The following is a 72,089-nucleotide window of genomic DNA, read 5'->3' as shown; positions in this document are numbered from 1 at the left end:
ATTTTCCTGTTTCTGATAAGTTACCATATCATGTGAAAGACCAAAAACCATAGTTTCATATACCAAAAGCTCGTTTCTAAATCTGTGAAAAGTCAGAAGCGAGACTAAAAAGATCACACAAGGAACAACATTTTGTGTGTCCTGTTTCGCTTTGCATCTTGTCTTCCTTACTGGGCACAGAAATCCCCTGGAGCAATCATATTTGTCTGTTGGCTGGTTGACTCAAGTGATATTTCTTTATATTTGACATCCTTTGGGCAACACGAGGGACGAAGATTCCAGGGCCTGAAGGAACCTTGCCATGGTTTTTTACCAAGAGACTGTGCTGTTTCCCATAGGAGTGAATTTGGGAATGTGCAGAGCTCTGCTCGAATTTTAAACGTGGGGCCACAGGTGCTGGGGTGGCTCAGTTGGTTAAGCTTCTGCCCTGGGCTCAGGTCATGATCCTAGGGACCTGCAACAGAGCCCCACATCGGGCTCCCAGCCCAGCAGGGAGTATGCTTCTCTCCCTCCCTATGCACCTCTCCCTGCTTGTGCTTTCTCTCTCTCTCTGTCTCAAATAAATGAATAAAAATCTTTAAGAAATAAAGTTGGGAGCAAAGCTGTTAATTCTCTTGTCAAAACCAAGAATTGTCTTATTAAAGGCACTAGCAGGGAGAAAAACTGAATTCTAGTCTATGTTATTCAGGAAAATAAAATAAAATAAAATAATAAAAAAATTGGGGAGTCCAGGGATGCTATACTAAATGATCCTCACGCTCTCTCAAGTGTATTTCTCTTCTAAATGGAAGTTTGGGTTCGTGTTTTATATTCTGTTATGATTGTCTTGCAGTGGGAATGGGAACATATTTATTTACATTAAAGATGATCTTACTATATACCATTGATTTTGGTACAACACCAAATGGCTTCTATCCTAGGAACACTAGAAAAAGAGGAAAGTCATTTCATTACAAAGTTTCCAGAAATAGTCTAAGGTTAAAAGAGAAGTGAAGTCAGAGACAGTGAGAGCCCGGGACTTCTAATTGTTATTTCATTGCTTGTGTTAACATTGAATTGGGATGTTAGCAATTTCTTAAAAATCACCAAATAGGGCGCCTGGGTGGCTCAGTGGGTTAAAGCCTCTGCCTTCAGCTCAGGTCATGATCTCAGGGTCCTGGGATCGAGGCCTGCATCGGGCTCTCTGCTCAGCGGGGAGCTTGCTTCCTCCTCTCTCTCTCTCTCTCTCTCTCTGCCTACTTGTGATCTCTGTCTGTCAAATAAATAAATAAAAATCTTTAAAAAAAAAAAGTATAAAAAAATCACCAAGTAAATAATATAAATTAGAAAAGGATACAGGCGTATCCTTAAAAACATTGAGAAATGGGCATTTACTTTATATTTTACTCACTTTATTCTATTTTCATTGAGAGCTTGGGAATGTTGTCTTGGAGTTTGACCTGCTAGCTCAAATTCCAGTTCTGCTATCTGATGCTGTTTATCCCGACAGCCCTGTTTCTTCATCTGTGTAAAAGGGGAATTTAGGATTGTTTGGAGAATTATATAAATAATTTGTATCAAGTCTCTACCAGTGCCTAGAACATGGTGAAGCCTCAAAAATTAGCATCATTTTCATTTAATCTCTACACAGAGATTCTAAAAAATATATTATATAGCAGAGTTAGAAACTTCAAATCTGCTCTTCTCTAGAATTTTAATACACTCATAATAAGAGCCATATAATTTGGAAACTGTTATATATGGTTATAAAAATCCTACAATTGTGGGGCACCTGTGTGGGTCAGTCTGTTAGGCATCTGCCTTCAGCTCATGTCATGTCCTGGGATCAAGCCCCACGTCAGGCTCTGCTCAGTGGGGAGTCTGCTTCTCCCTCTCCCTCTGCAGCTCCCCCTGCTTGTGCTCTCTCTCTCTCTCTCTCTCTCTCTCTGTGTCAAATAAATAAATAAAATCTAAAAAAAAAAAAAAAACAAGTTGATATGAGGAAGTGGAGATGCAATGTGGGGAGGCGGGGGGAGGTAGGAAAAGAAAAAATGAAAAGATGGGATTGGGAGGGATACAAACCATAATAGACTCAATCTCAAAAAACAGACGGAGGGTTGCTGGGGGGAGGGGGGACGGGAGAGGGTGGTGGGGATATGGACATTGGGGAGGGTATGGGCTATGATGAGTGCTGTGAAATGTGTAAACCTGGCGATTCACAGATCTGTACCTCTGGGGATAAAAATACATTATATGTTTATTAAAATAAATTTTAAAAAAATCCTACAATTGCCTTTGAAAATGACAAAATTTAAAGGCACAATCACTTTTTGTCTCCTGACCCCAGAAAATCTTGGCCCATCCACAAGTCTGACAAGGGAAATGATCCTGAGGTGATGACCTGGGCTCCATGGCAATTCGTGTGGGGATGAGGATTTATGATACAGAGTCACTGTTTCCTTGAATTGTACATATTTTTAATCATCTAGCTTAATGTTCTCCATACTTGTAAAACTTTGCTTTCTTTCACTACTTTCCATTACCTACATTTACTTTTAAACATATTTTTGGTGACTGTACCCTTCCCCTGTCTCCCTGAAAGTTTGGAAGATTCTTTTCAAGTTTTCCCAGGCTTCAAATGTAAACAATAATGAATTATTGACATTTCTATTTTGTCTCTCTTTTTATAGATCTATTATGGTATTTTACTGTGGAAACCACACATTAAACTGTAAAAACCAAATCTTGAATTGTCCACTAGGTGGAAGCCTTGTTCTTCAATTAAATATAGATTTTCCTTTTTTTTTTTAAGTGAAATTTATATTTTTCCCTCCTTGTAAAAAGTTGAATGCATCAGTCGTGGTCCTAAGACCTCTTCTTAAGAAGTAGTAGTTGTATCTTGGCTCTTTTGAGGTTGACAGTGGAGGATTCACTTAGGTGGATGTGTTGATCTGTGAACAGTCTCTAGTTTCCTTTTTTCCCTTTATCCTTCATGGGCTGAGACTCCAATAACAATCTCACATGAAACATTGTTCTCCACAGACATGTCACACTCTTCTAAGGACTAAGTCTGACGACTTCCTTTTGTCTCTTTACATGGCTCATTTACAGAAATCAGCCAAATTATATATGTATATGTTTTTACCAGTCTTCATCATTCCACCATTTTGATGGAACTCTTCACAGCAAATGCAACAGTGATATGTATGTTTCTGACACTTTCCAAGCAGATTTATTAAACAAAAAAAAAAGGATAACTTTTAATGGTCTGTGTTTGAATTTTTTAATGGTTCAAAGTAAGCAGGACTTAATTTTATAAGATCATATCATTTTAGCAATGTGTAGGATGAAAGAAAATGTTGGAATGATGAGAATGCATTAACAGGTAATCAAGGGGGCAGGAGTTTAGAATCCATCAGGTTGGGACATCTAGGCTTTTTCAAAGCACAGTTGTATTTATCTGGTGCTTAAGACATTTCGAGTTAGGTAGAAGGATGATGCAGCCATTTTGTAAAATAGTTTGACAATTTCTTAAAATGTTAAACATAAATATATGACATATCATAAGGCCCAACAACTTCCTTCTCATTATGTAGCCAAGAGAAATGAAATTATATATCTACACAAAGACTTCGACGTAAATGTTCATGAGTAGCGTTATTTATGTCAACCAGGAAAAGGAAAACAATCCAAATGTCCATCCATTAGTGAATAGACAAAAAAATGGTGTATCCATACTGTGGTCTACTACTGAGTGATCAAAAGTCATAGTGTCGTGATGTGTACTCCAGCATGGATGAGCTCCGACAACATGTTAAAGAGAAGAAGCCAGACGCAGAAGATTACATATTGTATAATTTCATTTCAAGGAAAAGTACAGAAAAGGTAAATTTATGATGACAGAAGGTAAATTAGTGGTCACCTGGGAGTTGGAGTGGGAATAAGGAGTACCTTCAAACAGACTTGAATTTCCTTTTGTGGTGATGGAAATGTTTTACAATTGGGTGGTGGTGATGGGGGCCCAATTCTGTACATTTATTCGAAGTTATTGAAATTATTATTCGAAGTTATTGAAATATATACCCACAAATTTTATTGTGGGTATATATCTGTTAAAAAGTGGTATAATAAATTGGAAAGTGAGAGGTTCTTATAAAATCCAGAGAGAGAAACTCGTTAGATAGTCCAGCTTCTTGTCTTAAAGTTTCAGAAAAGAGTAAGAATACATGACTTTCATTTCTTGTACGCTGAAAAAAATAGCCAACTGCTCCTGAATCAAAACATCAGAATTCAAGCTGTGGGGCTTGTGTTTGCCAGCGACCTATGAGACTTTCCTATAGCTTACACAACCCACCACACACCAAATGCAGCCAGACTCTATTAGGTCTGGTCCTTTTCTCTCAAGGAACCTGGACACTATGTTGTTTCTGTATCTTGTGCAATTTAATGTTATTATTGGGAAGTGAGGTGATCCAAAGAAAATATATTTTTCCTGGGTAACTTTTAATGGACTGCAAACTTTGTCTACCTTCTCAGCATACCTTTGAGATCTTCCTTTGCCATTGTCTGGCCAGAACATTGGGTTGTTTTCTCTGACATCAGTGATGGTGAATTTATGGCATGACATGGGTCTAAAAACTCCCTCACTTAAGACATAAGTCTGAAGAAAATGGATGAATATTCACAAATATATTGATAAATCTCACTTATAGAAATGAATTTTTTCTTACCTCCCCTCCAAATCCTACTGATAATTGTTATAATTTTGAGTCACTGAAAATGCTTAGAATTTGTTTTACAAAACCCATCCCAAACCTGCTTAGATATAAAAGGAAATGGTCATACGTTTGCCTTCATAATGCATCTGCGTTTTCCATTTTGGAGGGCAAATACCGCTTCCTTCGTGCCTTTGGGGAATTTTCCTTGTTACCTTGTGAGTGTCCTCGGACTCACTTCTTTCCTTTCCTTCCCTGGGCCAGGCTTTCAGTGGTTTCAGGGTCTTCCTGAATCTCCTTGAAGAAAAAGTCAATGCTGTCAGTGATGGCCAACTGATGAACTCTGCTTCTGTCTCTCATCAATTTCTCAAAACCACCCAGATGTGAGGTGATATCAAGGGCTAACTCTTCTGGTATCAAGCTTGGTTCTTCCCTCCACCGTGCAGGAAGGATCCAAGTTACCCTTTCCATCAGTTTAGACCAGAGAAGTTCTCTTTCCTATCATGAACATACACCAGCTTCAGTTGGAAGAAACTTTTCATTTGTTCCATCATAAGAAGCCTCTGGATGAGGATTATGGGTGAGTTTTAAGAAAACTATTATTTTCTAGGTTCTGCAAATTATTTTCATGGTTGGTTTGAGCATTTCAACTTTTTGTCAGTGGGCTCCTAACAGTCATATTTTTTTAAGCTGGCATAGTTGTGGACGTTTTCTTCCATGGCAAAGTTGTTACTATGGTGATTGTGACTAACTGTAGAGGCTAAATACCTTTTGTTTGTCTATTCTCTCTGCCTTCATTGCAGTTCTCAGTGTTGCTTGATGAAAAAATCCTTTCCATTTTTTTTTTTTTTTTTTTTTGGCTGAATGCTTTCTTCACAAACGACTCCCTCTCTACTCCAGACCCCTCCAGCATTTTATTACTCTCCAGTAGATACAATCTTTCAATCTTTTTTTTTTTTTTAACAACCAAAATTGGATAACATGGTTATATAAAGGAACAACTTTTTTCCTGAATGATTACTTTGAGAAGAGAATTTTTACAAAGATTTTTAATTTTTAAAGATCAAGTATATTTCTTTTCTTTTTTAAAAAAAAGATTTACGTATTTATTTGAGAGAGAGAAAGAGAGAGTGAAAGAGGAGGGAGAGGGGCAGAGGGAGGGATTCCTGAAGCAGACTCCCAGCTGAGTGTGGAGCCAGACATGCGGCTTGATCCCAGGACCCTGAGATCATGACCTGAGCCCAACAAAGAGGCAGCTGTTTTATCTGACTGAACCACCCAGGCGTCCCTCAGGAAGATTTTTAAATGAAGCAGCTTTTAGATGTATGTTATGTCCCTTGCCATTGAAAATAATAAAATCCCATAAATCTGAACTATCGTGAAAAATCCAAGATTTTTATGTACCATGATAATAGAAGATATTTCATTCTATTTGGCTTGTGTTTATTTGCAGACTTACCTCACTGTCTCTCTGGAGCTGGGCAGTGTAGTCCCTGAGAGAAGAAAACAATGCTCACCCAAATTTGTAACTTCCATAGTGTTTTGCACATTAGAAGTCCTCAGTGATACAAAGCCCACGAAACCCCCCAGAAGAGTGACTGACACAGAGTGAGAGATCCCAAAAGGTGTGTCCTTCCTCCTTCTGTTTTCTCAACTTAATGTGGCGGGATTTAGTTTTAACCAAAGACACAGTGATGGTGAATGCCACATAGTCACTAGGGATTCTACCCTTTTTGTTTGTTTGTTTTTGCATCCCGGTTTTACAATGCTTTTGGTTTCAAATGGAATAACAATATATTACTTTTGTTGGTATAATTGGTAATTATTTATTATATGGAGCCAAGAAGCAGATTATTTTTCTCTTCAAGACTTTTCACTTCCCCATTTGGTTATTTTCTTCCTAACATTTTCCCAATTAAACCTTCCTTCTTCTCACCATAGCACCCAATTGGCGATTAGACCTCACCTGGTAAATTCCACTCCCTAGTCCAAACTGTCTATCTTTCTTTCACTCAATGACTGAGCGCTGACTGGGTGCCAGGCTCTGTGCTAGGCCTGGCTCTGGTACTAAAACAGCCAACTCATTACCGTTTCTGTCTTTCAAAACCATTTTTAAAAGTGATCTTCAGAATGGAATCAACAGATAATGATCAACTGAGGTAAGGAAATATTTAGAACGTCTATTTACCTTTCCAAAAAAAAAACCCTTTATTTCTATTTCTTAGAAGGTACATCATACATTAGCATAATAGAACATGTGTATCGTTTATAATGTGTGAAATCCATAAATAGTAAAAGTGCATACTCGTACTAGTTGCTGATAGAGGTTTCAAGCAAAAATGTTTTCAGGCCACTGGTTTAGCACATTAGTGGTATTAACCTGTGGCTTTTGAGAAGTCTTAGACCCTTTACCTATCCAGAGTATTTATGAAACCTCTCACATCAGTAAACAGTAAATGTAAATGTAGGTAAATAGAGTGTGCTTACTGTTTAAATTTAGTATCAAGAGAAGTCCCCTAACACCTTATCCCCCAAATCTGTTTTCTGTTCTTAAGTGCCTTATATATAGGAAACTTACGGCACTAGCATGATCTTGTGTCAGTAAAATAAGAAAATAAGCAATCGGAGCACCCCATGGTTAGGGAGAAGTATTAGGTGTGTTGGCAGCACTCTAAGGGCAGCCTGGCCAGTTCTGAGGGTTAAGAGGAACTTTTCTCAGTAACATCTAATCTGAAACTTAAAGTTTACATAGAAATGTGCTAGCAAAGAAGTAGGAAAAGCCTCTGCGAAGACTTAAGAACATGCAAGCATTCCAGCATCAAAAGAGTATGTGAATTTGGGGGAATTAAACCCGTGGTGGAAGTGTGGTGTGTAAAAGTAATGAGGTGAGAGATGAAGAATGAGAACCAAACAGGACTGACCATGGAGAGCCTTGTTAAGAAGTTCAGCTTACTTCCCGAAGGCAATGGGGAAGCCATGCATACCTTTTAAGCAGAGACATGACATGGTGAGGGATGTGTTTTAATTAATTAATTAATTATTTTATTTTTTAAGATTGTATTTATTTGTCAGAGAGAAAGAGAGAGAGAGCTCAAGCAGGGGGAGCAGGAGGAAGAGGGAGAAGCAGGCTCCCTGCTGAGCAAGGACCTGAGCTGAAGGCAGATATTTCACTGACCGAGTCACCAAGGCATCCCAATTTGATTTGATTTTATTTACTTTAGAATGAGAGAGAGCGAGAGCAGGGGGAAGGGTCAGAGAGAGGGACAGAGAGAATCTCAAGCAAACTCCCTGCTGAGAGCAAAACCCAGTGTGGGGCTCGATTCCAGGACCCTGAGATCATGACTTGAGCCTACATCAAGGCTCAAAGTCAAGAGTCAAAGTCAAGAGTCAGACACTTCACTGACTGAGCCACCCAGGAGCCCCAGGATACATTTTAGAAAGACATTTTCCTAACTGCAGTCTGATTGTATGACCATAGTTGCTAGTTTTCCAGGATAGGTCCGATTTCTTTTTATGGTCCTGCTATAAATGTCGATACTGCCTGCTTTCAATAATAAACTTTCATTTTGATGATATATAGTTTTCCACAGTAGACTGAAGGAAACAAGGTAGCATGAGGATCTTGGTTGCACTTGGCTGCAGTCTTCTGGAGGAAAGATGACATCTTGCATTAAGTTAGTGATGGTGGGGGTGGACAGAGTAGAGGGTAGGTATGGGTAGTTGTGATATGTAGTGATATGATATGATATGATATGTAACAGGTATATATGGAACAGGGGATGGTTGATTTGATATGAAGGACGAGAAAGAACAACAAAGACTAGGATACCCAGGTTTCTCCTCTGGCATCTGGGTAGGTAGAAGACTGCTTACCGAGACACGGAATACCAGAGGATGGATAGTTTGGGGGATGGAGAATAATAACTGAATTTTGGGAACCGTGGAACAAGATGTCTGATGACGATGTCTGAGAGATCTGGTAGACATTTTACTATACCGATCTGAGCTTCTGAATAGAATTCTGAGCTTCAGCTACAGATTTCAGGGTTGTCTATATATATGGCAACTGAAACAACTGGAGTGGACGAGATGGTCCAGCTTTGAAGATACAGAGAAGAGGAGACACCCGGGGCAGAGCCCTGGGGAACTCCGGCATCTGATGCGACTGTGAAAGAGGAGGAGCTTATGGGAGAAATGGTGCAAATGGGGCTGAGAATTAGGAAAGAAGGAGATGTGATGTCTTGGTACCAAAGAAAGGGGATATTTCAAATGAAGGAAGATGCCAACAACTTTGAAGGCTGTACAGAGTGAGAACTGAAAATAACCGCTGGGTCTGTTGATAAGATGACCTTGCAAGGGAGGTTTAGCGAAACGGCTGTGTAGCCCTTGCCAAAGTCAAGTGGGAAAAGACCTCTTTTCAGAAATCCTAATACTTCAATGTGTGTCTCTGTTAATTGAAAAGAGATAGTAGTGCACGAATTAAATCCTTTATTTTATGAGCTAATGCTTCCCATTTCCAGGAAAACAGAACAATGGACCCGGGTAAGACACTAGTGTCCTTAAAAAAAAAAGCCCACAGGGAGGTTAAGAGTAAGAATGTCTCGCTCTAAAGAAGACCAGTGAGAAAGATCTTTCCTACCTGTGTGAGGGAAGTTTTAAGGTCTCCTTAAATGTCATTACATAGTCAATGGCCTGTTTTTCCTATAGAGAAGGCATTCCCTTTCCTTGTTCTTATAGCCTAAATGCAATCAATTACCTGCTGTCATTTGCCATGCACTATTTTTAGTACCTGCTTTTTATAATTATCAGTACACGTCAAATGCCCTGACTGTTAACTGGTGAGAAGCCAGATGGGAGAAACTCAAACTGTGCGGGGTGCAGCCTCAGACAGTCATAAGAGTTCAGGCCCTGATATCAGACAGACCCGATTCTGCACCAAACCTCAGTTTTCCCATCTGTAAAATGTGGATGTTAATAGTTGTCCTCATCAAGTTGTTCTAAGGCTTACGTGATGTAAGGTGTAGATAAAGCACTTAGTTTTCTGGTCCACAGTAAACCCCCATATAAAAGTTCATCACCAGATAGATAAATTATTGTTTCTTTCATTCTTTCTTTCTTTTTTTTTTTTTTGTAAAATGTCATTTGAAAAACGCTTTGTGTGTGAGGAGAAGCCATTTCAAGGTCAGGATTAAAGTCACTATCAGAGCTGTAAGAATAGAGTTGATAGTGCGTTTATCAGCAATATTCATTTGCCTGCTGTATTGAAAAACCAGGGATAATCTTCTTAGTGTCAGTCAACCCTCTTCTGCTTCTGCCTTGCATTAGCAAAAACTCAACTGTCCTTTCCTGCTTTATGCTGCTAATTGATGAATGTTGGCATCCCCATTTCCTGCAGAAGAATTCTGGCTCTTTGGGGTATCATTTAAATGTTACAAGGTTTAGCTGAACCTGCAAATAAGTAAATAAATAAATAAACCCCAAGTCACTGGGCACAGGGCTTCTCAATTGTGTGATGATGTTTGCAGCATAGTTAGCCAAAGCTGTTGGAGGCTGGGGGTATATCTCCTATACATAACCGTGTTGGAAGGTCAGCTCACAGTGTTTTGAGGAGTCTTAGATGTATTTGTTTTAAGATTATTAGCATTATGAATTTCTTAGCCACCAATATCAAATGAACAAGGTCATCAACAAGGTCTCTTCAAAAAGAGAAGGAAATACACGTTTCTCAGCAGCCAAACAAAGATGGCAGTGATAAAGGGTAAAAATGCATATAATATATTTTCAGTGTGCAGAAAAATTACAAATTACTGGTTTGGCCAAAATGTACTCTACATAGCAACTGCGGAAGGATTTGACAAAAATGAAACTTTTTTGGGTTAAGCAGCTACTAGCCTGAATTTGTTTTTAAAAGTTATTAGTTTTAAAGATATTATTTATTTATTGAGAGAGAAAGACAGTGTGTGAACAAGGGGTAGGGAAAGCGGGAGACAGAGAGAGAGAATCTCAAGCGGATGCCCCACTGAGCATGCAGCCAGATCCAGCCTCAATCTCATCACCCTGAGTTCATGACCTGAGCCAAAATCAAGAGTTGGATCCTTAACCGACTGAGCCACCCAGGCACCCCTACTAGCTTGATTTTTAAAATTTCTTTTTAAAGATTTTATTTATTTATTTGACAGAGAGATCACAATTAGGCAGAGAGGCAGGCAGAGAGGGAGGAGGAAGCAGGCTCCCTGCGAAGCAGAGAGCCCGATGCGGGGCTTGATCCCAGGACCCCGGGACCACGACCTGAGCCAAAGGCAGAGGCTTTAACCCACTGAGCCACCCAGACGCCCCTTTACTAGCTTGATTTTAACATCTCATTAATTTATTAATGACTACAGCTTAGGTAAGGAAGAATAATGAATGACACAAGGGATTTTGAGCTATTGATAAAAGTGTGGACAAAGTGACAGATGACAGAATCTAGATAATCAGTACAGAAAATGAAGGCAGGCTGGGTTTGAAAGTTTCCAAGAAAGAACAGGGAACAGTGGACCTCAGCAATAAAAAATGTGGTAGAGTGGGAATTTAATGCATTGAAGTCAGACCAGTTCTAGATAATGCCTGACAAGATATGAGCCCCTTGTCTCGTCCAACTAGTTCGTTCTTGATCATCTGCAGTATTGCTACCATAACTATAGCTTCTGGAGACACTTGGGACTGGAAGTAAGTTAACTTTATAGCATTTGAAAAATGTAGCAGGATGCTAGCTTACCTTTGGGGGAATGAGTCATTTTCCCTTTTATAGTGAGGAGATACCAATCTGTCTTCCAACATAAATTTTCACACTTATTTAACTGTTTTATGATGTGCTTTGGGATCATTTGGATTCAGAGAATACTGTACATGAGTCAGTATTTTGTGATAGTATTTCCTCGCTTAGGGTTTTTTACCTTTTTTAAAATGTCGCTTCCAGAATTACCTTAAGAAAAGTGGCTCAGGACCATGTTCTACAAAACCGTGTATTAAAGAAATTCATTGCAACACTCAATTGCATAGTAATTCTTAGAATTTTTAATGGAGGGAACTTGTGAGCTGTAGACTGAAAAATGATCAAAGGGCTATTAGAGCTGAGGTTACTTCTGTTAACAGTCATTGTAATGGCCCCCAGCCCCAACAACTTCTCATTTTCACCTCAGCTTCCGTCACCCCCAACCCATCACCGAGTTTTTTAAGGGATTGGCTTATTCTCTTACTTAAAGTTTCACTGATGAATGTTTTTCCCTCTTTGGTACCTGCCTTTGGAAAGAGAGCTGCAAGCAAGAAACACTCATTAACTCAGTTATCTCGGTGGTGGGGGGTGAGGGCTGAAGAAAGGCAAACTTTTCTTGCTGATGTAAAGTCATTTTTGGAACTATTAAACCTCTAGAGGAGAAAATGATGTTTCAGTGCATAGTCCACGCCTTGTGGAGTCTGCCACAAACACAGCCGCTGACTTAAAGATACTATTTTAAAAAAACACAGCTGGTAGGCATAATATTTAAATATTTCCAACAGGATGCCCAACAGCTGTTGATGAGGCGCGCGCCAAGCACATAATAGTCAAGGCAGGCAGGCGAGAGCAATCTCAGGGGAGGCTTTCAGAGAGCGTGAACTGAAGCTGGTTCCTCTTCTTTCTCTCCCTGAAGGAAGGCAGGCAGGAGGGAGAGGGCAGGACCCCAGAGACAGAGACGGGAGAAGGTGGCTGCTTCTGTGCAGGTGAGTGCGTGAGATAATGAAGTTAAGTTAATTTGGACTCCACTGACTTCTCTCTCTGTTCCTGGCACTTTTGTCTGTACTAATGCGGGAAGCCGCCTCCTTCCTGAGGTTTGTAATGAAACAATTTACTTGAAATTACAAAAAAACAAAAAACAACAACAAAAAAAACCCCCAAACTTCACATGCTATTCGCATTTAAATGAGAGTCCTTCCTCTGCAGTGTTTGAGTCTCTGTCATTGACTGGTAACAATGGGATGAAAATACCCTGTCTTCTGGGAAAGCTGCATTAATTCACTTGCGGTCCACCAAGTGGTTTGGATTGTTTTACTCCTTCACTTCAAATGTGACCAGGACAGGCTTTGAGAAGGTTCTTATATGTATTGTACTTACAAAAGAGAAAAGCAGTTTATAAAAAGCAAACAAAAATACTATTACTCTTACAAAACTGGGACCAGCATTCTTCCCAAAGTTTAAAATCCTAACTTTATTGATTGATTGATTTTTTTTTGGTTTCAAGTTTTATATAAATTCTAGTGAGCTAACCTATAGGATAGTACTGGTTTCAGGAGTAGAATTCGGTATTTCATCTCATACATAAACACCCAGTGCTCATCACAGGTGCCCTCGTGCCCTCCTTAATCCCCATCCCCCATCTAGCCCATCCCCCACCCACCTCCCTCCAGCACCCTCAGTCTGTTCTCTACAGTTAAGATTCTCTTATGGTTTGCTTTTTTTTTTTTAAATGCTTCTCTTCTTTTTTATCCCCCTTCCTCAATTCCAACTTTAAAAGTGATTAATAACTCAAACTTCAAAATGGATGTAGATTGAGATTTTGAAATATTTGGACTGTACTATTCTGTACTGAACGTGGATCCAGAAAGGGCAAGCACTTTATTTCGGGAAGGTTTGCCCAGTGTCAGGTGTTCTGTGAGTACACAGTGTTAATTGGTGGTGGTGACTCCAGAGGGACTCAGGCATGATTGTATTTTTGAACACTGAGTTTGTTTTAAAAACCATTTTGGATCGAAGCATACATCTTTTTGTGTTTAAACCTCCAGAAGGATTTTCACTTTACCACCCTCCGAAAATCCCCAGTGCTACTATTATATTTAAGTATGATTAGAGAATCACAGAACTCTGTGAGAGGTTATTTCTTTGTGTCCAGGTTGCCCTAAGAGAGCTCACTTCAACATTGAAAAACCTAAATTCCTGTGGCTGCAACATTACCATTTTCCTTCAGACCGTATTCCGATGTCAAATAACTTCTACAGTGGAGAACTTTTTTTCTGCCCAAACTAAATTCCTCCCCTTAAATTTTAAGCCTATATATCAGAACCCTGAATCAGGCTCTGTCTACCTATCCTGTACAAAGCCATCATTCTCTTTTTCTCCTGGAATGGTGGGATTGAAGAAAAAGCTGTTAGATTTTGTGTAAGGTGCCAATTTTTCACCTTGACAAACTCAGAAGATTACTGTATTTACTGACATCATTCCACGACCAATCTTTGACTCATCTGTTGGAGATTTTACCACTTTTGACTGCAAGGGGAAGAGAAAGTTATGTGGATCTGTTGCTCCAAGAGCATTGAGTACTTGGAGAATAAAAACTATGGGATAATAATTTCACCCAGCAGGCTCTAGGGTACTAGCAGCTGATTTCTAGGTGATTAAAATTTCAAAGAACACAGATAGCCATTTAAGTGTAATGGGATTGAAGAGGAAAGTGCTCAGGCTGTTTGGTTATTTCCTTAGGATCTAGCCTAGACTTGTTACAGCTAATGTCCAATAATGGGACAATGTCCATTGTTAGTCTAAAGCTTTTTCTCAATTTCCGTTTTCAATGAAAATCTAATTATCATGTACACGAACATATTAAACTATTGGGGATGAAGAGAACAAACAGGAGGGTGAAATTGTGGCATATTAACCCTTGCTTTCATTTATATAGTCAGTGCCCTGTTGGAGAGCAAAAGATATATAATCTTTTGTATTTAGTAATATAGTGTTCTTGCTCTTAAAGAACAAATGCTCTAGAAGGGATAAGTCTGTACAAAAGCATGTTTTTCACAATGTGAGAAGAGAAGAAACAGAGAGATGGAAGAAAATTAGTAATTGTAGGGGGAAGACTAGTAAATCCAATCATGAGTATTGATCACAGTGCTGAGTCACTGGGATGGAGAGGGAGCATATGGAATTAAAGAAGGAAAAATATTATCTGTATTAGATTGAGATATAACCATTTCAAAAAGCAGTAGGAACTGCACATCTAATTCAAAGTGACATGAATGAGAAGACATAGCCAGATTTTTATAAAAAATATTCCAAATCTTTCCTTGAATTTATAATGACTATTTAGTTGCTTCAAGATTTAGGACTACTGCCATATTGAAAAAAATAATTAGAACAAAAAATTTTCAGTATTTCCAGAAAATTGCCTGGAAGGAGAAAAAGAAGCTATAAGTGATGATGGCAAAAAATGAGTCAAAGTGATAATAGAATTTTCCCATTATTTTAAAGCTAAAGTTGATTTTAACATCTTTTGTATTGTCGGGTTGTCTTTTTTTTTTTTTTTAAGATTTTATTGATTTATTTGACAGACAGAGATCACAAGTAGGCAGAGAGGCAGGCAGAGAGGGTGGGGGTGGGGGAGCAGGCTCCCTGCTGAGTAGAGAGCCCGATGCAGGGCTCCATCCCAGGACCCTGGGATCATGACTTGAGCTGAAGGCAGAGGCTTTAACCCACTGAGCCACCCAGGGACCCCTGCCTGATTGTCTTAAGAACAGATTTAATTTACCTCTCAACTATAGAAGAGATGATTATAACAACTGTGTATTTTCATGGTATGCTTCTTTAAAATTTTTATGTAAATTTTCATATCCTCAGGGAGACGAAATGACTAAAGCATGGCATAGGAGGGAAGACCAGTCCTTCTAGTTGGGGGACGTATTTGAAGTCCTGTCTCATTACCACTCTGAGCTTTAGTATCTCATCCTTTGCATTTCAAACTATTAGAGAAAGAACTGGCTGAAGCTATCCAAATCATGGTTCTCTTTCTTGGATTCTACCATCATCTTGGTAGGTCACGTAAGCGCTTCTCCTCTCCTCATGAAGAGTTGATTCACTTTACAGGGGAAGAAAGAGAAGGAAAGCAAACACCACACATACAAACTAAAACAGATAAGGACCACACTACCCAAGTAATGTATGCTAAAGAGAGAATAATTGAAAAAACATAATCCAGGCAGTCATTTCAGGTAGATAGTTGACTGGTTAATTCATTTATTCATCCCAGTCTTATAAAGTATCTACCATGGATCAGACACTTCTTTAGGGACTAAGACAGACAAGGCCTCTTTATTCATGGAGCTTACATTTTAGAGGGGTGAGAGAAACAATGAACAAGTAAATGCAGAGTGAATAATCTAATTTCTTATTATGCTAAGAATTAGGAAGGAACTGAAATATGGCATTGTGATAGTAAAGGGAGAGGGTAATTTAAGTCAGCCTGCATCTTTAGGGAAAGCTTCACTGTTCAATGAATATTGATTTGGTATCTATGAGGTACTGGCATCAGCACCCAATGACCATTGTGTCTTTTACCAAAAGCTCTTTCCCTGCCAATTTCCATTTGTATGACACCACCTGAGGTGCTGTCCTTTATTAGGCTAAAGCATGTGACTGGGATCTAATCCTCAAGACGGCAGAGTCTGGTGAGATCCCATGAGACCATACACAGGAAATGGTTTTATGAACTCTATTCAGCAATATTTATTATATACTTTTTATATCAGCCATGCATCAGTGAATAACACACACACACACACACACACACACACACACACACCCCTCTTAGGGAATTTACATTCTCTTCAAAGATATAATAGATTCTTTTTCTTTTTTTAACAAAAAGCCAGACTTTCTTTAATGAAACCATTTTTTTGGTGCTCTATCAATTTGAGATTTCAAAAAATTGCAAAGCAAATTGTATTTATTCAAGAGGCATTTCTCCCAACATTGTGACGTCTTTCATATTGGCTTTACTTTTATTTTTAAAGACTTTTTAGTATTTATTTGAGAGAGAGTATTTATTTGAGAGAGAGAGAGAGAGAGCATGAGAGGATAGAGGTCTGTAGGAGAAGCAGACTCCCTGCTGAACAGGGAGCCCGATCTGGGACTCCATTCTAGGACTCCAGGATCATGACCTGAGCTGAAGGCAGTCGCTTAACCAACTGAGCCACCCAGTCACCCTCATATTTGCCTTACTCCTAATCAGGTTTGGTCACTAAGGGAAGTGAGGTGTCTCTATTTCAACATGATCAGTTAGTGTTTTATGTTCCTTGTCTTCCGGCTTATTTCAAGATTTTATTTACCAAGAATCTATTTTTGAAGTTATTTATTAGACTAGAAGTGAACATGAAGCGATCTCTTCCACATGCCTTATAGTTCAATCCACTACCTCAAAACAGCTAGGTGGGTCTATTTATCTTTCCTACTTTTTAATGCATTTCAGCAGACTAAGGAATATTGGTTGAAGATGCAGAAACATACATCTTATGAGAAAATGGGTCGGCTTAACATCTTCCACTTTGAGATGGGCGTTCTGCCCAAAACATTCACAGCAATAAAATTATTCCTTAGCTTACAATGATGAATGAGAAAAAAGTACCTCTTTACCTCAGCTAAATTCAACAGATGACAGAGCAAATAGGAGAGAAGAAATAAAAGTTGTTCATGGTTTTTTCATGATTCGGTCGAGGTTAGAATAACCAGAAACTGGTGGGTCATAGAATTCCTTCTTTCCAGTAGGTGAAAGAACTTCATGTAACTACTGACTTGGAAACTGCCGACAGGCAAATGAACAGCTCTCAAGTTTTCCTAGGTAAATGATGTTCAGGGAGGAAATAGAATCCATTTTTTTAAAACACTAACCCGACGATCTGGGCTCGTGATTGTTTGCAGTGAAAATGACTTAAGGGATATAAAATTAACAGTGCACTTTAGGATTCCCTCAAAAAGTGTTCTGGTCGCTTAGTCATAAGAGAACACACAGTTTCAAATTAGAAAAGGGAAACAGATAAGAACTACAAAATGTCAGGTACAGGAGTCAAACAAATTTTTTTATTGAGAAGACAATAAGTTGATCTTGCATTGCTTCAAATCCCCTATATTTTTTCCCAATTAGAATAAAGTAAGTTATGAAATATAGTGAAATTCACCCTGATTCATACATTTTATGAATGGACAATACATTCGTGGTAATTTATAATGCGAAGGAGGTCCCTTTTGGAGATTACAGTGGACCAGGCACTTTCAGATTCTGGTTGTGAGGCTGCACAGCCTCTAGGGAGGGACAGCTAGGTAGGTGCCTGACAGAAAGAATCAGGGGTCAGGACTGGGATGGTAGTGACACAGGATGAAATGAAAAAAAGAATTCAGACTGGAATCTTTTATTTCAGACAATGGAGCCATTTTTGTAGTGTATTTTTTTTTTCCTTCCAAATGTCACTTTCTAATTTTATGTGGCAAGCTAGGCTGCTCTGTGTTTTCTGTTTCATGAGCTTATCTAGAGCAATCAGGCAGGTGCGCACAAGAATTTTTTTCCTTTTTTTTCCCTTTTTTTCCCCTTCTTCTTCTTCTTCTTCTTCTTCTTCTTTTTTTTTTTTTAACAGTAGACATTTAAGTGAAGATTCAGAAAAAACTGAGGGGTCCCAACAGGGTTGCTTCCCGCCCCCCCGGCCCCCCGACCAGTCAAATCTGTTTTCTATCCAAAGATTTTTTGACTAGACAATGAACCTGTGATAAGGAGATGCATGATGACAAAACATTATGTTGTAAATATCATTGCATTGGTTTTGTTGGTATTTCTACTGCTGTGATAACCACTGTATTGAAAGGATCCAGATTATGCCCAAGGACAGAGTTGTTGCTGAATGGGTTAGAAATTAATCAATCTAAGGTTCTGCAAAATTTACTTCAGAAACTGCTAGCTATAAGTTAGAATTTTTATTTTTTTTTCCCCTTTCAGGGACCTTTGAGCAAATTTTTCATACTCAAGAACGATAATTAGCCCTTGCCTGTCAGAGACAGAAAATTCTGCTACGTTTAGTAGGCCCAAGAGAAGAGGCTCTTTGAACTTACTTCAGCATCCAGCTGGAGGAAGTCAAGATTCGGTAGAGAACATCTGGGCTGCTAAGGGGTTGGGGAACACTTGGGGGGTTTCCTCCTAAGGACTAAAATACTGCTTGCTATAAAGATTTCTATGATACCAGAGTCAGAAGGAAAGCAAAATAAGGATAAGTAATCAACTCTGTGCAGCCAGAATCTTATTTCTCCTGCTGACAAATGCGGTGCTTGGGAATTACTGTTGAGCATGGCTTGCTAAATGTTTTTTCCATTTCCCCTCATTATAATTAAAAATGAAAGAAGGAGTTGCATATTTGCTCAAGGATATCCGGTTCCAGATTAAGATGCTCCTAATACCTGACTATTCAGAAATTGTTCCTCCGCCAAAATAATTTTCTATGAGAATGTAGTTAACAGGTTAAAGCAAAGGGCAATTTCCAATTTTTTCTCTTCCCTTCATTTTCTGGTGTGCCAGGGTAATGAGGCTAGTGTCTCTTAGTCACTGCTATCCAATAGAACTTTCGGCGGTGATGGAAATATTCTGTATCAGCACTGTGCACAATGGTAGCCACTAACCATATGTGCCCATTAAGCCCTGGAAATGTGGCTAATGTGACTGGGAAATAAATGTTAAATTTTATTTAATTTTAGATAATTTAAGTTTAAATAGCTACCTGTTATGAGTGGCTACCACATTGACAGGGAAATCTGAGAGGTGGAATAGAGCCACAGTTGTTGCATTTATCTTCATTGAGCAGAGTTCTCAAATGCTAGCATTAGAATTACAATGCCACATGGTGTTGTTACTCCACAAAAATGAATTTACTTTGCCTTTCACTTTTTTTAGAAGATTTTATTTGTTCATTTTTGAGAGAGAGAGAGAGGGAGAGAGAGAGAGAAAGCACACAAGCTGGGGGAGAGGCAGAGGCAGGGGCAGAGGGAGAGGGAGAAGCAGACTCCCTGCTGAGCTGAGGGTCTGACAAGGGGCTCCATCCCAGGACCCTGGGATCATGACCCAACCTAAACGCAGACATTTAACCGATTGAGCCGCCAGGCACCCCTGTATTTTACTTTTTAAACCAAGGGAGGACTGTACATTTTCAGGCAGGGTAAGCAATTCCGTGAATATGCCTTCACAACTACTTTAGATTCTTCTATACTGTGTTGTCTGTCGATCTCTGAATCATGGGAAGGGAGGTATGGGCTCCTGCGGAAGACATATCATGGCATTCAATAGTAATTGAACATGAATTGTCTGAAAGTTGCAATATCTCAGCTTTGTTCAGGATCCAACTTACATTCTTCAACAGGCCAGGAGAACTGTCAAGGTGTTAGGTGAGAAGTATTAGGTGAAGTTTTCAGGTGTGGTCATTTTTTTTGCATGACAGTTATATTTGTAATCAAGCATCAAATAACAGACCTTTAATGTTTTCCCCTGATTATTTATTATTCCTGATTATTATATATTCCAGGATTCTGTTGCATGACTTTTTGTGTTTATGTGTTAACTATACCATGGCAAACCAAAATGTCACTTCAGACCAAGAACCAGAAATGTCACTCAGGATGAAAGGGAGAACATGGCCTCTCTTAATCTCATAAAGATACCAACATCTTTTCATAGTAGATCATTTATACTATGGTGAGGAAAAATGCAAAAACAGTCAAATATAAATATAAGCTATTGAAATGAGCTTCTATGCCTAGGAACATTTTTAGTTACATACTTTTGTAGTTATTCACAGCATTCTGGCATTATCCAGTGGCTGAAGCATGCATTCCTAAGACGTAAATGTGGCTTTTATGTAAGAATTCTGGCAATTTAGAATAGCAAGCTTCATGGTAGCTAACAACTTGGCCATCCTTGTCTTGTCATCTTCATTCTCCCTATTGCCATGTCGAGAAGATCCTGTTGACAGTGTGTTTGAATGCTGGCAATAGTTAAACAGAGTTGATCTTGCATCATTTCCCAGCTCTGTGTTTGGTGCCATAATGTTGGGAGCTTGAAATTGGTCACATCCGGGGTATTTATACCAAATGATTGTCAAGCCCTACAAATCAAGGTTGTTTTATTTTGAGAGAGCTGGTTGTTAAACCTTTAGCAGTATATGACTAGACATAGAGGTGACCAGCTTGCTGCTAAGTATAATGGTGGGAAGAGAAGTAGTGGGGACAGGCGATCAGAGGAATCTGTCTCCTCTCTAATCCTCTCTCCTCATTTCCACTGACAATTTTCTATATGCCATTGAGGGGGAAATAATGTGTAAGTCTAAATGTGCCACACTCTACAGTCAGAATGGCAAGCATTGGATAATTATTCAAGAGGCTCTTCTAGAAGTTGAGCCCCCAGTGTGAAGTGTTGAAAGAAATTCATAACCAAAATGAAAGCATTACAAAGCTGCAGATAAGTTTTGCCACTGACCCATCTCATTTGGGATCCTCCAATAAGTACAGCAGTTGCCAGGTCCTGCCACATTCATGACGAACATTGAAACAAACAACAAATTTGGCTTTGTACTAGAGCCATCCAAATTAAGCCCTTTAGGAGTTTATAATGGAGTTCAACAACACCTAAGAGCAAATATGCCCCCTTTCCAATAATAAAGTTAAGTGAAATTCATTGTATCCTATGCAGGGCTTGGTGCTCTTTCCTGAAGTGTAGGTATGGCTGACGATTGCCTGTAATTTTAGTCTCAGTTCTAGTTGCATGTTTTTCTACAGGTCGTACCTTTCCCCATTTACACCAATCTCCTCTCGACTCAGGAAATAAAGAGAAGATGAAACTGGGATAGATTCATAGATAACAAATATCTATTAAGTGTTCACACCCTCTGTTCCATGTCCTTCTGGTTACCTTCCTTCCACAAATGTTTTACCGAGGTCGAAAGGCCAGTCAGTTTAGATATGCAAAATATGTAAAATATTGTGAGCCTTAAAAATTGCCCTCTGGGGGCGCCTGGGTGGCTCAGTGGGTTAAAGCCTCTGCCTTCAGCTCTGGTCATGATCCCAGGGTCCTGGGATCAAGCCCTGCGTCCGGCTCTCTACTCAGTGGGGAGCCTATTTCCTCCTCTCTCTCTCTCTGTCTGCCTCTCTGCCTACTTGTGATCTCTGTCTGTCAAATAAATAAATAAATAAGTAAAAATCTTTAAATAAAAAAAAATTGCCCTCTGATACCATTAATTTCTGGACTGATGGCAGCTACACTTGTGGTGAGCATAGCATATAAAGATATGAAATCGCTATGCCCAAACCTGTAACTAATGTGACATGTGTCAATTATATTTCAATAAAAACAACAACCTTGCTTTGGAGATGTTTTTATAAAAAGGAGATGAAATTGCACTCAAGATGTCTGAGTGAGTTGTTGCAACATTTTTTACTGGAGAGAATTTGTTCATTTTCCTCCTCTCCTTTCAGTAAACTCTCCCATTTTGTTGTACCATAGTTCTTCTTTCATTTAAAAAAAATCTTAAAACTCACGTTTTCCAGAATATTTGGAGCGAAAGTATCCGGTGAAATTACCTACCTTACCTAAATATATTTCAGAAAAATCTTTCTCCAGTTGCTGCCCATAATCTCCCTAATGTACTTCAGTACGTGTCATTACCAACATCTACAACACAGTGGACAATCATAAAAGTCAAAAGGTTTTTGGGGTGAGAGTGTGTTCTGGAAGGTGCAGTGTCAAATTCTGAAAGCTGGTTGTGTGCATAGACTAGGAATGCAGACAGCACAGAAATAAATTCTCTTTGGAAGGTTTTTTTCTTTGCAACAAAAAGGTCTCTTGCAGGTGAAGATCAGCACATGGCAAAACAATAATCCGGTAATTCTGATTCTCTCATGTGGGCAGGGAGGGTTAGAGCTAAAGGAGAGTTCCACTTCCCTCTCTCCAGTGGAAGTTTACACGTATCAGAAAGCAATCTACTTTTTGGAGAACGTGGCAACAAAAACAAACAGTCTTACTTCAAGTAAAATCCAAATGGTAACAAGTTATCCTGTAGTGCTTTGTTTCAGGGCACATTTTAAGAGACTAAAGGAAAAGCAGAAACAAAGAAAGAAAGAAAGAAAAAAACCCTCACAAAACCACCCCCCAACTCTGACAATTTACAAGACTTAAATAAAACAAAAGTGGAGCAGCTCCCTATAGCAAATACACAACAGATGCAGCCTTACGCAGTATTTCATAGCGTTCTGTATGATTCTAAACAGGCAGGCTTCGGAAGTGTTAAAGTAAATGCTATTATTTTTTCCCCCCACAAACCACACCTTTTTTTTTTTTTAAAGATTTCATTTATTTATTTGACAGAGAGAGATCACAGTAGACAGAGAGGCAGGCAGAGAGAGAGAGGGATGGATGCAGGCTCCCTGCTGAGCAGAGAGTCCGACGCGGGACTCGATCCCAAAACCCTAAGATCATGACCCGAGCTGAAGGCAGCGGCTTAACCCACTGAGCCACCCAGGCGCCCACAAACCACACATCTTAATGTAACATCTAACTTGGCGGAGTCAGGAATGGCTGTGCTTGAACCCCAGCCTCTCTTGGGCTAAGTTTTAAATTCCACAAGCCTTAGTTTCTTTACCTACAAAATTAAGATTACTCTGGTACTTTATTTCACAGGTTTGTTAGTGCTATTTATTTTTATCTCCGGTCATATTGTGATTCGACATACTTATCTGCGTATCTGTTGCCACTGTCCTAACCTGATCGCGGAGGCTCTCTAGCGTGGACGCTGCTTTAATTCCCTTTTGGTCCTCCCGTTTCCTGTGTTGGTTTTCTCTATTTCTCATCCTGTCACGCAGAAATCAAAGTGATCGAAAAAACCTAAAAACAACTGGATCAGATGATGTTACCTTCTCAGCTCAAATCGTTCAACATATTCCTTTTGCTCTTAGAATAAAACCTAAATTCCTTTCCAGAACCAGCAAGGACTTCAGAAATCTGCTTCCTTGTCTGCTTCATCTCCTTTGGAATGTTGCCCTCATTCTCTTCTGCCTGGAATGTCCTCCCCCCCCCCCCCCCCCCCCCGCCACCCCAGTCCTGGGTACAGGAGGCTCACTGTCATTCCTTAGGTCCATTTAAATGATCCCTCCACTTAGAGGGTTTCCTTACTCCTTCACCTCAATTGTCCCCCCACTCCCATGGCCAATCTAATCACCATGCTTGTTTTCTTTCTCACAGTATAAAGTTATCATTTGCAAATATATTGTTCTCTCGTGTTTTCCCCCCCATAGGCATGTAAGCTTTGCTGAGGTAAAAAGCCTTTGCTATCTTGCTAACCCATATACAGGGCCAGTAATCAGGTGGAATATGGTGGTCCTGCACAATCACGCTTATATTTATTGAGAGCCGTGGAAGGCACCCTGTCAGGTGTTTTATGTGCACTTGGTCTTTGTCTGTATCTGTGTTTTTTAAATTGAAATATAATGGGTGTACAGTCTCTTATTTTAGGTGCACCTAATAGTCGTTCATATTTGTATACATTATGAAATGTATGAAATGATCTGCACAAAGTCTAACTTACCATCTGTCAGCGTACAGTCATTACATTGTTACTGACCATATTCCCTATGCTGTCCACTACATACCCATGATTTATTGATTTTATAACGGGAAGTTTATACCTCTTCATTCCCTTCACTGTTTCACCCATCCCCACCAATCCTTTCCCCACTCTGGTAACCTACAATTTGCTTTCTGTATCTAGGAGTCTGTTTCTTTATTGTTTTATATTTTAGATTCTACATATAAGTGAAGCCATACAGCATTTATCTTTCTTTGTCTTATTTCACTTAATGGAACACCCTCTATCCATGTCCGCACAAATGGCAAGATTTTGTTTTTTTGTGACTGAATAATACTCTATAATATGTAGAAGATGTGGGATATGTGTGTATGTATACATATAATATGTATATAATATGTAAGATTTCTCTTTCTAGTATCTCATTATTAGTATATAGAAATGCCACAGATTACTGTATGTTAATTTTGTATCCTCCAACTTTACTAAATACATTTATTAGTTCTAATAGTTTTTGGTGGCATCTTTAGTGTTTTCTATGTATAATATCATGCCACCTGCAAATAGCAATAGTCTTACTTCTTCCTTTCCAATCTGTGTGCTTCCATTTTTTTTCCCCTTGTCTAATTGCTGTGGCTCAGACTTCCAAAACTATATTGAATAAAATTGATGAGACTGTGCATCCCTTTTTCCTGATCTTAGAAGAAAAGCTCTCAGTTTTTCACCATTGAGTTTGATGTTGGCTGTAGATTTCTCATCTTAGCAGCCTTTATTACCTTGAGGGATATTCCCTCTATACCAATTTTGCTGTATTTTTATTGTAAATGGGTATCAAATTTTGTCAATGCTCTTTCTGCATCTACTGAAATGATATGATTTTTATCATTCATTTTGTTAGTGTATCACATTGATTTGTGAATATTGAACCATCTTTGCATCCCTGAAATAAATCCCACTTGATGGTTGGCAATCATCATTTCAATGCATTTTTGGATTTGGTTTGGTAATATTTTGTTGAAGATTTTTGCATTTATGTTCATTAGGGATATTGGCCTATAATTTTCTTTTTTTGATAGTATCTTTTGCAGTTTTGGTGTAAGGATAATGCTGGCTTTGTAAAATGAGTTTGGAAACATTTCTTTCTCTTTAATTTCTTGAAATAAATTGAGAAAGATATGAACTCTTCTTTAAATGTTTTGTAGAATTCATCTACGAAGATATCTTGTCTGGACTCTGTTTTTTGGGAGTTTTAAAATCATAAATTTAATTTCATCATTTTAATCAGTTTATTCAGATTTTTTTTTTTTAGATTTTATTGATTTATTTGACAGACAGAGATCACAAGTAGGCAGAGAGGCAGGCAGAAAGAGAGGAGGAGGCAGGCTCCCTGTCGAGCAGAGAGCCCAATGCGGGACTCGATCCTAGGACTCTGGGATCACGGCCTGAGCCAAAGGCAGAGGCTTTAACCCACTGAGCCACCTAGGTGCCCCTCTGCCATTACTTTTTAAAATTTGTTTTCTGTTCTTCTCTCTCTTTCTTCTCCTTCTGGGACCCCTATAATGTGAATGTTCATGCCCTTGATCTCACAGGGTCCCTTAAACTATCCTCCTTTTTATTTTTATTTTACTATTATTTTTATATTTTATTTTTCTTAAGTAATCTGTTCAACGTGAGGCTCAAACTCATGACCCTAAGATCAAGAGTTGCCTGTTCTACCAATTAAGCTGGGCAGGCACCCCAACTATTCTCATTTTTAAAAATTCATTTTTCTTTTTACTGTTGTGATTGGGTGATTTCCAGTACTCTGTTTTCCAGATTGCTGATCCATTCTTCTGTATCATATAATCTGCTGTTGATTCCCTCTAATGTATTTTTTTCATTTCTATTATTGTGTTATTTAGATAGATCCATTCTTTCTTATATTTTATAATCCTTTCCTGAAGTTTTCACTGTGTTCTTCCATTCTTCTTCTGAGTTTGGTGAGCATGTTTAGGACTATTACTTTGAAATCTTTATCAGGTAGATTACTTAGTCTTTGTTTTTGAATTTTTTTTTCCTGGAGTTTTATCTTGTTCTTTTGTTTATAACATATTCCTCTGTCTCCTCATTTTGTTTGGCATTCTGTGTTTCTTCCTATGAATTAGCTGAAACAGCTACTTCTCCTGGTGTGGAAAGGCTGGCCTTGTATAGAGCATCCCCTGCGTAGACTTTATATACCTGGGAGTTTGGTGGGTTGGGGCAGGGGTCTCAGGGTATGTCCCAACCAGGGCATTTTGGTTGGATGGCTAGAGCTGGAGGAAGTGCGTGTGTGGGATCCTGAGCATATCCACTGTGGCTGCCTCGGTGGGATGGCTAAGACTGGAGCAGATGTGGGCTGGAGCTGTCCCGGGGTGTGCAGTGTGAGAGCTGCCCGGGTGGGAAGCTGGAGCTGGAGTAGGCATGGGTGGGGGACAGTCCTAGGATGTGCTGCGCCAAGGCAGCCCTGGTGGTACAGCTTCACTGCACGCAGGCAAGTTGGTCTCAGAATGTGCCATGCTGGGGCTGCCTTGGCAGGATGGGTCCAGGTGGGGAGCTCTGGGACACATGGTGCCAGAGCCACCTTGTGGGGATGGCTGGAGTTGTTGTAGGCCAGCCCCGGGGTGCACCTGGGCAGCCCTAGCAGGCTGGATAAGACACCTGGACCCTGCTCCCACTTTCCCTATCAAGGTGGATCAAGGTGGAGGAGATGTAAAAAATTGCACTCACCAGAGCCTTACATTCTCAAAAGAGTTCCAGCAGTTTTCCCTCAATTTGGCAGGTGCCCTAGACTTAGTAAATGGATTTACTTAAAAGTCTAGTTTCCCTTTAAACAGCTGTTTTTCTCCTCCCTCCCGTGGGCCCAGTGTGGGTGAGTCTGCCCATGGGCCCCTCAGTGATAGTCCTTCCTACTGCATCCTCCCACATTGGGGGTGGGGTTGCCATCATTTCTTGTCTCCGTCTCTTCCTGTCTGTGTGGTCCCTCTATCATTTGTCACGCAAACCTGCTCCATCAGCCCTAGTTCTTCTTCAGGAGCAATTACTCTCTGTGCAGGTACAGATACAGCGTGTCTATGGGGAGAGAAGTGTTCAGGGTCTTCCTGAACATGCCACCTGGGACTTGCACACACTCTTCTGTTTCTTACAATTTGCAAGGTAGGTATTATTTTTTTATTCCATTTTATGCATGAGCATTAAAATATTGTGGCCAAGATTACTTAGGTTAAAAGTGGTAGACCTCAGGGACGCCCGGGTGGCTCAGTTGTTAAGCATCTGCCGTCAGCTCAGTTCATGATCCTGGGATCCTGGGATCGAGTCCCACATCGGGCTCTCTGCTCAGTGGGGAGCCTGCTTCTTCCTTTCCCACGCCCCCTGCTTGTGTTCCCTCTCTCGCTGTCTCTCTCTCTCTCTATTGTCAAATAAATAAATAAAATCTTAAAAAAAAAAAAGTGGTAGACCTCAGATCACAACCAAGGGAGACTAACTGCAGAATCTAACTATAATCATTTTTCGTTTTCCTGGTTAATATTTGTTGAATGTTTAGCACATAGTATGTGCCTAGGATCTAACAAGTGCTAAAAATAAAGCAGTAATAAAGCAGTAATTAATAGTATAAATAAATAATAGTATAAATATACATATATTTAATATTATATAAATATATTTATATATTTTATGTTTAATATTATAATATTATATAAATAATAGTATAAATAAATAAAGCGGTAATTAATACTGTTATTATTTATATTGAAACAGTTTTATTCTCCTATTAGCTTGCTTCCTTGGTGTTGTAGTGGCCAGGGTCTGAGGTACAGCTGATAGAAAGTCGAATGGGTGGCTCACTAGTCTGTGAAACTTCTCCGGCATTAGCTGTCTGTCTATAATAATTCTGTGGCAGACATGCCTTGAGTCAAATCAGCTGACTTGGCTTAAGGCTATCTCAAACAGCCTTGTAGAATACGAATCCTCATTTTAAATTTGAGGATCTAATGCTACTCAATGTTTCACAAATCTTACTTACAATCAATGTTACACTTCTATGGAAGCTATAAAATATATTTCAGTGACTGGAAGCCATTCAAAAGATTATCTAGAGATTTACTACTTTTAAATTGGAAGCAGAATGAGTGCAATGGCTGAGCAATGGAGGAGAAACGTCAGGGCTGAATCTTCATCTGATCCTTACCACCATTTTCTGCGGGTCTTTCCTCACTTCAGTCAAATTGGACCTTTCATAAAAGATTTACGGTAACAAAAGGAGATGAATACTCATTTAAATTTAAAATGGTTGTACTGATTTAGAGTAGTGGCACGTCCAAAAAGATGATATCACAGGAAATACAAAGCATGTTGGACAGAATTCTGTTCACAGAGAAGTGGGTTTACCACCTTTCCTCCAATGGTGAGAGAGGGGGTTCTCATGATCTTATCTCATGGGTTATGCAGATTTGAGAATAATGATACATGTAAAGCACTTGTGCAAGGCCAAACACATAGTAAATAGTATTTTTCCTAATCCAGTTATTAATAGAAAAATAGCTTGAGTGCTTTTCTTTCCCTTGTTGGAGACTTCTAAATACCCAAAGGAATGTGTTGAGGATGAATGACTGAACCTCTTTTTAAAAAAGGGAACAGTGTGCAAATGACAATTTTATGTGTTTATAACAATATATGAGGCTATGGGTAGAGAGGAGGCATCATTTTCTTGTTACAAATTTCAGAGGAACTGGTAATGTCCACACCTTTGTGTCTAAGGTAAGAACCTAAAAACAAAACAAAACAGAATGGTCTGGATTCTCCTTTGTTACCATGTAGTCCCTTGGCTGAACTGTTTATTACATTCTAATTCTTAGTTTTTAATCTGTCAGTGATGTCTGGCTAACTTGGTACCTGCAAATGTGCTTGTTTGTATTGTTTTTCATGTTACGGAAATTACAAGGTTCTTTTGTTGAGATAAAGCTTTCATCTCTTAGAGTTGATGCCCTGCTTTTCTTAGTACTGTGACACTTCCTTTTCAAGAATATTAAAGACAATATTGGCACTGGCAATAAATAGTGAAAGGTTCAGAATTTTAAAATTTTAAAAATTTCTTTTCCCTCTGTACCTGCCCCCCTGCCCCCGCCTCCGTGAAGTAATTCTACTCATTATTCATTGACTCAAAGTAGAGATGCAGTAAGGAGGAAAACCAGGTAGAAAGGGTCTTTCTGGAATTGGTTTCTGAAGACTGAATCCATTAAGGAGTTTAGACTGGGTCAATCTGCAGGAAACATCAAAAGCAAGGGTAAATAAATTCTGAAGAGCTAATGTACAGCATGCTGACTATAATTAATATATTGTAGATTTGTAATTGGTTTCAAGGGTTTTTCTCAGCTTCTAGAGGTCAACTACATTCCTTGGCTTATGGATCCCTGTGTCTTCAAAGCCAGCAACAGCGGGCTGGGTTCTTTGCATGCCTCACCACTCCTGTCTTCCCTTGTACTCTCTCTCTCTCTGTAGACAGCCAAACTCCTCATCCTTTAAGAGGCCATGTAATTAGATTGAGTTCACCTGGATAATCCAGGATAATCTCTCTATTTCATCTTAATCACATCTTCAAAATCCTTTTTATCATGTAGGTAACATATATACAGGTTCTTATGATTAGGATGTAATCACTACTCGTGTGGTGATTTGGGGAAATCACCCTGCCCACTACAGAGCTTTATTTTCACACTTGTTAATCGTGTGGGATTAAAGAGAACAGGGCTTACTTCCATTCTCTATTCAACTGCAATGTACCAATTCTTAAATTCCACCTTCATTTACAGTAATTTATGTAGACAGGGCTTCTGAATCTCAGCATTATTGACATTATGGACTGGATAGTCTTTGCTGTGTAGACCTAACCTGGGTGTGGGAGGATGTTAAACAGCATTCTTGGCTTTTACCACTAGATGTCAGTAGTTCCTCTTCCAGTGTGACAACCAAAAAAGAAAGGGGAAAAAAAAAGCAAACAAAACAAAAAACACAAAATCAAAAAACACCCAAACAACCACCACCACCACCACCACCACCACCAGGCTCCAAACACAGTCAAAAGTCCTTTGCGGCCCCAAATCATTCCTCACTGGGAACTACTCATCTAGACTGACCAGGTATACTTGACTAAAAAGAGGATTTTTGTTTTGTTGTAATAAGGACTCTCCATTTTTCTTCATGTCAGTAAAATTCCATTGGCACCTGTACAAGGAGATGTTATCAAAATCAACTTTTCCTCTTGTGGGACTCCCCTCCCAGGAGGAACACACTTACTTTCTATTAAGCTATTAACATCTTTCCTAGTTTTATAGATAAGAACTATACATTATTTCTTTTAAAATTTCTTTGTTAGTAACTTAACTAGTATTTTTGCAAGGCAACCATAATTCTTTCCTGCATTACCTATTCATATCTTTTGCAAGTTTTTCTGTTCCAATGTTTGGTTTATTTTGCTTGTTAGTTTAATAGTTTTTATATTTAATATAGTAATTCTGTAATATATGCTGTGAATATTTTTTTCAGATTTTTTGGGTATTATTAATGTATTATGATGACCAATCTATGAACAGAAAATTAAGATCCAAACTATGAAGATATTTTGAAAGAAGATACCAAAATAGGAGAATGTAAGCAACAATGTGAGATAAAAGGAAAAAAATTCTAAGTTAAACTGCATTTAAGTATTGAGAATTCATTAATTTGGCAATTAGTAAGTCCAGAATGCCTTTTTTGTTTGTTTGTTTCAGGCACTGTTCTAGGCACTTTGGATACAACAGTGAACATACTAGAAAACATTTTCTGCCTTTTTGGAGTTTACATACTAGTGAGTGTGGATATAATAATAAGAATACTAACTAAATTATATTTCATGGCAGAAGGTGAAAAGTACTATGGAAAAATGAGGCAAAATAGAGCAAGGTAGACAATCAGAAATTCTGGGAGCAGAGAGGAGGCTTCAGTTTGCGGTATCAAATAGCATTTGTCAGGTATCACTGCGAAGGTAAGATGAGAAACAAAACTTGAAAGGGTGAAGGAATTAGCCTTGTGAGTGTCTTGGGCAAATACCTTCCAGGCAGAGAAAAGGGCCGTGAAAGCCTCTAAGGTGGGAGCATGCCTGGCTTATTTAAAGAACAGCAGACGAAATGGTGTGGCTGGAACAGAGAGAATAATGAGCGATGAGCCCAGTTATTGAGTCGGAGGGAACCTGGAAACCATTGCAGGATTTGGGGCAGAGAAGCAGCATGATGCGGTTTACGTTTTTTGTCTAATGACTTATTTTTTTTTTAAAATATTTTATTTATTTATTTGACAGACAGAAATCACAGGTAGGCAGAGAGGCAGGCAGAGAGAGAGGAAGGGAAGCAGGCTCCCTGCTGAGCAGAGAGCCCGACGTGGGGCTCGATCCCAAGACCCTGGGATCATGACCCGAGCCGAAGGCAGAGGCTTTAACCCACTGAGCCACCCAGGCGCCCCGTCTAATGACTTATTTTGAGTGAATGTCAGTCTCTTAATAAACGTTACAAAAAATTGTACAGAGAGTCCCTGTATACCCGTTACTCAGCTTCCCTCCATGTTAATAAATTATATAGCCACATTGTAATTGTTGAAACCAGGAAATTGATATTGATACAATAGTGAGTCTACAGACATTATTTAAATTTTCTCAATATTAGAATTAATGTCCTTGGGACACCTGGGTGGCTCAATGGGTTAAAGTCTCTGCCTTCGGCTCAGGTCATGATCCCAGAGTCCTGGGATCGAGCCCCATGGTGGGCTCTCTGCTCAGCAGGGAGCCTGCTTCCTCCTCTCTCTCTGCCTGCTTCTCTGCCTACTTATGATCTCTGTCTGTCAAATAAATAAATAAAATCTTTAAAAAAAAAGAATTAATGTCCTTTTAATAGATTATTTTATACTCACACTGCATTTATTGGTCATCAGTTTTGAAGAGTACTAGCCATTTATTTTGTAGGGTGGGTCTCAAATTTTGTTTGATATTTTGCCATGATCTGATTGATGTTGTGCAATTTTTGGCAAGTCTCCCACAGAAGTGATGTGCTCTTCTGGGTGTATCATGCCCAGGAGTACATGATGTTGATATGTACATGACACTTTTGGTGATGGTTTGATGACTTGATTAAGTCGGTATCTGCCAGATCTCTGTGCTGTGGAGTTACAATTGTCAATTTTAAAGTAATAAGTGGGGAGATCCTTTGAGGCTATGCAAATATCCGGTTTCTTATAATACTTTCACCAACTAGATTTAGTATTTATTGATGATTCTTGCCTACAGCAAATATGATATAGTGTTTACCAAATGATGTTTCTAGTTCCATTGTTATTTTTACATTTATTGGCTAGAATTCTATGGTGAGGAAGGGCTGTCCCATCTCTCCCATTTATTTAGGTATTCGATTATTTATTTATGTGAGTATGGACTCATGGATTATTATCATTTTATTTTTCATTTGTTCCAGATTTGGCCAATGAGAGCTACTTCAAATTAGTTTCTATGTGCTTTGGCATGCCCCATTATTTTGTAAGCACTTCCTTAACTTACTAACAATGTAAGATAAAATAGAAAGATAGAGGTGGCGCCTTGGTGGCTCAGTGGGTTAAAGCCTCTGCCTTCGGCTCAGGTCATGATCCCAGGGTCCTGGGATCGAGCCCCACATCGGACTCTCTGCTCAGCGGGGAGCCTGCTTCCTCCTCTCTCTCTGCCTGCCTCTCTGCCTACTTGTGATCCTCTGTCTGTCAAATAAATAAATAAAATCTTTTAAAAAAATAAAAAAAAATAAATAGAAAGATAGATACAGGGAGATCAGGTGTGAGGATATTACAGTAATTTAGGTGAGATGAGGTAGCTTGATCTGTGGAACTAGCAATGGAAGTCAAGATAAATGGTTACATTCTAGATATGTTTTGATGATATAACTGAAAGATTTCCTGGTGGAAATGGTATGGGATATGATGAAAAGAGAGGGATTGAAGGTTGTTATAATTTGGCCATGACACACCTTCCTGTGTCTAGTTCTGAGTATGCTCAGTTTGAGATGTTCTTTAAACATCCAAATGGGGACTGTATTAGTCTGTTGAGGCTGATATGACAAAGTGCCACAGAACTGGCGGGCTTAAACAACAGAAATATATTTCTCATCATTCTAGAGGCTAAAAATCCACAATCAAGATGCTGGCAAGGATGGTTTCTGGTGAGGAAAATGATCTGCAGATGCTGTCTTCTAGCTACATCTGATTGGTCTTTCTTTATGTGCTTTTGGAGCAAGAGAGAGCAAGCTCTCTTGTGTGTCTTCTTATAAGGGCACTAATCTTGTTGGCTCAAGACCCCACCCTTATGATTTCATTTAACCTTAATTATTTCCTTAGAAGCTTCATCTCCAAATACAGCCAAGCTGGGGGTTAGAGCTTCAAAATATCGATTCTAGGGGGATGCAGACATTTAGGCCGTTACAGGCATTTTGAGTAGGCAGTGGAAAAATGAGTCTTGTATTTGGGAGAGATGTTTGAACTGAAGATATAAATGATACATATGGGAGTTACATACATGTAGATGAGATTTATAACTGTGAGATTGATAAGACCATCAAAGCAGGGAATGCAAATAGACTGAAGACTGAATCTTGAGTTTTTAGAGTGAGTTTAAGAGAGAAATTGGAGACCAAGTAAAGAGGCAGGTCTTTTGAAGAACTTTGGTGTGAAGGAAAACAAATGTGGTGCTATCTAGAAGAAACCATGGCAGTTTTGTTTTTGTTTTTTGTTTTTTGTTTTTTTTAAAGATAGAGCATCAGTAGAGTATAAGGTGATAGAAATAACCCAGTGGTAAGAGGAATTTGATAAGACAGCAAAGAGAGGAAAGAATCATCTGAGTGATAGCCTTGGATAAGTTAAAGGGAATGGGTTATAGTCTACAAGTCAGATAAGTACCTTTAGAAAAGAGAAGGAATAGTTTATCTCAGGGAAAATTTGGGACAGAAGAGTAAGGGAAGATGTTAGTTGGAGGGTCGATATGATTGCAGGAGTCTGTGAGGATTCTTTCCAGATTGTTTGAATAAATTAGGAAGCCAGATCATTATCTGAAGGTAAAGGAGGGGAGGAAGGATTTGAGGTTTGAGGGTGGAGTGGAGAAGGTGGGAAATAGTCTTCTAAGGTATAATATCCCTAATGAACATAAATGCAAAAATCTTCAACAAAATATTACCAAACCAAATCCAAAAATGCATTGAAATGATGATTGCCAACCATCAAGTGGGTATAAATGGACTGGAGAAAGTATAATATCATTTCTAGAAAGCTTTAGGGAATTTGTTCATGCTCATGAATATAAACCAGGGAAGACCAGCCAACCTGATTGTGGGTTTTTCTTCGTCTAACGTCACTCACTCAAGTTCAGGTGGGAGAGTAGGCAAAGAGTGGGATTTAACCCGTATGTAGTTTTGTCAGAGAAAGATAAGGAGGAAGAGCTCACTGAAGTCATATGCAGCAATGTGATTATAATAATCAATCATGGAGTCCCAGTGGGGTAAAGAGAGAAGTAGGATGCAGGGGTGTTCAAAAGTAAAAGGTGGAGGTGATAATGGATTGGCAGTTCTGTGAGGGCTAAAGATTGTTTGAAATGGGGTCCTACAGGAAGTGGGTGAAAAAGGTCAAAGGTGATAGTCAAAGAATGGGAATCTTGAAATTGAGATTAGAAGAAAGTGTTATTGCTAGGGATAAAGTCTAGTTATGGCCATAGGAATGACTGACAGTTCACAAGTTCTATCTGTGTGTGTGTGTGTGTGTGTGTGTTTTAATATACTCCGTGTAAAGAAAGAATAGTATGGTATCACCATATCAGGGAATATATCACCATATCAGGGAATATTCGAACTACATACAACTTCTAGAATTTTTAGAAGGTAAGCAGCAAAAAAAAAAAAAAAAAAGTACATGATAGTACATGATTTTATCTCATCTCTATTAAAGCATGGTTTTGATAACAAATGATGACTTTTTAAGAGTTTAATGTCATAAATAGATACATGGCTGATAATAGCAGTTCTGAATCTATAAAAAGGTAGAACTTTGAAGAGTATCTTAATCTCAACAAACTTTCTCTCTCTCTCTCTCTCTCTCTCACACACACACACATGCCACTTTTTTTTTTCTAAGTCCCAAAATGTGTGGTCACTGTGCAGATCACTGACCATCTGGAACCTACTTGATTCATAGACATTTTCAATCTGGTTTCTAGGCAGTTCTCCTAGCAATGAAGCAGTTCTTCCATGAATACAAAATGATTTACGGATAAACTGGAACTGTAGCTTTCCTGCTATTCTTCTGACCTTTGAGAATCAAATGCAAAATCCAATATCACAGACGACAGATTTTTATAGGATCAAGACATGACCTGGAATTATTTTCATTGCACTTAAGTAGTTGCACTCTGATCTAGAAAATCATAGTTTGTTCAGATCAATGGGTTTCATTATTTCTTGCTTGATTTAACTCGTTTAAGTTCAACTTTAACTACAACTCATCTGTTAGAAAGATGTTGATTTTTAATGTGTATTTCAATAATCTTTTGATATCACAGAAATATGCTTATAGTAATGTTCAGACCAGAGAACTAAGTCAAAGATAAAACTTGATTGAATTACCTCTTATACCTTGTTTATGGCATTTCATTTTTTTTTAAAAAGATTACTTGCCTACCAATCTACCTATTTATTTATATTTCTCTGAATCAATAACAATGCAGAACTTCGAAAATTGTCTCATTTCAACTGATCATATTACAGAAAAAAATTAAGGGAGACTATGGCAGTCTGTCATTGTTATACAAACTTACTTGCCTTTTTTTTTTTTAAACGAAATTTTCTAACTGTGCTTATTTTCCACCAAGTTTCAGATGGCCTTGTCTAATTACGCTTCCAGATATAACACCTTGCTTCCTGAGGCTTTCACAAGAAGTGCTGGGTCCGGGACTTCAACTCTCTTTCCAGTCCCACATCCAGTACCAGGCAGGTTAAGCTTGGCAACAGTGCTCCTTGGGTAAAAGTTGGCATATGGCATTTATATCTATGTACACCATCATGTGATCTGTGAGGCTGAATAGAAGTACTTGAATGAGAAACCCAAGTAAGTCAAATGATGCAGGAACTTAGCAGAAAGTTAAAATCTGGCTGAGAAGTTTCTTTGCTTTTATTGACTTTGAGAGCATATTTAAATTTTAAGGTCTTCTCCAATCCATAGTCCCAGAGGATAGAAAGTCTTCCATGACCCTTGGAGATTTTGAACGCTCTTCCTTGATCATAGTTGTAATGCCTTTGCTACTTTTTGACCAAATTTCTGGTTCTGGTCTCAAAAAGTAAATGGAAAAAAAAAAAGTAAATGGATATGAAAGAGCAGAATGTATTTAAAATTTCTTTTTGTATTTTTTTTCTTTTGAGAAGGATTAGTGTCCACTGTCTACATGGTGGGATTTCAGAATTCTCACATCTTGCAAGTACTTTCTCCACTAACTACTTGTTGTCTGCTATTTTCCCATTAACTCTCTTCTTCATTGATTTAAAGTTTTATTCGTAGTTAAGATACAAATGCCTGTATTTCACCAAAGTAATTATTTTGAGCAAGTGTGACAAGTTTTGCTGCTCCCCACCCTCTGCACAGGTCTTAAAGGGGACCTAACAGAAAAAGTGGGAACCACTGGCCCTGATGTTCTTATAATCAAACTTTCTCCTCAACTTGCTGGCATATTCAAGCCTGATTCTCTCCCTGCCTACTTTTCCCCTCTTTCTTCCTTGTTTCCTCCCATCTACCTTCTCCCGCCTTCTCCATCATTATTTTTGCTTTTCCTGACTCTCTTCCTATTGCTTTTTTTTTTCCCACTCGTAAATTTCAGAAAATTTTCCATTATACAGCTCGATTTTGCTGACATTGTTGAATATTTATTTTTATTTTTAAACATGATAGTCTCCTTTAATTAGCAGATACTATTTTCCCCTCGCATCTCATGAAAATTGTCTTTAATATATAAATGTACTATGGTTAAGCATCTGACTTTGGCACGGGTGGTGATCTCAGCGTCCTGGGATTCAGCCTCAAATTGGGCTCCACACTCAGCAGAGTTTTCCCCAGAATGAAGAACCATCGATTTTCTTTTGCTGGAGCATCATTATCTGTCTGAGGTATCTATTAACTCTCTCCTCAGAGATTCACAATCTCTGTCCTTATTCTCTGTGTTTGGCGTCTAATTCGGTATTTGGCTCCATATATTGTTTTTGTGCTATTTCAAATGTATTTATTATTTCTGTAATAGTGTTGCTTTGATCCCAAGTTTGTCTTTTTAGCTTTACAGTCTCGTTTTTCACTTTATTCTGTTGTCTTATCCTTTCATCTTGGGTGTCTTGTTTTATTGATTTCGTGTTGTTCGTGAGTTCTTCTAAAGTACAAATGACTCATTGTGGAGATTTTTTTTTTTTTTTTTCTTGTTCTTTGGGCAGTATTTAATTCAGTAATTGCGTCTTTTGGTTGCTCCGTCTCTGTCTCTGTCTCTCCTCTTTCCATTTCACTGAACTTTTCCTCCTTATTTTGTTTAGAATTTAAAAGAAGAATGACATGTCTCTTGTAATTAGAAAACACTCTGGAGGTGTATAAAGAAGCATTTTTTTTTTGCTGTGCCTCTCCTCCCATCCCCTGAGGTGGTCACTATTGCTAATACTTATCTGTATATGTCCGTATTTTTCTTTCTGTTACTAATATATATACGTACCCACATGTACATGTATGAAAGGCTTTTTTATTTGTTTCAAAAATAGCATCCTACTCCATATACTTCTTTAAAATTTGCTTTCCCAAAATTTGCTTTTTTTAAGATTTTATTTTTAAATAATCTCTATACCTGTTATGGGGCTCGAACTCCCAACCCAGAGATCAAGAGTCTCATGTTCCACCAACTGAGCCAGTCAGGCAGCCCCCAAGTTTGCTCTTTTTAAAAATTTAATAATTTATACTAAATCTCTTTCCAAAGAACTTATCTAACTCATTTTTATTTTTTATTTTTAAAATTTTATTTGTTTTGTGAAGTAGGCTCCACACTCAAGGTGGAGCCTAACACAGGGGCTTGAACTCATGACCCAGAGATTAAGACCCTGAGCTGAAATCAAGGGTCATATGCTTAATGGACTGAGCCACGCAGATGCCCCTAACTCATTTTCAAACCTAGCTGCCTAATACTCTATTTTATGGACGTACTAAATTTTATTCAATTATACCACTATCAGGAACACTTTCTTTTTTGTTATTATAAACAATGGTTCAGGAAATGATGCCATATTCCTGTACTAATGCTTTTATACCTGTTGAATTGATTCCAAAAGGGAAATTACTGGGGCGGAGGGTATGTGCATTTAGTTATTGAAAGACACTATTGGATTACTTTCCAGAATGCTTCTAAAAGTTCATGCTTGCTTTAGTATTGCATGTGAGTAGCTATTTCAGATATTTTAAAAATAATCTTTATCATGTTTATGAACTCTGATTTTCAGATTCTTACATTTTATTCTCAAATTACCCTGAAAAATCATTAAAGTACTTTAAAAGTTACTATTTTGCTACATAAGTTTTTTTTTTCTGGAGTTGATTTTATTTTGGTTGGTATTGGGCTTTTTTTCCTCCCCTTTTCAGGCATTTTTGAACAATTAGTCAGCAAAGACTTTTGAGCACTTCTTGTGCCCCAGGCACTGTTCTAGGCACTGTGGATACTGCCAGAAACAAAACTGACAACCATGCCCCATGGAGCTTTCATCCTGGAATGCAAAAAATATGTAAGTAGACAAAAAATAAATATAAGAACTTGATGTATGAGGAACATGAGGAAAACTGTGGGAACTTATTCATATGATAGTGACCAGGTTGTCAGGGAAAACCTGTCTAAGGAACACGAGACTTTAAAGAAAAAAAAAAGGCAACTCTCCATATGAAGATCTGAGGGAAGAGTATTTTAGGCAGTGGGAAAGCAATTATAAATGTCCTGAGGTTGAGACAGTTTTCAGAAATCTCTAAAGAGCCCCAGACCAGAGTGTTTACAGCAGAGTAAGAAAAAAAGAAGCATACCTGAGATGAAATAAGGAAAACTGGTAGGGGCAATATTACCTGAGGTCCTCCAGCCTTGGTAAAGGGTTTGGTTTTCATTGTGAGTGAGAAAAGAGTCCTTTGGGTGAATTCTAGGAGGGATATGATTTTTGGTTTATATTCTAAAAAGATCATTGTGGCTTTTCAACGGAGAATGCATTGTAGGAAATCAGAATAAATCAAAATGCTTTGTAGGAAATCCAGGGCAGAGGTGAAGGTAGGGTAGTTAAGAAGTAGTTAAGGTAGGGGGCGCCTGGGTGGCTCAGTGGGTTAAGGCCTCTGCCTTCGGCTCCAGTCATGATCCCAGGATCCTGGGATCGAGCCCTGCGTCGGGCTCTCTGTTCAGCAGGGAGTCTGCTTCCCTTCCTCTCTCTCTGGCTGCCTCTCTGCCTACCTGTGATCTCTGTCTGTTAAATAAATAAATAAAATCTTTAAAAGAAAAAAAAAAAAAAAGTAGTAGTTAAGAGAGTAGTTAAGAGCCCAGTGAAAAATGGACTAGTTTGGAGTAGCTTTTGGAGTCAAACTCGACAGAACTTGCTTAGGGACAGAGGAAAAAAGTATCCAAAATGACTGCTGGGTTTTGGCTTGAGCAATTTAGTGGCTGGGTGTGCCATCTACCAAGATAAGAATAGAAGAGTGAAGAGATTTGAGGGATGGTAGATTAAGAGTTCTTTGCTTTTTGAGATTTAAAATTAGTAAAAAACTGGTATTGTGGTATACCAGTTTGAGAGGTGCCAGCATATCAATGGTACTTGAAATGATGGAATTAATTTTTGTCCACATCAAAGGATAACTTAATAGAAAATTTGACAAGAGAGTTCTGAGTGTGGGAAGTGGGGCTGGTGGGATGTAAGGCTCTTTTCTAAGGGCAGCAGAATGAGAGCTTGTTTTAATTCTGTTGCACAAAAGCATGAATGCTGAGGACCTCACTCTAGAGTATCAGCATTTACATTAGCTGCCCTAGTTCTCTGCAGGTAATTTATTCTACTCTTGTATTATTCCTAGCAAAGACCTTTTATTTTTTCCTAGAGTCTACACGTTTGCTTTTACCACTCTGTGTACAACAGATCTAAGTCCATATGGGTTCAAAATCCCATATGGAGGGGAACCTGAGTGGCTCAGTCAGTGAAGTATCTGCCTTCAGCTCAGGTCACGATCCCAGGGTCCTGGGATGGAGCCCAGGGTTGGGCTCCCTGTGCAGCAGGGAGTCTGCTGCTGCTTCTCCTTCTGACCTTCTTCTCTGTTGTGTTCTCTCTCAAATAAATCAATAAAATCTTTTTTTGAAAAAATACCATGTATAGAGAGACTGTTAACCCATTTTCTTGTGCTCAGTTTCATGCTTTCATGCTCTGTAAGACTGTACAGACATCCAGATCGTTCTGAGATTGCAGATGAGCAGGCTGATGCCGTCCCCTGCGTTAGGACCCTTGGCTTCCTTTTCTCTCACACTGTATGCTTTCATTCTCGTAGAAGGTTTTTAGGAACACCCCATTCATGACTGGCTCCCACCTTTCTCTTTATTGTTGTTGGATTATAGTATTGTGATGCTCTTATTGTTATTTTCAAGATCTCAAAAGGAAGAGAGAAACACCGGTAGGTAGTTGATCATCTTGAAATGGAAAACTTTAATTTTTGTGTGGGCAAAAATGTTTGTCCTTTTACAGTTGATTCTTCATCTTTCTATAACATTTTATATTTATCTTTATTTTTTGTAGTGTTTTTGCATAGTTCTCATCCCATTTTATTTAATTGTATTGGCATTTATTACGGGGAGTACTCTAGAACTTCCATGTAATATTTTCCAATTCTGTTAAGCTCTTCCCCCATTTACTTGAGACATGTCAGTCTTATTCTCTTGAATGGTGTGCTTGGTTTTTGTTCTTCTTTCTGTGTAAAATAATTATTCTTTGGTCCTGCAAATTTTTACTTCACTTAGAGATTATGATCACCAGATATGAATTTCTGAAGGTAGTATTAATTTTTTAAATCCATCTCTGCCTCCCCAAAGGATCTGCCTCCAAGCTCTGAGCATAGGGATTCAAGAAAGGCTTGATGAAATGACTCGCTGGACAATGATATTTCTCTTACTTCTATTAACTATACTTGTTTATCCATTCGACCAACATTTACGGAAGATCCCCTGTGTTTCAGGCTTTGCGCACTGCTACACACTGGGGATACGGAGCTGAACAAGACTGCCATGCCTTTTAGACATTCAAGAATGCTAACATTCAACATCCATCTTGCTTTGTGATCTGTTAAATTGTGAATGTTTTTTCTTCCCAGTAAGAAAGGTGGTTAAGGGTGAAAGCTGTTTTATGTATTTCTTTGAAACTCATTCTCTTCCCTTAACAAAAAATACATCGGTACTACATTAAATGTCTATGGTTCCTCTTGGTCTGTGTTCTGCTGCCATCACGGACCTTAGGACCTTAACCTACTTACCCTGAAACAGAATGTGCTTTCTTTTTTTTTTTTTTTTTAAAGATTTTATTTATTTATTTGACAGAGAGAGATCACAAGCAGGCAGAGGTGCAGGCAGAGAGAGAGGAGGAGGAAGCAGGCTCCCTGCTGAGCAGAGAGCCTGATGCAGGGCTCGATCCCAGGACCCTGAGATCATGACCTGAGCTGAAGGCAGAGGCTTTAACCCACTGAGCCACCCAGGCACCCCCAGAATGTGCTTTCCATGGCCCTTTCTTAAAACCACATCTATGGCTCTCTTATTCATAGGCTCTCATATTCAACACTTTTTAAATAGTAAGTTTTGAAAATATTATCCAGTTAAATATTATGGTAGGGATGGTGCAGGCTCTATCAGTAGTGTCTGGAAAGGACTGTTCACTTGGGCAGAGTTGAGGAGAAACAAGACAAGTTCAGGGTTCAAGGCACTGAAATTCAGGGGTGGCAGAAATGAAGGTTTGGGTTTGGGAGTGATCTCTCAGGATTTTTGAGTAGCTCTTTCCTTTTCCTTAAGCACAGAAACCAACACAAGAAAACAGAGGGGGAGTGACAGAATGTAGTGAGGTTCAGTTGCCAGTTTAGTTGTCTTCTCTTTGTTGGCATTTTGCTATGCCCTAGATTTTGTCCTTCTTTTCCAGTGAGATGCATAGAAGATCTATGTGTTATCTCATTGTTCTTGGTCTTTCTCTCCCTGCTGAGAATCTGGGTGTGTCATCATGTCTTAAGGTTTTATGTGTGTATTTTTATTTTTAAAAATAGAGAATGGTAAGGATGGGAGCAGATCTTGAGTTAATTATACAGATTATTTCACAACGTGTGTGTCTTCTATCATCTATCTACATACACACACATACATATATACAATGTGATACACCATAGTGTAATATAGCCCACAACAATGTACAGAACCCTTCCTACCCATTAATTTAATTCTTTGATTAACTATCTAGAATTCATCTCACTTATCTATAATATGTAGGAGCACTTAGCTGACAATACAAACCAATTTATGTTATAATCTCTTTAAATAATAGGAGTGATACAAGTAATAATAGGTCTCATGTACTGAGTATTCATTATATGTCAGGCACAATGGCAGGCAATTCCAGATATAAAATCCCAGTAGATAACAACAGTGTATTTGAGGTCACCATATCCCCATTATTTCATTGTGTCTACATAAAAAGAACATGGAAATGATCAGATTGTTGGTTGAATTTGTAGATGATTTCAAGTTTCCCATCTATAACTTAAATCAATAATTTTAGAAATATTATATCATTAGCTCTCTACAGTGTTTAGTTACTTTAGTATGTGTTTAGTGTTTAGTATGATTAGGATGAAGTGTCTTCTTGTCATAGAATACTATTAAGTATTAATAACATTTATTATTATTTTTTTCTTTTTTTTAAATTTTTATTTTTTTTAATTTTTTTATTTTAATAAACATATAATGTATTTTTATCCCCAGGGGTACAGGTCTGTGAATCGCTAGGTTTACACATTTCACAGCACTCATCATAGCCCATACCCTCCCCAATGTCCATTTCCCCTCACCACCCACTCCCGTCCCCCCTCCCCACCGCAACCCTCAGTCTGTTTCTTGAGATTGAGTCTTTTATGGTTTGTCTCCCTCCCAATCCCATCTTTTCATTTTTAATAACATTTGTTATTAAATATTGATAACATTTATCATTAAATACTGATAACATTTATTGATTACTTATTATGTGCCAGTGTTATATATAGTATATATAGTTATGCCTGGTGTCTGTCATTCAGAGCATAGCTTACTTTAGAGTAGCCTCTGCTTACTGAGGTCTCTTCTTTGACATACTCAATGATAGAATATTTGGATTTATTTAAAGTTCTTCATGCCAACCGTTTTTTTAAAAAAAAAAAATCAAAACATTTAATGAACTGTAGAATAGAAGACCTTGGACATGCAAATACAGACTTATGGAGCATTCCGAAGACAAGTCACTTGTCATGGCTCTGTTGATCACAATTCCTTGTATGGCCTGTATTTTGATTTAGTTTATGTTCCGCTTATTATCTATACTGTGTTCTTATATATGGGAAAGCACAAGTGGAAAAGAGGTCAGATGCAATCAAAATGTGTCCCAGAAAGTAGTCCGCATTGGTGTGCTTTACAGTATTTTGCTTAATGAAGGCCTCAGTTCTGAATATTGATAAGAGTAGTTAAATGGATATTGGGGCCACTTCATGTGTTTATCTGTGTCAAGTTTTTCTGGTAATAAGAAACACTTAATTTACACATATTTTAATCCTGTGAAAGATTCTAGATAGAGAAAGAAAGATACTTAACCTTCAACAAATGTTATTTTTGGAAACACAATTTTTGTGAAGGAATAGATTTTTTAATCTTCAAGTTAAGTATCCTTATTACTTTAATTACAGAAGAACCATCCCCCCAGGGCTATGTGACCTGTTAATAAAAATAACATTTTGATTTTGTGCTTATATAATTTATTTTTTTTAATGCCTAGCATTTTCTGTTTTATTTTGATAATGTATGTCAGACCATATTCTTATAAGAAAGTAAAGGAAAATATGTGGGAGAAAATATATTCTCAATAGTATATGACCTCTTTTTAAGGATGGTCATTGACTGAAAAGCTGCATCAGTGTAACCATGGTTGGGGCAGTTACTCTGGAATAGCAGGATATTCAAGTTCTAGAGATACCCGAAATCAGTTGGATGGCTCATTCAAGTTCAAGCAACTAGAGCAAAAATGTTGATTCCAAAAAATCACAAAATAATCCAAATGTTAGTGTGATCTGCTTTATAAAAATAAAATAATTACTATACCTGATCAAAGAATGAAAGAGAGCTTAGTCATGCATGAGATGAAATTTTTTTATGTGAAGTTCCAGTAGAAATTTGTTGATCGAGGATATTAACACATTGTTCAGCTTATTGAAAACCCTCTTCTTCTTCAAATCATTTCCTCATCTGTAAGAGTTTAGTCAGGTATGAGAATGTTGAGATACCTAGGATTTTGGAGTTTATTTGAATAAGCTGATAACTTCAAGCATATCTATGTCTCTTCTTATCTTCAACATAAATTATTAGTTAATGATCACAGCATCCTAGAAAGTTGGAATCAAAATATTATTCTCCCTTTGTAGGTTGCTGTGGGTTCAGACCAGATAAGTAGTGCCTTATTGGAGATGGCTGGCAAGCCAGGGGCAGAGAGGAATGAGACTGTCAAACTCTTGATGCTTCATCTCAGTTTAGTTGAGGGATTCTCACCAACTTCTCTGCTGGCCCCGTGGCAACTAAGGAAGCAGAAGTGAAGCTGAGAATCAGTGCTACTTGGGTCTGCTTGCGGCTCTCACTGTGAATTTTGGTGTGTTTGGGGAGGAGTTAAGAACCCAGGAGCCCATAAAATAACCTCCAGGTAATAATATAAACAATCCATTTTTTTTCAAGTTCATATATTTCTTTGAGTTGGCAGCCTCAACTCCCTAGTTCAATGCCAAGGGCCAGTACTGTGCTGAGCTTTACCAGGAAAATCTTCATCATTCTAGAAAACAGCTAAAGAAAATAAAATGATTTTTTTTTCAGTTAAACCTGTAACTGAACAAATTCTATGATTTTGCTATATATTCTTACAAAACTCAACTATATTAGGTATGTAAGAGGTATTAACCAGCTAAATGAAATTCTGCAAAACTGGAAAGACAGAATACTATGATAAGAGAAAAGACTGGAGGCTAAATTATAGTTCAAAATATTTATGGCTTTATACTGAAAATAAAAATCATGACTGAATAGGTCTACATATTGAAAACTTAGCTTCTGGAGTTTCACAGTTTTGAAAGAAAGTTATTAAAGCATAAATTGCCTGGTATTTTCTTGACATAGGCAAAATAGCAAATTTGATTTATGAAGATTGTCAGTTACAATAAAGCAGAACAAAACATAGTCATTTTATCTAATAAGCGGTATGTTGTTATAAATTCTCATCACAGCTCCAAACGTTACCCAAAGATATAGAAAGAAGCTTTCAAAATCACAAAGATGACACTTAGAGCTGACCTAAGGGTCAGAGCTGACCCAAAAGGAAGAAAGTGAGAGGTGATTAAAAATAGAATTTGTTTTCATTTTTTAGAGAAAATACAGAAAATTTTGAGGAAAAGAAAAACTTACATCTTTTAAACCAGAGTAAGAATTTTGTTGTATTTTGTTCAGTATTTTTCTATCCATTTGCATACATTATTAAAACAAAATCCCTCAACACATCCATTTTGTAACTTGTTACTTCATTTATTAATATATGGCAATGATACCCTACATTTTTCACTATTTTTCTAATGTATGGTTTAAAAAACCTATATCTTGGTCCATCACTCCTGGTACTACAATTCACCTAACTTTTGAGTAATCCTTTAGTCTTTTGATTAATCTTTGAGAATTTGATGTTTAACTTTTTCATATTCAAAAGTGAAATTGACAAAAATTTCAATTACACACCTGATCATATATTTATTTGAGCTTCAGATATAAAAATATTTTATATATCAATATATTAGTTTATAAGCTTTACCACCTGAAACTACAGATATTGGCCCATTACTTCCCGGTATTTGATATAGAGAAGACTGAGTTCAGTCGAATTTTTTTTTTTTTCCCTTTAGAGGCAGACCTTTCTGTCTAGTCAAGAACTACATTTATGTTATTTTCTTCACCTTTGAAATTATGAATTTCAAAAGAATCGCTTGAGGTTTTTGTTCTTATTAATGTTGCCTGTTAATCACTGAGACGTTTTCATCTATAGACGCAAGGCTTTCTTTTGTTTAGGAATATGTAATTCTATTGTAACTCAGATTTATTGTTTTAGTTAAAACAGTTCACTTTTCAAGAACACAAATTATGTTGCACATCATTTTTCCATCAATTGCATCTACTTTTTCTTTCTTCATGATTTTAATCTCTGTTCATTTCTCATACCTTGGAGGCAGCTGTTCAAATTTGTTCTACACATTACTATTCAATTTTCAGCAGTGTTGGCTTTGTTCTTTAGTGAATCTAACATTGAGTGATTCTAATCTCATGAAGATATTAATTTTGCCATCTTGCTTTTAATTTATTTCCTTTTCATTTCAACTTACCTCCTAGCCAAATTCCTTTTCATGCCAGTATGCTCTCTTATCATCTTATCTCCATTCTTATTTCAAAGGTTTATCCTTTAAATTTCATTGCGAATAGGTGACAATGTTTCTAAAATTTTATTTCCTGTAGTATCCTTTAAAGGAATCCATTCAAGAAGCTACGTACTTTTGTGATACAGAAAAATTTTCTAATCTCCATACTGTCTTGGCATTTTTAAATTCATTCCTTGAATTGGAAGTGAATCCAGCCTAATTTTGCCTAGAAAGCAGGGATGCTATGTCTGAAGTAAGGGAAAGAATCACAGTGACTTCACGTGATGGAGTCTTGTATTCTCACATGACCAGGCACTAGAGTTAGGAAGTCCAGAATCAACATAGTGGGTTAAGGAAGTGGCTGAGAGTCAAGGTTTTTCTAGCTGCTGAACCTCCAAACCAATGTGATTTATTCTTATGATTGCGAAGTGACTGGCCCAAATCTAGGCATGATTATATACATATATATAACATATATAATATATAACTATGTATAATATACCCATATACCCATGTATATAGACACACATATAGATCATATATACCTATTATATATTGTGTATTAAATATATAACAATTTAAAAACATGGGTATATAATATATGTTATATTTAATAGGTATATATACATAAATACACACATGTGCATATGTATTTATAATGGGTAACTTGAAGAGGAAAAGGACAAAGAGGAAAAGGTGGATGTCCAATTTTGTTTTTAACTTGAAAATTGTATTTGCGAAAGCTCCACTCAGGACATTTCTGCTTCTGTTTCATTGCTTAGAATTCTGTCACTGTGTCACATGGTCAACAATGGTTGCAGTGGAGTTGGAGGACAGAAGTATTTTTACCTGGTGCAAACCATCATTTTTTTAAAGCAAAGGATAAAGACAAATATTCACAGGTGCAAAGACCTTTGCTGTTTTGAATTATTGGTCAGTGCAGGACTGTCTTGGGCTACATGAGAAAACAAGTCCCAGTGAAGATAGGCAATCTCAGGGCATCTTTAAATGAGAGGGCATTACCTAGGATGGTGATTTTTTTTTTCTCCTGTTATCTTTTATTGCCAAATTATCTTTCTATAACTTTTTTTTTATTAGTTTCACCCTAGGATGGTGATTCTTACTGCAGCATCTTAAGTCTTATTACTTGGAGAAATTATTTCCAGATTTTGCAAGCAGGATGTTAGTTTTTGGTTGGTGTGAGTTTTTTCTTCACAGATGTTTTAGTGGGAAGATAGAAGTGACTCAGGAGTTTCAGTGTTTATTCAGACATGATCATAGGAAAGACACAAAATGTAGTATGACGTGGCAGTCCTTGATTACATTGGTGGTCTCTGAAGTGAAAAAAAAATTCATGGATAGATTGGAAAGTAGTGTTAGTTAATGACCTTCTGTGTGGTAAGTACTACGATATATGCAAAGATGAAATCTATTGATACTGCCTTTTTAAAATTATCAAGTAGAACAAGTGAATAGGAATGTAAATAATTCTAGACTAAAACCTCTTTGAGGGCATTGCATATGGTTTGGTCAAATTTTTTCTTCTAAATGTGTTTATTGCCTCATTGGTAGAAGTAAATAGTCACCAAAAGCTTCCTAAATTAGCAATATAAAATTGAATGCTATAGATAAGTTCAATCATAAAGATACATATGCTGTGCTCTGGGGCACAGAGTGGAAACAGATCTCGGACCAGGTAATTTATGGATGTGGTAGCCTTTAGCTAGGCCCTATGATGTATGTAGTACTTGATTAGAGACAGGAAGACACTGAATGAGAGGGAAACAGAGGAGGGAGGACTAGCATGAACAGGTATGGTGTTCAGTGAAGGAAGCATTGGGAGGAGAAAGATCTCATCTGCATCACAGGGGTTCTTGACCTGGTCTTCAATATTTGGATAGTACAAAGCTTTTGAAGTTCTGAGAGAAGGTATCAGGGATATGTGGGTCGAAATGGAGAAGGAGACACTGGAGACAGGAAAACTGATCTGGATCTTCTACCTGGTCTCCCTGACTCCCAGTAGTGAGGATTTAGATAGGATGGTGAGATTATATTAAGAAACTTTAAATGGTCAGAATTGGGAAAATTGTAATCCTCATTATGAAACATTCTCTTCATATTTTTAGGCATCGCTTGCTTTCATTCATTCATGTATTTATTTATTTTTCTGTAATAAGCATTATGAACAGCAAACCTAAACAAAACAGGTGGTCTTCCCCACCCACCTAGTACCCCTACTTCTTCCCAATTGATTTCTCTGTTAAGCATTTCTTTATTTCCTTTTTTATATGGTTTTATTGCACTTATACATATATCTTAAAAAGCATTTTTTAAATTAACATATAATGTATTATTAGTCTCTGAGGTAGAGGTTGGTGATTCATCAGTCTTGTATAATACCCAGTGCTCATTACATAACAAGCCCTCCTTAATGTCCAATACCATTACCCTATTCCTTCAACCCCCTCCCCTCCAGCAATGCCCAGCTTATTTACTATGATTAAGAGGCTCTTATGGTTTGTCTCCCTTTCTGATTTCATCTTGTTTTATTTTTTCCTCTCTTCTCCTCTGCCTTGTTTCTTAAATTTCATATGATAAATGTCTTTCTCTGAGTCATTTCGCTTAGCCTCTAGTTCCACCCATATCCTTGAAAATGGCAAGATTTCATTGCTTTTGATGGCTGAGTAGTATTCTATTATAAATACATACCATGTCTTTATCCATTCATCTGTCAATGGACATCTGGGTTCTTTCCAAAGTTCGGCTATTGTGAATATTGCTGCTATAAACACTGGGGTGCAGGTGCCCTTCATAGCACTACATTTGTATCTTTAGGGTAAATACCCAGTAGTGCAATTGCTGGGTCATAGGATAGCTCTGTTTTCAACTTTTTAAGGAACCTCCATACTGTTTTCCAGAGTGGCTGCGCCAGCTTGCATTCCCACCAACAGTGTAGGAGAGTTCCCCTTTCTCTGCATCCTCGCCAAAATCTGTTGTTTCCTGACTGGTTAATTTCAGTCATTCTGACTGGTGTGCGGTGGTATCTCACTGTGGTTTTGATTTGTATTTCCCTGATGCTGAGTGATGTGGAGCACTTTTTCATGTGTCTATTCACCATTTGGATGTCTTCTTTGGAGAAATGTGTGTCCATGTCTTCTGCTCATTTCTTGATTGGATTATTTGTTCTTTGGGTGTTGAGTTTGTTAAGTTCTTTATAGATTTTTGGATACTAGCCCTTTATCTGCTATGTCATTTGCAAGTATCTTCTCCCATTCTGTTGATTGTCTTTTGGTTTTGGTGACTGTTTCCTTTGCTGTGCAAAAGCTTTTTATCTTGATGAAGTCCCAATAGCTCATTTTTGCCCTTGCTTCTCTTGCCTTTGGTGAAGTTTCTAGGAAGAAGTTGTTGTGGCTGAGGTTGAAGAGGTTGCTGCCTGTCTTCTCCTCAAGGACTTTGATGGATTCCTGTATCACATTGAGGTCTTTCATCCATTTGGAGTCTATTTTTGTGTGTGGTGTAAGGAAATGATCCAGTTTCATTTTTCTGCATGTGGCTGTCCAATTTTCCTAACACTATTTTTTGAAGAGACTGTCTTTTTTCTGCTTGGACATTCTTTCCTGCTTTGTCGAAGATTACTTAACCATAGAGTTGAGGGTCTATTTCTGGGCTCTCTATTCTGTTCCATTGATCTCTGTGTCTGTTTTTGTGTAAGTACTATACTGTCTTGATGATTGAAGCTTTGTAATAAGAGCTTGAAGTGTGGAATAGCAATGCCACTAGCTTTGGTTTTCTTTTTCAACATTCCTCTGGCTATTTGGAGTCTTCTTGTTTCCATACAAGTTTTAGGATTATTTGTTCTAGTTCTGTGAAAAAAAAGTTGATGGTATTTTGATAGGGATTGCATTAAATGTGTAGATTGCTTTACGTAGCATAGACATTTTCACAATATAAGTTCTTCCAATCCATGAGCAAGGAGCATTTTTCCATTTCTTTGTGTCTTCCTCAATTTCTTTCATAAGTATTCTATAGTTTTCTGAGTAGAGATTCTTCATCTCTTTCGTTAGATTTATTCCCAGGTATTTCATAATTTTGGGTGAAATTGTAAATGGAATTGACTCCTTAATTTCTCTTTCTTCTGTCTTGTTGTTGGTGTATCGAAATGCAACTGATTTCTGTGCATTGATTTTATATCCTGACACTTTACTGAATTCCTGTGTGTGTTTAGCAGTTTTGGAGTGGAGTCTTTTGGGTTTTCCACATAAAGTATCATATCATCTATAAATAGTGAGAGTTTGACTTATTTGCTTAATCAGATGCCTTTTATTTCTTTTTGTTGTCTGATTGCTGAGGCTAGGACTTCAAGGACTATGTTGAATAGCAGTGATGGTAGTGGACAGCCCTACCGTGTTCCTGACCTTAGGGGAGAAGCTCTCAGTTTTTCCCCATTGAGAATGATATTCAGTGGGTTTTTCATAGATGGCTTTGATGATATTGAGGTATGTACCCTCTATCACTACACTTTGAAGAGTTTTGATCAAAAAATGATACTGTATTTTGTCAAATGCTTTTTCTGTATATATTAAGTGTATCATATAGTTCTTCTTTCTTTTATTAATGTATTGTATCACATTGATTGATTTGCAGATGTTGAACCAAACTTGCAGCTCAGTAATAAATTCCATTTGGTCGTGGTGAATAATCCTTTTAATGTACTGTTAGATCCTATTGGCTAGTATTTTGGTGAGAATTTTTGCATCCATGTTCAATGGGGATATTAGTCTGTAATTTTCCTTTTGATGGGCTCTTTGTCTGGTTTTGGGATCAAGGTAATGCTGGCCTCATAAAATGAGCTTGGAAGTTTTCCATCCATTTATATTTTTTGGAACAGTTTCAGGAAAATAAGTAATAATTATTCTTTAAATGGTAAAATTTCCCTAGGAAACCATCTGGCCCTGGGCTCTTGTTTGTTGGGATATTTTTGATGACTGTTTCAATTTCCTTACTGGTTATGGGTCTGTTCAGGTTTTCTATTTCGTCCTGGTTCAGTAGTGGTAGTTTATATGTCTCTAGGAATGTATCCATTTCTTCACATATAGTTGCTCATAATATGTTCTTATAATTGTTTGTATTTCTTTTGTGTTGGTTATGATCTCTCCTCTTTCATTCATGATTTTGTTAATTTGGATCCTTTCTCTTTTCTTTTTGATAAGTCTGGCCAAGGGTTTATCAATCTTACTAATTCTTTCTAAGAACCAGCTCCTAGTTCCGTTGAATCTGTTCTACTTTTCTTATGGTTTCTATTTTATTGATTTCTGCTCTAATCTTTATTATTTCTCTTCTCCTGTTGGGTTTAGGCTTTCTTTGCCATCCTTATTCAGCTCCCTTAGGTGTAGGGTTAGGTTGTGTATTTGGGACCTTTCTTGTTTCTTGAGAAAGGCTTGTATTGTTATACACTTTCCTCTTAGGACCACCTTTGCTCTGTCCCAAAGGTGATGAACAGTTGTGTTTTCATTTTCATTTATTTCCATGAATTTTTAAAAATTCTCCCTTAATTTCCTGGTGGACCTATTCATTCTTTAGTAGGATGCTCTTTAGCCTCCATGTATTTAAGTTCTTTCCAACTTTCCTCTTATGGTTGAGTTCTAGTTTCAAAGCATTGTGGTATGAAATTATGCAGGGAATGATCCCAATCTTTTAGTACCAGTTCAGACCTGATTTGTGACTCAGGATGTGATCTAATTCTGGAGAATTTTCCATGTGCACTAGAGAAGAGTGTGTACTCTGTTGCTTTGGGGTAGAGTGTTCTGAATATATCTTTGATGTCCATTTGGTCCAGTGTGTCATTTAAAGCCTTTATTTCCTTGTTGATCTTTTGCTTATATGATCTGTCCATTGTAGTGAAGGTGAGTTAAAGTCCCCTACTATTATTATATTATTGTCAATGTGTTTTTTGATTTTGTTATTAATTGGTTTATATAATTGGCTGCTCTCATGTTAGGGGCATAAATATTTAAATTTGTTAGATATTCTTGTTGGACAGACCCTTTAAGTATGATACAGGTCATTCCTCATCTCTTTTTATAGTCTTTGGTTTAATATCTAATTTATCTGATATAAGATTGCCACTCCAGCTTTCTTTTGATGTCCATTAGTATGTAATTGGTTTTCCACACCGTCACTTTAAATCTGGAGGAGTCTTTGAGTCCAAAATGAGTCTCTTGCAGATAGCACATCAGTGGGTCTTATTTATTTATTTATTTATTTTAAATTAACATATAATATATTATTAGCCCCAGGGGTACAGGTCTGTGAATCCCCAGGTTTACACATTTCACAGCACTCACCATAGCACATAACTTCTCCAATGTCCATAAGCCCCCCACCCTCTCCCGGGTCTTGTTTATTTTTTTAACCCATTCTGATACCCTGTGTCTTTTGATTAGGTCATTTAGCCCATTTATTTTCAGAGTAACTATTGAAAGGTATGAATTTAGTGCTGTTGTATTGCCTGTAAGGTGCCTGTTACTGTATATTGTCTCTGTTCCTTTCTGGTCTGGTCCAGTGGTTGTTTATCTCTCTTTTTCTCAACTTATTTATTCTTCATTATTTGGTCTTCTATATCACTAATTCTCTCTTCTGCCTCGTTTACCCTGGTAGATAGACCCTTTATTTTTGATTGCACCTCATTAATAGCCTTTTTGATTTTGATTTAGTTAGATTTTAATTCTTTTATTTCTCCAGAAAGGGATTCTTGAGTATCTTCTATGCTTTTTTCAAACCCAGCTAGTATCTTTATAATTGTCATTCTGAACTCTAGCTCCAACAACCTACTAATGTCTATATTGATTAGGTCCCTGGCTGTTGGTACTGCCTCTTGTTCTTTTTTTTTTTTTTTTTTGAGGTGAGTTTTTCCATCTTCTCATTTTTGTCCAGAGAAGCATAGATGAATGAGGGAATAAAATGCTTAAAGGGTAACAATGACCCCAGAAAAATATGCACTATATAAATCAGAAGAGACCTGAAACAGAGGAGAAGGGGAAAAAAAAAAAAAGAAAAAGAGCAAAAGAAAAAAAGAATATGATCAGGCTGGTGAATAGAACAGAGCCACACACTAAATTTTGGGTGTATTTTGGTCTGTTAGAGGAAACTGCCTCCCAAAATTTTAAAGAAAGAAAAACATATATATACACACAAAAACAAGGGTAAATACATGGAAGGGATGGAAAATGACTGTAAAGATATAAATTAAAAAAGATTTTAAAAAAGGAATTGGTAAGATGAGAAGTTGGTTGAAGAAAGAAAGAAAAAGGAGAAAATGTGATCAGGTAGAAGACTTAGGATATATTTTTGTCAGTGAGATGAAACTGTATCCCAAAATTTTAAAGTAAGAAACACTTATATGAATACAAAAAAAAAAAGGTTAGATACAATGCAGGAATAGAATATGACTATAAAAATGAAAATTAGAAAAGATTTTTAAAAATAAATTGATAAGATGTTGGATAAAATAGGAAAGAAGAAAAATTAAAAAATGGAAAAAGAAAAAATAAAGAAAATTTAAAAAGTAAACTTTGACCAACTGAAGAATCATGGGAAAAAAGCCATGAATTCTATGTTCTGTATTCCCCTATCACTGGAGTTCAGTTCTCATTGATGAGTAAACTCGGTCTTTGGGGATATTCTTGCTGTTCTTCTTGGGGAGGGGCCTGTTTCAGTGATTCTCAAACGTCTTTGCCTGAGGCGGGATTCCACCGCCCTTGCCAGCGGCCAGGCTAAGCAATCTGCTAAGTAATCCGCTCGGGGTTCGCTCTCAGGAGCTTTTGTTCCCTGAGCGCTTTCCGTAGAGTTCCGGAGGACAGGAATGAAGATGGCGGCCTCCCAGTCTCCGGCCTGGAGGAGCCGAGAGCTCAGGGCTCCACTCAGTGCGCTCTCGGAGTAAAGCGGTCAATCACTCCCCTCTCCCTGGTCTCTGGCTGTGCTCTGAGCTCACCAGGCCTGTGACCGAGTGTTTCTATCTCTGGCGCTGGGCCCCGTTTGGAGTCTCCAAACCCAGCAGATTCCTGCTGCTCGATCCTGCACTGTTTCTTCCAGGGGAGAAAGGTGAGTCTCCTGGATCTGCTGCTTTTTGGGTCTGTGTGCAAGAAGTAGTGGCCCAACTGTGCCTCAGATCACGGTTTATGGTAACCCCGAGCTGAGAGCTCACCACCTGGCTCTGTCTTTGCAGCTGGTTTCCCCACTCAGATAGTTGGGAGCTCTGCTGCACTCAGGCCCCCCCCAGGTCTTCCTGTTACCCCAAGCGTCTTGAGACCACACAGTCCCCGCAAGTGTTCCACTCCTTCCCCCACCGCTTAGCCATGGAGTGAAGCCTCTCTGTGTAGCAGACTTGTAAAAGTTCTGATTTTGTGTTTCCCTACTCTATCACTTGCCGGGAGCTGGCTGATGGAGGCTCCCTCCCCCTACCATCTATCTTCCCGTATATTGCCTCAGATTCACTTCTCCACATGTCCTACCTTCCAGAAGGTGGTCACTTTTCTGTTCATAGAATTGTTGCTATTCTTTTCTTTGATCTCCTGTTGAGTTTGTAAGTGCTCGGAATGATTTGATAACTATGTAGCTGAATTCCTGGGACAGATGAAATTTTGATCTCCTATTTCTCCGCCATTTGGGTCCTCCCCCCAAGCATGTTTTTTTTAATGCTGTTTTTAACTTTCTAGAAAGATATTATGTATGTATTATTTGGGGCCTGATGTCTCTGATTTAATATTATTTTGCTAAAACCCTTGACATAACTTCCTTTTGCATTTTTACTTATTTTTCTTTTAGTTGTGATCAACTTGATAATGACTCAATAATATTTAAATTAAATGAATTAATTTGCCCAGTTTACTTATATTTTATTTTTTACTGTCCATTTATTTATTTATTTGAATTTTTAGAATTTAAATTCAATTAATATATAATGTATAATTAGTTTCAGAAGTAAAGGTCTGTGATTCATCAGTCTTATATAATAGCCAATGCTAATTACATCGTGTGCCCTCCTTAATGTCCATCACTCAGTTACACCATCTCCGACCCCTTCCCCCCACAACCCTCAGTTTGTTTCCTAGGATTAAGAGGCTTTTATGGTTTGTCTCCCTCTCTTATTTCATCTTGTTTTATTGTTTTCTCTCTTCCTCTATGATTTTCTGTTTTGTTTCTTGAATTCCACATGTAAGTGAGATCGTATGATAATTGTCTTTCTCTGATTAACTTATTCCGCTTAGCATAATACTCTCTAGTTCTATACACGTCATTGCAAATGGCTAGATTTCATTGTTTTTGATGGCTGAGTAGTATTCCCTTGTACATATATACCATATCTTCTTTATGATTATGAAACTGAGTGCTACCTACTGCACTAACGAGGCACCCTCACATCTTCTTTATCCATTCTTCTGTTGATGGATATCTGGGCTCTTCCCATCATTTGGCTATTGTGGACATTGCTACTATAAAAATTGGGGTGCACGTGCCCCTTCAGATCACTACATTTGTATCTTTAGGGTAAATACCCAATAGTGCAATTGCTGGGTCATAAGGTAGCTCTATTTCCAACTTTTTGAGGAACCTCCGTACTGTTTTCCAGAGTGGCTGTGCCAGCTTGCATTCCCACCAACAGTGTAGGAGGGTTCCCCTTTCTCCACATCCTCACCAACATCTGTCATTTCCTGACATGTTAATTTTAGCCATTCTGACTGGTGTGAGGTGGTATCTCATTGTAGTTTTGATTTGTATTTCCCTGATGCTGAGTGATGTTGAGCTTTTTTCATCTGTCTCTTGGCTGTTTGTATGTCTTCTTTGGAGAAATATGTGTTCATGTCTTCTGCCCATTTCTTGATTATTTGTTCTTTGAGTATTGAGTTTGATAAGTTTTTTTTAAAAATAGATTTTGGATACTAGCCCTTTATCTGATAAGACATTTTAATTTGCCCAGTTTAGCTTTCTGCCACTGGAACAAATTCATGAGAAGCCTGGGCCCAAACTTAGTTTCACTTGCCATAGCCATGAAATAGTTAAATCTGTTGAATTCAACCTTAACTTAGTTGAATGTCTTTGCGACCATCCAATATATATCAGTTATAAAATATGAACATAGCTTTTTTGGCTATGCATGGGAGGGCATTTCCTCAGATGCACCATAGTGAGACAATTTCAGCAAAATATCATAAATTTCATGAATTTGTAGTTATCAACCCCCTAATCAGAATATTCATTAAATATGTGCTAAAGTAGTAAATATTGGGTGTGCCAGTTACAGATGCATATAAAGATGATAACTCTGGGTGATGCTTAATCTCTCAGATCAAGCAAAGCTGAGTACAGGAATTGTGTCATATTTGATTATTCAGACTTTTTTTTTTATACCACTCTAGAGGGGTCTTGAACTAGATAGATGTTTCTTAGTTATTCTCCATCTCTAGGAAAAATATGGGACCTGATTAACCAGAAAAAAATGCGGTTGCCTCAGTTCACAAGAAAGTATGCAATTTGACATGCATTTTTCCAACATTAAATCACATTATGAGGGTACTGTTCCAGACATTTGTATCTTTCTTGGACCATGGCTTTCCTTGCTACCTCACAATTTTCCAGATTTAGGGGGACTATCTTATGCCAGTTTGTATGGGCTTTCTAGTTTTAATACTGAAAGTCCTTCATCCCAGTAGTGGCCATGCCTGTAAATGCTTTGTCAGGCACCTAGAATCATGTATAGTTAGGTCATGTCATGTATCAGTAATATACTCTATTCTAGTTATGAATTTCAGATATACTGGATTCTCATTTACATTTTAATATAACATTTGTACTATTTCAAATTTATATTTTGTAGTATGTACAAAACCCCTATAATATAAATATTTAAACCCCATCCTTTTAAACTAATTTGAATTATAGAATATTTATAAAGTCATTTTATTTCTTTTAAGTGTATATAGTAATTTGAATTAGAAAGACTTTCTCATTATGCTTTAATGAAGAAATGAGAATGATTTGTGGCTAGGATTTCAGTTGTTTGTATGCATTGCATGAAAATAATTTGTTTTAGTAATACTGAGATTGAAAGAGCTTTCTGTTTTCATTTTCTTTTTCTAAAGGGGCTTAGAAAAACTTACTCTCTTTGAGAGGAAATAGAGGGTAGTACTTTCGAGCATGTCTTCTGAAATCAAAAGTTGTGAGTACAAAGCCTGGCTCTTCACATACTAACTATGTGATCTTGGGCAAGTTGCTTAAGCTCATGAAAACGTAGTTTCTTGATCTTAGCATGATACGAAAATTAGTACCATTTAGGCTCTCTCCCCTCTACTCTCTGGCAACGGCTCTTTCTCCTCCCCCCTGGGGCTACACCAGAGTCCTGCCCTGGGGCTGCTCACTGCCTTCCTGCTGCCCCTCTCCTTTGTTGGCACCACATTTGGCACCACACCTGCCAAATGCACCTTCTCTGAGCTGCTGGGTCCCTGGGTCTTCCAGGTGGGCCACCTTGTTTCCCAACATGGCATCAACTGCTCAGTTATGGGACCACCAGAAAAAAATGTAGTTGTGCACCTTGAGAAGTTGGATATAACATATGATGATTTTGGCAATACTGACCATTTCAACATCATTTACAGTCAAGCCTTTGAGATTGTGCTGAATGACTATAAGTCATTTGCCTTTTCTAAGTGTAAAGAAGAGGACAGATGGCAAAGTAGCCAGTTACTGCCACAAAACCATGGCTGGATGGGTGCATGATGTGCTGGGCAGGAACTGGGCTCGTTTCCCTGAAACTAAGGTGGGAATGACCTCTCAGAATGCGAACGTGAGCACTGCACACCTGGAGAGTCTCCAGGAAAACTATTTTAATAGGCTCTACAAATACAGCCATGACTTTGTGAAAGTGATCAGTGCCATTCAGAAGTCTTGGACTACACCCACATTGTGGATTATGAGACTCTTAACCTGACAGAGATGATTAGGAGAGGTGATGGCCATAGCCAGAGAATCCTGAGGCCCAAACCTGCAGCACTGACTGCTGACATACATGAAATGATTTTACATTTGCTGGCATCTAGGGACTGGAGAAATGTTCATGGTCCCAATTTTGTTACTTCTGTTCAAAACCAACCATTTGTGGAAGTTGCTATGTATTTTCTTCTGGGGATATGCTGGAAGCAAGAAACCATATACTAACCAACAATACTCAGACCACTCCTGAGTCTTCAGGAGGGTGTCTCTTAGAGCCAGTACGCTCAAGGTTGTGAAGGTGACTTCCTGTACTTCATTTGCAGGAAAATAACAAGATTTTGGGCTGGTGGAAGAGGTGTGCTTTCCCTACATAGGCACTGATTGTCCATGCAAACTGAAGGAAGACTGTTTCCGTTACTACTCCTCCGGGTACCACTATGTGGGAGTCTTCTCTGGGGGCGTAATGAAGCCATGAGGAAGCTTGAGCTTGTCCATCATGGGCCTGTGGCAGTTGCTTTTGAAGTCTACAATGACTTCCTCCACTACCACAAGGGGATTTACTACCACACTGGTTTGAAAGACCCCTTCAATGCCTTTAAGCTGATTAATCAAGCAGTTTGGCTGGTGGACTCTGGCACCGTCTCAGCCTCTGGGATGGATTACTGGATTATTAGAATAAGCTAAGGTACTAGCTGGGATGAAGATAGTTACTTCTGGATCCACAGAGGAACCAATGAGTGTACAGTTGAAAGTAATGGCGGCCACACCAATTCCTAAATTATAGGGTATATGTCCCAGCCTTTCATACTGCCCACTATCAGTTGATTTATTCACAGACTGAATACTTTTATAGCAGCAATTTAAAAATATTACACATAGATTCCCATGAAAATTTTTGCCTTTATTAAAATGAAAACGCCTTTGATTTGAATATACCTGAATTTGAATACACCTGACCACTGGCCTACTTTATAGTTATGCAGTAACGAAATGCAGGATCTTATTAGTCATTTGTAACCCAAACATGCTGTATTTTTAAAAGGTCTATGTGAGAACACAGAGTTTTTAACTTACAAAATCACAAAAATATGTCAATGATTATTAAATTTTTAAAAAGTTTTTTAGGAAAAATAATGAGTACCGTTTAAATAGTTTGTTATAAAGACTGAATGAAATGATGTAAGGTGGTCATGATAGTGCCTGATACTTTGAAGTTTTCAAAATTGGCTGTGAATAGCTACAGGGTAAGTTGACCCAGATTTGTGCTACAGCAAGATCTGCTCTATTTATTTATTTATTTATTTCTGTGATGGGAAACAGGATTTTAAAAAAGATTTAAAAATTAAAATTAAAGATTTTCATTTTTGGGGTGTGTGTGTGTGTGCGTGTTTATTTGATGGCCACATCAATGTGGGACTCCAAAACATATTTGATAAAGGAATTCTAGTATCTCTGGCCAAGTTCCCTTAAAAAAATTTTTTTTTGAGAGAGAGAGAGAGAGAGAGTGCATGTGTGCTAGGGAGGTAGGAAGGGACATAGGAAGAGCATCTCAAGCAGACTCCCTGCTGAGCATGAGCTTCACCTGGGGCTTGAACTCAGGACCCTGAGATCATGACTTGAGCCAAAACCAAGAGTAGGAGACTTAACCAACTGAGACGCCCAGGTGCGCCCAAGTGCCCTTTTAACTGAAAGCCCCGGAAGAAATGGGACATCTCACCTGAGGGTAGATTATTTCTTCTATAACCCATTGTCTTCAGTCAAATTTTTCTCAGGAGATGGGGCCGGAGGCAATACATTGACTATATTTGCTCATGTTCACTCTTTTGTGGATATGTTTTACTAAAGTAAATGTTGGGTTTTTAATTGGTTTCAGAATGATTTAATCAGTGTTTATGCTCTGGTCATAAAGAACACTCTGTGATAGGCTTGCCATCTGTTCAAGATAAAAATGAAATCCCCTTTGAAGAAGTGGGCAGTTGATAGAAAGATTTTAATGAATGTTTAATGTTGTTGTATCTATGTGAGGGGCTTATCGTGACAGTAACATAAATGTATAAGCCTAAGGGCTCAATCTTAGTGCTTCAGCTCCTATTAAGTCTCTGTTGGAGAATTGTTATTTTGAATCTTTGAAGTTGTATACTAAAGTGATATAGGGTAGATTTAGTGCAGTAAAATGTTTGCTCTAGTCAAGTTCTGTTTAGAATCTCTGCTCATTCCTGCCTGGTCACTGCCTTATAATAGAATGAGTCTGTTCATTCCAGTGTGGTCTTCTCCTTCAAGAACCAATCTTTCTTTACACTTTGTGGATTTTAGGAAATACTTTAATCTTCTTGGAATCTAAATGTGTTTAGATCTTTCTGTTCTAATATACAGTAGGTTCTTTTAAAAATCTTTTTTGCTGATATATATTCCTACCATATTCTTTCATGTTTGAATGACCTTGCTTCTCCTTCTCCTTCTTGTTTCTAAAACATGGACCCATTTTAGCATCCTGCACGTCTTCTCTGATCATTGTACAGTGTCCCAGCAAACTCAGTAAGAGGTCCGGCCAGGGAACAATTTTCTAATTTAAGACTGTCACTGCATATCGTTTGGTTTCCCCTTGGATTTGTGATTGAAGTTGTTACAGTAGTATTATAAAAGAAAAAGGAAGAGGAAAGCTTTTCCCCAAATGTGATATCATGAAGTATATAAACTTGACCTGCAATGTGAAAATTTAGTATATTTTCTCCTATATAAAATGCCATTGGCACAGTATATGTTTCCCAGTGTCATGTTGCTATAGAATATAGTTGCCTATTTGTCAGAAGCTATTTGTCAGTTTCCTCAGTATCTGCAGGTGGTAAGTATGCTCTAGAATTCAGAGAAGGAAAACTATGGCCTCAGAGGGATTTGTGGAGGTGCTTGACAAAAAATATAACCTTATTTCTGAATACTTGTGCAGCCCAAATGTGCAGAATTGGGACGTTGGCTAGATATCTTGCTATCAGGGACAATGTAAATCCATCCTAATTACTGATGGTGGTTATCACTACAATTTAGATATCAAAAATTTTCTGACATATCTTTTATGTATGTCATAAGTGTTATATTTTCATTTAAATCAATGTAATCTACATATAAAAGAAAGAAAAGAATCGGGTACCTATCAGGAGAAATTGTGCTAATGTAAATGTTAGGATACTGTTGCAAGTGCATACTTATGATAATGGCCTTGAGAATTGGAGGCCAGTCAACTAAGGTATACAAATTAGGGTATTTTCAGCTGTGAGTGCTAATATCTCATACTAAATACAGTGTTGGTAACAGAGACTTAGAATTTCACATGAAAAGAAGTGCAGAGACTGACAGTTCCAGGGTTGATGTAATGCTCAGTGGTATGGGGGCTCTGCATATTTCTTTTCTTTCTTTCTTTCTTTTTTTTTTTTTTTAAGATTATTTATTTATTTGACAGAGATCACAAGTAGACAGAGAGGCAGGCAGAGAGAGAGGAGGAAACACGCTCTTTGCTAAGCACAGAGCCCGATGCGGGGCTCGATCCTGCGAACCTGGCATCACCTGAGCCAAAGGCAGAGGCTTAACCCACTGAGCCACCGAGGTGCCCCTGCATATTTCTTTTTACCCAGGGAAGAAATTCTGTCTCAGATGGGACTGGCAGACTTCCCTTTATACCTCACTGCTGAAAGCTAGGTACAGCCAAACCCTTCTCTGACAGGGATCTGGGGAGGGGTGGAAAGAACTGTGGCATAAGCCTGGACGGATCACGACCGCCTTCCTGGAGCTGCGCTTATTTCCTGAGCGTGTTGCCACCTCCGCGAAACTGGAGTTCTGTTAACTGGAAGATTTGGATGGGGTGGAGCCGGTGTGCTGGGCAAACCAGTCAAGAGCATGGAGAGAAACCGCAGATGGCCATCTCTGCCTATTTTACATATTCTGTACAGATCCAAAGACATGTTTAGTTAAACATTGTGTTTGTAGTTGGACGGAAGTGGCTTTAAATAATTATTTTCTGCTAGGTTTCTGATAAAAATATTGAGCTTCCCCTGGTTTTAATGCTAATTTCTCTTAGGACATCTCTAGTTGGTACTGTCAGGTAAAATCTGTCCTCTCGGGTAAAATTATGTCACAGATGTTCAATAAATACACCAGTGGTATGATACGAATGCAAACAAGGCTCAGGAATTTTTGATGGAGTTTGTTTAATCATGCAGCCTGAAATTGGTTTATCTTTGATGCATTAATTATCTCATGTTGAGGGAAATTAAGAGAATTCTTCAACTCTTTGAAGAGGGCCATGTTCCCAAATAAGCCCTCAAAACACTTTTCATTCTTGGAAAACCCAGTAAAATTTCCTGTCTGAGTCCTAAAACTTTTAAAAACCCATGGCATGGATAGTCAGAAACATGCATTTCTTACATTTTTTGAGGGTTGGAAGCCATACAGGCTTTGAAGCCAGACTCTTTGGCTTTGAATTCTAACTCAGTTGTGAGATTTTGAGGAGGTTGCGCCTCAGCTTTGTTATCCACAAAATGGGGACATTACCTACCTCCAGCTTTATTATGAGGATTAAGTTATTATTTTGGTGTTCTTCAAATAGCCTTTGGGACACAGTACATAACATTTTAAATGTTAAACAGTACACATATGCCTTGTATTGTAGGTGAATGCTTTCTTTAATAAATGTGTTGGAAGGGGGGCTCCTGGGTGGCTCAGTCAGATTTCAGCTCAGGTCATAATCTCAGGGTTATAAGATCAAGCCCTGCTTTGGACTCTGCACTGGGCATAGAGCCTCTTTAAGATTTTTTCTCTCTCCTCTTCCTTGGCCCCTCCCTGTACACTGTCTCTCTCTAAAAAAAAAAATACATTGGAAAAATAAAAAATATTAGGAAAATGTCATTCTCTAAATATAGCATTCTTGTGGAATGCAACATTTTTTTCACTCACATGCATATATGGAAGCAATTATCTAATACAATTTTAATGAGTGTATTATTTTTTTCTAGAAGCAAATTTATTGAGAGTAACAATAACTTCTTAACAGTTAAACATATGGGGCGCCTGGGTGGCTTAGTTGGTTAGGCGACTGCCTTCAGCTCAGGTCATGATCTCAGGGTCTTGGGATCGAGCCCTGCATTGGGCCCTTTGCTCAGCAGCAGAGAGCCTGCTTCTCTCTCTCTCTCTGCCTGCTGGTCTGCCTACTTGTGCTCTCTATCTCTCTGTCAAATAAATAAATAAAAACTTAAAAAAAAAACAGTTAAGCATATAACCCATTATATGCCACTCAATGATGCTGATGAGAGGAGGATTGTATTCTATAATGTGCATGTAGAAGTCCAAATTGGCAAGTCCATTGTCAACATCAACATGTGTAGACAAATGAAATGTATAATACACTTCACCCTGTGTTGTGAGGAATAATTATGTTACTTAGAAATGGAGTGTTTTGATGATCAGTTAAATGTGGACATGGAATAACCATGGAGAGGCAGACAGGTGTATGAAAGCAAAAGAGATTTATTGTACTCATCTGTCTTAGGAGAGGCACGCACACCACACAAAGGGCCATGTGGGTGGAGCACAATGCGAGTGGGCTCACCCGAGCAGGTGGAAAGCTGAAGGTCAGTGAGGACCTGTGAGAGGTTGTAGCGTGGAATGTTATTGGTATGCTTGAATGCTCTAGGTTATAGTCAGGGAAGGAAGGAGTGGGCTTGTGGCAGAGGCCAGCCTTATCACACTGGGACCCCTAGTGCCTGGGAGAGTGTTCACAGCCTGTCTGTGAGGGATGCTGAGGCATCAGGAAATGAGAAAGTTTTACAGGTTTGCAATACATACCGTAAGACTCACTAACGATCCATTGGCACGTTATTTAATAGACAAACTTATAAGGATCAGAGATGGTAGGCTTTGGGTTTCAGGGTCATGTGTCTTATAGCAAAACTAAACAATGAAAACTGTCATGAACTAAAGGAAACAAACTAAAGGAAATAAAACTGCAAACCACTAGGAGGCCGATGCGAAAGAGTGAAGGATTGTGTTTTGGAGAGTGGGTGAATTTTCCACGGAGATGAGCTGATCCCAAGGGTCAGATTTAAATATTTTATTTATTTTTTTATTTGATACAGAGAGAGAGAGAGAGAGAGAGAAAGATCATAAGTAGGCAGAGAGGCAGGCAGAGAGAGAGGGGGAAGCAGGCTCCCCGCTGAGCAGAGAGCCCGACTCGGGGCTCGATCTCAGGATCCTGAGACCATGACTTGAGCCGAAGGCAGAGGCTTAACCCATTGAGCCACCCAGGAGCCCCCCAAGGGTCAGATTTAAATAAGGGGAATGCAGTGGGGGTAGGGTGAGGAGGACATTGCATGGGAGGAAAAGGACTCTAGCCAAGGGACTATATGGGGCTTTTCACCTTCCTTGTGTTTATTGGCATGGACTTTGTTATTAAGAGAACTGTCATTATTGAAGCTGAACTGTAGTGAAATAGAATTTTCATGTTGATGCTGATGGGCTAATGGGAAGTAAGTTTGAATACGTGTGTTGGGGCCAGATCCTAGTGGGCTTGGAAAGCCAGGAGAAAAGTTGTTAATCACAGGTATTTACAGGCAAAAATGATGTTCAAGGAGGTGGTCTGAAAAATGAATGAGAGGGGAGGAAACCCTGAAGTCTGCGAGGAGAGAAAGCTAAAAGCAAGACTGGGATAAAGTGATGGGAACCTGAACGGCAAGGAGTAGTGGTGGTAAAATAGAAAGGAAGCGATAGGTGTGAAGATACTGAAAAGAATTTGTTAATACTGATCAGTATGCATTGGAATGGATTTATGTGCATGTGTTATTCACTGTTTTACATGCTACTGTTCCCCTTGATTAACACAGAAAATGAAAGCCTCTTCATTTGGGTCCACGATTCATATTTCAATCTGGGGATGTCTGACTCCTTTAATCATATTTATTCATGGGTTTAAAACAGGTAGCAACTCAAAAATAAAATTATGGCTTTTATTTTATGCAGAAAGTGAGCTACCTGTGGATTTAAGTGAGAACATAAGACATTGTCCCCCCTCTGATTTTAGAGACTGAGCATATATTTATGTGTTTTTTTTCCCTTTCATTATACATACTCACATTCTAATATGAGAGAAGTATTCAGAAAGTCCCATAAACTGACCTATGTGATTTTTGTTCCTGTTTCCTAGAGGAGTAAATTGGAAAAAAAAAAAAAAAAGTAAAAGGAAATTTGCTTGGATTTGGGTGGCGACAAAGTTCTCCTCAAAGTTGTGGATTGCAGTTTGGCCTAAAGCATCAAATAAAGTCCGTTTGAGGCCATTCACAGTGAGGCTTTGTAGGTGGTTTAGGTATTATGCTGTGATAAGTTGTAATGTTAAAAACTTTGGTCTTGGGTTGCCTAGGTGACTCAGTCAGTGGGGCATCTGCCTTCAGCTAAGGTCATGATCCCCAGGTTCTAGAATCGAGCCCCACATCAGGCTCCTTGTTCAGCAGGAAGCCCACTTCTCCCTCTGCCTGCTGCTCCCACTGCTCGTGCGCGCTCTCCCTCTCTCTGACAAATTAAATAAAATCTTTAAAAATAAAAATGGAAACAAACTTGGGTCTTAAAGGTACATAGTAAGCATCCTCAGGAAAATGCTGTAACATTTTTATTCCTGTCAAGGAAAGGGAAATAATCTTAATAAAAGTGGAAGCAGATAAATCCATCTTATAAATAATAAACATTTTAAACCCGATATATACGCCCAAGAAATGCTCATGTCATCCCACAAGGGCTAGTAAGGATGTGCATAGCTGTGTTGTTTGGCTCCAGAGTGTTGGAGGCACACTGGGTGTCCATTACAGGAGGAATGGATAAGAAAATGTGTGCCTGGCTTGGAATTTTATGTAGCAGTTAGCAAGCAGGAGTGGACTAGCAACACACATGGAAATATGGGTGAATATTTGATGCTAAAATGCTAAGTGAAAAAGGAATTAGCTTGAAGTATATAACACAACACTGTTTATGAAAAACGAAACACGCAAAACAACCAAGGACACCCATTTTATAAGAGCACAACAATGACAAATTAAAATATTTGAAAATGGTTGCCTGTTGGGATGGGGTGAAAGTAGGAATGGAGGAAAGGGTAAATCGAGCAAGACATGAGACCAAAGGTGATGGTATTTTGTGTAAACTGAAGAGTATGCTTTCCTGAACTCCCTTTTCCCTCCCCCACCTCTCCCCCAACCTCTGCCAAATGCACAGAAAAAGATAAAATACACCAAAAAGCCAAGCTTTGCTTCTGCACTGATTTTGGTCTATTCGTATCTGGTTTGAGCATGCTTATTTTTATGTAAACCTCTGTGTTAAATATTTCTTCAGTAACAGAGTTTACCTCTTCCTAAACTTTAAACGTTCTTAAAAATACTGCTCTGAAGCACCCATTGTCCAGAAGCAAAAACTCTTGAGACAAGAAACACCTTCTCTGTTTCTTTGGCTGAGGCTATTTTCCTCCCTCGGAACCTTGCTCAAGGCTCTCAGCAGAATATTCCGTAGGAGCAAGACGCTCATCTGGATGTTCTCCATCTCTGGGGCACTCTGTGTATCAGGACATCGTCTGCTTTAGGGATTCCAGTCACTTCAAACTGAAAAAGGCAAAGGCCAGTGCCCGTCAGAAACCCAAGGGTTCATACTCCTTTTTTAGAATCAACCTATGTTGATCACTAAGTTAACAGATGTCTTCAAAATTATTTTATTATTAAACTTCTGATTTATTCATACTTTTGGGAATTTCTACTATCCATTTTAGCACAGCTATCTCATGCTCTCTCCAGCTCTGCTCCTAGTTAAAATACCTCTTACTGCCCTTGCGTAATAAGAAAAGCTTTCGCTTTTGATATTTACTAGCCTCATGTGTAACATTTACTTGACTTTCATGGAGCAAAAAATAGATTCCTTTTATTAGTCCTTGAATAGAAAATAATGCAGCTTTAAACAACTGAAACAAAAATGATTGTTTAAACTGCTTGATGTTCTCTTTTGATTGTCTTGGAATTCAATAACAGATCCCATTTAGGTAAAATCTGGTTCATTATGTACTTCTCCAGAACATCTCTGGCAATAGAAGGTTCTTTGTTTAACTTATGGGTTGAAATTTTCATATCAGTTTTTAGCCATCAATAATGTAATTTTGAACAACACATTTGCTCGTTTGTATAGTGCACATACCTTTATTCAGTTGTAAAGACTCAGAACTGACTTGGAGAGTATGTAGTGTGAGATAAGACACTTTTAATACTCAGCTCTAGATTTATGTTGACAGGTAAAGAGAAGATGTATTAAGATATTGAATATATCCCATAGTTTTTGCCAGTTTTAAAATGTAGTCATCAATAGCAATTATTTTATTCTGGTCAGAACTGCACTATTAAACAACCAAACAAGGGAGCTATATATCAAAACATTAGAAGATAATAGAATAAATTGGGAATTATACTTAAATGTCAGGTAGATAATGGAAAAACAGCCAGTGTTTCTATTTTGAATTGTGTGGCCTCAGAGATTTAGAAGTAAACTCAGAAAAATTTGCTTAATGTATTTTTATGAAATAGTTCTATAGAACTAAGGTTTCTTATTTATGTTAGTGATATAAAGGTAACAGACTAGATAAACAACAAGAAGCAGGATTTTCCAGTATTACAAGTATGTTTTTGTTAAATTCCCACAGGAATATATTCTCTTAATTGCAGTATGAGCCCGTCATCATTCACTCATTCAAGAAATATTTAATGATGGGGCACCTGGGTGGCTCAGTGAGTTAAGCCTCTGCCTTCAGCCCAGGTCATGGTCTCAGGGTCCTGGGATCGAGCCCCGCATTGGGCTCTATGCTCAGCGGGGAGCCTGCTTCCCTCTCTCTCTCTCTCTGCCTGCCTCTCTGCCTACTTGTGATCTCCGTCAGTCAAATAAATAAATAAAATCTTTAAAAAATATTTAATGAGCACCTACTATGTTATGTTCCCAGTTCTGTTCTACATGCTTGGAACACATTAGAACCCAAAACAGATTTTTTGTCTTTCTGGATGTTTGACTTTAGTGAAGGAAGAGAGAGAAATAATGAACATAATAATTGAGTGGATAATATTGTATGCAAAATGTGATAAGTGCTATGAAAAAATAGATGACAGCAGAACAATGGAAATCAGGAGAGCTGAAAGGTGTGCGGGAGGAGATTGGGTGTATTAAATTGGTTGTTACTGAGCTGATAGAATACATGGCAAGACTGGAAGAGGGTGAGGAGGTTTCCAAGAAATCTTTGGAGAAAGAGCTTTCCAGGCAGAGAGAAGAGCTTAGAACACAGGCCCTAGGGCAGTGAGGGTGACTGGTATGTTCCCACAGCAAAGAAGCCAGTCTGGTTGAGCTAAGTTGAGAGGCGGATGTAGAAATGAAGTCAGAGAATAAGGGAGGGGTCAGAACTTGTAGAGACCTGTGGGGTATTGAAAGAACTTTAGATTTATTTTAAGTGAATCAGAGAATCACTGTTTTGTTTGAAGTTGAGAAATGACATGATTTTTTTTAAAATTTTATTTATTTATTTGACAGAGATCACAAGTAGGCAGAGAGGCAGGCAGAGAGAGGGGAGAGGGCTCTCCCTGCCCTATCTCCCTGCTGAGCAGAGAGCCCTATGTGGGGCTCAATCCCAGGACCCTGGGATCATGACCTGAGCCGAAGGCAGAGGCTTTAACCCACTGAGCCACCCAGGTGCCCTTAACTTATGCTTTAAAAGGTTCATTATTCTGGCTTCCACATAAAGAGTAGACTGTAGGGAGATGGTGCATTAAACCTTAGATGAGAGAGGCTGGTGGATTTAGTAGCAGTGAGAAGTGGCAAATCTTAAGTGGATATTGGAACTATTTTAAAGGTAGAACCAATAGAATATCTAGATGGAATAGATACAGAGTGGAAGTGAAGGAGAGGATGCAAAGACCAGAGCTTTGATGTGAGCAACTGGCAGGCTCAAGGTACCAACAACTGAGATAGGTCTGGCCACAGGTGAGGCATGCTGAAGGAGGAAGAGAATGAGTCTGATTTTAGAAATACTGAGTTTGCAATGCCTATCAGATAGACAAGTACAGATTTTGAGCAGTCAGTTGGATATATGAGTCTTGAATTTAGAATAGTAGTCTAGGCTGGAAATACAAGTTTGGAACTTGCCAACCTAACGATTGTACTTAGTGCCACAAGACTGGATGGGAGTCTAAGGAAGTGAGTATAGGTAGAGAAGAGATCACTGGCTGAGCACTCCAAAATTATGTGCTCAGGAATAAGAGGGGGACTGGACATGCATTATTCGTATGGCAGAAGGAAATTCAAGCAAGTGTGTTATCCTGAAGGCAAGGATGCATTCAACAGTTCCTCAGAGATTGAAACAGGAACTTGTGATATAGAACTAACTCACTACTCTCTATAAAATTGTCTTGGTAGATAATGTCTTCTGTATCACTTAATGAACTTTGCACAAAACATTCCATTGAGGGTAGGACCAGGGAAAAGCTTGTCTCTTTTAAAGGATTAATATGGTTTTCTTTAAAAAAAAATGACAAGGGGCGCCTGGGTGGCTCAGTGGGTTAAAGCCTCCGCCTTCAGCTCGGGTCATGGTCCCAGGGTCCTGGGATCGAGCCCCGAGTCGGGCTCTCTGCTCAGCGGGGAGCCTGCTTCCCTTCCTCTCTCTCTGCCTGCCTCTCTGCCTACTTGTGATCTCTGTCTGTCAAATAAATAAAAATTTTTAAAAAAAGGATTAATATGGTTTTCTTTTAAAAAAAAATGACAAGGGGCGCCTGGGTGGCTCAGTGGGTTAAAGCCTCTGCGTTCGGCTTGGGTCCTGGGATTGAGCCCTGCATCGGGTTCTCTGCTCAGTGGGGAGCCTGCTTCCCTCTCTCTGCTCTCTCTGCCTGCCTCTCTGCCTACTTGTGATCTCTGTCTGTCAAATAAATAAAAAAATCTAAAAAATAAAGTTAAAAAAAAATGACAAGACTCCCTTTATAGTGTGTATTTATATTGTACTTTGTTCCAGAAATTTAATCAATCAATCAATTAATTAATATTATTTATATATTTGACAGAGAGAGAGCACAAGCAGTGGGAGTGGCAGGCAAAGGGAAAGAGAGAAGCAGACTCGCTGTGGAGTAGGGAGCCTGATGTGAGGCTTGATCCCACGACCTTGGGATCATGACCTCAGCTGAAGGCAGATGCTTAACATACTGAGCCACCCAGGCACCCCAAGAAATTTTTTTTAAAGGAGAAAATTGAAGTCAACTTTCAGATGTACATGAGGTAGACAGGAAGAAGTAATAAGGTGATAATGTGAAGCCAAATAAATGACCAGGAGACAAAAGTGTAAGAGTCACTTTCATTTGTAAGAGGATATCAGTTTGGACCTTCCAGTAGCTAGAACACACAGAAATGTAAGCATTTGAAAGAATGATTCTGTCTGTAAAATAAAAATAAGAATTAGTTCTGGTACTGAAGTCAGAGAGAAATTTTTCTCATGGGTACTCATAAAGGGTTCTGTATGTTTGACTGGATGGTGCAATCAATAACACCCTTATGATATCCAGCATATCATATTCATTGCCTTTTCTCATTATTCCTGTTCTTTTGAGATCAATTATATCACAGAGAAATTTCTTCAGATCATTCTGTGAGGAACCAAATCAGCTTTATTATTGTCTGGATTGAGCCAAACATCACATTTAATGTCTAAATTACAGTTTCCATCTCTCTTGTCTATTCCCTTTTGATTCAATTTATATATGTGTATAAAAGTTGTATATGTCTAGCTCTGTGTTTATGGTAATGGGGAAGATATGAATGTTTAATAAATATAGCTCTTTGGCCTTTTGTTTATCTTTCCTTTGGGGGAAAAGGAAAGATGGCAATGTTAAGACAAGACATTTCTAGGAAGGAACATGGCGGCATCACATACACTAATACATTTAACTCATATGCTTCCTTCCAGACTTGATGACACCTGTTATACTCCTCAAGCTAGACTTTCCCACCATTGGCTCTGGACCTTTATGCTGAGAGTAGCAGTAATTACTGTGCCATGTTGAAGGAAGGAGATTAAATTCTTCTAGGCACTCAGCCATTAAATTATGTTCTAATGTTCAGTGGTGTTTTAAAAGTGAGCCTTACTATTTTAATATTAATGCATTAGAATTTGATGTACCACGTCTCTGAGTCAGTCCTGCT

At 38.3% G+C, this 72,089-nt stretch overlaps 1 pseudogene across 1 annotated transcript; it reads left to right on the top strand.

The window, feature by feature from the left end:
- Positions 1 to 48,826: 48,826 nt before the first annotated feature.
- On the top strand, positions 48,827 to 59,643 carry LOC308338227 (dipeptidyl peptidase 1-like; annotated as a pseudogene). Its single transcript has 2 exons — positions 48,827 to 48,916; positions 58,266 to 59,643. The product of its transcript is annotated as a dipeptidyl peptidase 1-like (transcript).
- Positions 59,644 to 72,089: the final 12,446 nt, after the last annotated feature.

Source organism: Martes martes (genome assembly GCF_963455335.1).
Source record: "Martes martes genome assembly, chromosome: 2".
NCBI classification, from domain to species: domain Eukaryota; kingdom Metazoa; phylum Chordata; class Mammalia; order Carnivora; family Mustelidae; genus Martes; species Martes martes.
This window is presented reverse-complemented; position numbering and strand designations above follow the sequence as displayed.